The 70,959-nt window shown below is 35.0% G+C and overlaps 6 protein-coding genes, 1 long non-coding RNA gene and 2 pseudogenes across 16 annotated transcripts; 1 reads left to right on the forward strand and 8 right to left on the reverse strand.

The window, feature by feature from the left end:
- Nucleotides 1-217: 217 nt before the first annotated feature.
- Nucleotides 218-6,697, reverse strand: LOC122276639 (chromatin remodeling protein EBS). Of its 2 annotated transcripts, XM_043086512.1 has the most exons (6): nt 6,334-6,697; nt 5,902-6,244; nt 5,253-5,321; nt 4,403-4,541; nt 4,118-4,183; nt 218-579 (listed from the first exon to the last, which is right to left on the reverse strand). In XM_043086512.1, exons 1-5 carry the CDS (start codon nt 6,404-6,406, stop codon nt 4,166-4,168), a joined length of 642 nt encoding a protein of 213 aa, XP_042942446.1. In that variant the 5' UTR covers nt 6,407-6,697; the 3' UTR covers nt 218-579; nt 4,118-4,165. The 2 variants fall into 2 exon arrangements, with proteins under 2 accessions (XP_042942446.1, XP_042942445.1); XM_043086511.1 differs by lacking the exon at nt 4,118-4,183 and having other exon boundaries at nt 6,334-6,696.
- Nucleotides 6,698-7,671: 974 nt separating this feature from the next.
- Nucleotides 7,672-11,944, reverse strand: LOC122276637 (50S ribosomal protein L4-like). The gene is made up of 9 exons (XM_043086510.1): nt 11,782-11,944; nt 11,311-11,467; nt 11,119-11,180; nt 10,779-10,905; nt 10,156-10,304; nt 9,562-9,669; nt 9,340-9,459; nt 8,408-8,581; nt 7,672-8,118 (listed from the first exon to the last, which is right to left on the reverse strand). The coding sequence occupies exons 2-9, from the start codon at nt 11,420-11,422 to the stop codon at nt 8,017-8,019; spliced, it is 954 nt and encodes a 317-aa protein (XP_042942444.1). The 5' UTR covers nt 11,423-11,467; nt 11,782-11,944; the 3' UTR covers nt 7,672-8,016.
- A 1,776-nt stretch (nt 11,945-13,720) lies between these two features.
- Nucleotides 13,721-15,901, forward strand: LOC122276641. Of its 2 annotated transcripts, XR_006228924.1 has the most exons (3): nt 13,723-13,864; nt 14,144-14,354; nt 15,569-15,901. It is a non-coding gene; the product is annotated as an uncharacterized LOC122276641 (long non-coding RNA). The 2 variants fall into 2 exon arrangements; XR_006228923.1 differs by lacking the exon at nt 14,144-14,354 and having other exon boundaries at nt 13,721-13,864.
- On the reverse strand, nt 15,580-18,684 carry LOC122276640 (annotated as a pseudogene).
- A 1,611-nt stretch (nt 18,685-20,295) lies between these two features.
- Nucleotides 20,296-26,180, reverse strand: LOC122276642 (chromatin remodeling protein EBS-like). 2 transcript variants are annotated; one of them, XM_043086515.1, is made up of 6 exons: nt 25,761-26,180; nt 25,330-25,672; nt 24,675-24,743; nt 23,787-23,925; nt 23,498-23,564; nt 20,296-20,595 (listed from the first exon to the last, which is right to left on the reverse strand). In XM_043086515.1, exons 1-5 carry the CDS (start codon nt 25,831-25,833, stop codon nt 23,547-23,549), a joined length of 642 nt encoding a protein of 213 aa, XP_042942449.1. In that variant the 5' UTR covers nt 25,834-26,180; the 3' UTR covers nt 20,296-20,595; nt 23,498-23,546. The 2 variants fall into 2 exon arrangements, with proteins under 2 accessions (XP_042942449.1, XP_042942448.1); XM_043086514.1 differs by lacking the exon at nt 23,498-23,564 and having other exon boundaries at nt 25,761-26,146.
- A 448-nt stretch (nt 26,181-26,628) lies between these two features.
- LOC122276791 lies at nt 26,629-28,838 on the reverse strand (annotated as a pseudogene).
- A 2,588-nt stretch (nt 28,839-31,426) lies between these two features.
- On the reverse strand, nt 31,427-34,048 carry LOC122276643. 3 transcript variants are annotated; one of them, XM_043086516.1, is made up of 5 exons: nt 33,945-34,048; nt 33,151-33,306; nt 32,887-33,018; nt 32,672-32,798; nt 31,427-32,204 (listed from the first exon to the last, which is right to left on the reverse strand). In XM_043086516.1, the coding sequence occupies exons 1-5, from the start codon at nt 33,945-33,947 to the stop codon at nt 32,137-32,139; spliced, it is 486 nt and encodes a 161-aa protein (XP_042942450.1). In that variant the 5' UTR covers nt 33,948-34,048; the 3' UTR covers nt 31,427-32,136. The 3 variants fall into 3 exon arrangements, 2 of the variants coding, with proteins under 2 accessions (XP_042942450.1, XP_042942451.1); XM_043086517.1 differs by having other exon boundaries at nt 33,151-33,255; nt 33,945-34,041; XR_006228925.1 differs by having other exon boundaries at nt 31,428-32,204; nt 32,957-33,018; nt 33,151-33,255; nt 33,945-34,041.
- Nucleotides 34,049-44,949: 10,901 nt separating this feature from the next.
- On the reverse strand, nt 44,950-51,306 carry LOC122277596 (homeobox protein SBH1-like). 5 transcript variants are annotated; one of them, XM_043087653.1, is made up of 6 exons: nt 51,026-51,303; nt 50,880-50,936; nt 50,003-50,152; nt 49,372-49,615; nt 45,577-45,821; nt 44,950-45,420 (listed from the first exon to the last, which is right to left on the reverse strand). In XM_043087653.1, exons 3-6 carry the CDS (start codon nt 50,120-50,122, stop codon nt 45,217-45,219), a joined length of 813 nt encoding a protein of 270 aa, XP_042943587.1. In that variant the 5' UTR covers nt 50,123-50,152; nt 50,880-50,936; nt 51,026-51,303; the 3' UTR covers nt 44,950-45,216. The 5 variants fall into 5 exon arrangements, with proteins under 5 accessions (XP_042943587.1, XP_042943586.1, XP_042943589.1 ...); XM_043087652.1 differs by having other exon boundaries at nt 51,022-51,303; XM_043087655.1 differs by lacking the exon at nt 50,880-50,936 and having other exon boundaries at nt 51,026-51,304.
- Nucleotides 51,307-66,183: 14,877 nt separating this feature from the next.
- LOC122277626 (plant UBX domain-containing protein 4) lies at nt 66,184-69,984 on the reverse strand. Its single transcript, XM_043087705.1, has 4 exons — nt 69,787-69,984; nt 67,556-67,841; nt 67,094-67,189; nt 66,184-66,754 (listed from the first exon to the last, which is right to left on the reverse strand). The coding sequence occupies exons 1-4, from the start codon at nt 69,930-69,932 to the stop codon at nt 66,374-66,376; spliced, it is 909 nt and encodes a 302-aa protein (XP_042943639.1). The 5' UTR covers nt 69,933-69,984; the 3' UTR covers nt 66,184-66,373.
- Between the last annotated feature and the right edge of the window lie 975 nt (nt 69,985-70,959).

Here is a 70,959-nt window from a genome sequence, read left to right on the forward strand (position 1 = left end):
ACGTGTGATAGATCACTAGTTGGAAGACAAATTTTATTAATATTCAATATAATAAATTGTATTTATCATCATTTTCACCATCTTCTTGTCTCTTGATGTGACATCAAATGATTAGTAAACAAGTAAAAAACCGAGTGTGAGAAGTGCCTGCAACATCGACGATCACCTTCTGGCTCATAGCATGACGGCCAAAAAACATTAACGAATGAACCTCATATCGGAAAAGTTATCCAACTAAATAGACAATGAGAAAGCTGCTATGATGCAAGCCACAAACCATTACTAGAAGTTCAGAATCTGGTTTCTTTTTCACTTCAATGCCTTCAGTTCAATGCGTTCTTCTAAATCCACAGTTGAACTGAAATCTCTTTTTGGGCAGAATGAAAGAAGTCCAGTATTTTAATTAACCTAGCAGAGATACATATATCTCTGTCAAATACATTATAAGTTACTAACAGGCGCCAGTCTACGCTGTACATTCCACAAAACAACACTCAAAGAGCCGCTTCCTCACGCAAATAGTTGTCTCCTCGTGCAATCCCTCAATTTTGGTCATCTCCTGCGACGCTTGGGCTCCACCTGTGAAGGATTTAGAACATCATCAATGAATAAAACTACCAAAGGGTAAAGAAAACATTCTGATGCCTCTAGCTAAAATCAATAACAGGACTTACATATTCTATTACTGTATCTAACGTTACTTTTTTTAAATTACCGATTCCAATAGAATAAGTCAATCAATAACGGGTTATTTTCAAATTACCGACCCTAGTGCCTTCAGTTTCCAAATAAACGAAATAAACATATCAACCATGAGACAGGGTTTCCAAATAACACAATTTTTATTTTCTATTTTTCCGAATAATCCACCAACATCGAGCCTGTTCTCACCTTCATTTTTTTAATAAATACAATGAAATTTTATTGAACGAATGTAATAGACGAAACCCATGTACACATGAAGTATACAAAAGAAAACACTTAGTTACATTCTATAAAGAAGAAGAAGAAGAAAACAGAAAATCTTGAGCTCCATCAAGTCCTATAGCAGAAAACCATTGTAATAAAGTAAATACAAAGAATTTCCAGATTTCCTCCAAGGTGCGCTCCTTATCGTTAAAGCATCGCTCATTCCTTTCCTACCAAATACACCACATGAGACACAAAGGAACCATCTTCCACACTGCAACCACTCGTTTAGAACTATGAAACCCCATACAGCATGCAAAAAAATCCACTACTGTCCTCGGCATCACCCAAACCAGTACAACTCTTCTGAAAACACCATCCCATAATGCATTTGCCACCTCACAAAACAAAAGTAAATGATCCACCGATTCCCCATGCTTCTTACACATAAAACACCACTCCATAATAACAAAGCCCCTCTTCCTCAGATTATCTTTTTTTTTATATCCTTGGATGTACGGGCCAGCTTACACGCACCTCGACTAATCCTCAGATTATTAATTGTCAAAATATTTCCAAGTGATGCTGTCCAAATGAAAAATGCAACTTTGGAAGGCACATGAGATCTCCAAATGCACTTCCAAGGAACAGAATCACTCTGCTGAACAGTCAATACCTTATAGTAAGACTGTACTGAGAATTTTTTGCTGCCATAATGCTTCCATATCATTTTATCCCTCTCATCACCCCAAACCAGCAGGGAATAAAGGAAGCAGAAAAAATCAGACGCCTCATTAAGTTCCCAATCCTGAACAGCTCTAGTAAAACCAACATCCCACTGCAAAATTCCATTAGAATTTACCATCAGATCAGCAACAGATGCAAGCCGATTAGATGCTATACAAAAAATAGCAGGGAACACACTACAAAGATCCCGATCACCACACCAAGTATCAAGCCAAAATCGGACCCTTGTACCCCTCACCGACAATAAAATTTGTATGTTTTACAAAGTTCTCCCATCCCTTTCTAATAAATTTCCAAAGACTCACTCCATAGGTCCCCCTAACCTCCTTAGAACACCCACACATCCTTCTCCCCCCCCCCCCCCCCCCCCCCCAAAAACCAGTACAACTCTTCTCCACTACCCCATCCCAAATAGACTTTGCCTTGAAAGACGCCCAAGTGGAAGACCAAGATACTTCAATGGCAAAGCAGCAACTTTACATCCCAACAACTCCATCAAGCAATTAATACTCTGCACCTCCTCCACAGGAACCATCTCCGACTCATCCAAATTCACCTTCAGACCTGATAAAACAGCCCTTAAGGCTTGAATCTGTCCACGATCAGCATCACAAAAAATAATAGTGTCATCTGCAAATAAAAGGTGAGAAATAGTAATATAACCATTATGAGCATTGCCCACCTTAAAGAAATCCACCCCCCCCCCCCCCCTTCCCCCCTTTCCTCAGAGCAGCCCCCACCATTTGGTTCAAAGCTTCCATGATAATAACAAAAAGGAAGGGAGATAACGGATCCCCTTGTTTCAAACCGCGAGAACTATGAAAAAAACCACAAAGACTCCCATTAACTAACACTGAAAACCGAGTAGTAGAGACGCAATGTCTAATCCATCCACACCACCTCCCCCCAAATCCACATCTCCCAAGCATATAAAAAAGAAAATCCCAGTTCACATGATCATATGGCTTCTCCATATCCAGCTTACAAATGAAACCTGCAACCCCTTCCCTCAAACGGCTGTCTAGACATTCATTAGCAATCAGCATAGAATCAAGAATTTGCCTACCCCGAACAAAAGCATTTTGGGACTTAGAGAGAGAGAGAGAGAGAGAGAGAGAGAGAGAGAGAGAGAGAGAGAGAGAGAGAGAGAGTGGCAGGCCTGAGTCAGATTTTAGGATTTCTCTTGATAAATATGAAACAAGATATTATAATATTTTAGCATCTAGCTGCCCCAAGCAAATCCATAGTTCACTATAGTCTAACAAATAAAAACACAGAAATATCATAAGAACAAAGAAATATTTTATCACAACCGGTGTGCCTGATGCTGTAACAGGACTAAATAAACAAGGTGCTTCATACGAGATCTTCCACAAATAATGTGCTGCAGATTTTAGCATGAGTGAGGAAATTCTTAGTTTGACCTATGACACCAGAAAGGACATAAAAGTGGAATACTATGTGTGTTTACCAGAGCTAGACAAGCGTATAATTAATGCCATTGCTTTTATATTAAAATTGCATGGAAGCTAAAAATAGTGTTAAAATTGAATAGAATGACCGAGACAAAAGGAGCTCAAGACTATGAGATTAACGTGTAAACAACAGAAAAAAAATCCCCCAGAAATGTTTACTTGGAATTATATATGATATTAAGCGGCCAAACGATTTTAGTTAAGTCCGAGAGATGTTTAAGAAGCACGATGGGGGGACATTTATTTTACCCTAAACATGTTCAGAAGCAAATAGTGGCCTCTATAGAACCACTTTTGCAGTAGCATTTCAATCACCAAATCTGATCTCCTTAACTCTCCAACATAACATCTTCTTGCGTATGACCAAAATGGCATGTAGGCCAATAAAGGCAATGGGAAAAATGAGAAATCAACATTAGGGATTGCCAGAAAAAAGTTTTAAGGAGTGGAGTACATCAGGGGACTGTTGAGAGATACAAGAAAGTCAAGAATATTCATGCTGTTATATCTAATTCTTGGGACAATAGAGCTCTTATTATAAAGGATTTGTCTTAATTTTTTTTTTCCTTTATAAATTGGGATTATAAGGATGATGCCTAGGAGGGTGGTCGATCTTTTTGCTTGTTGTAGGGGCCTTCTGGGCAACCCCCAAATGGAATCCATGTGGAAAAAGACTCCTCTCTGTCACGTGGTGTATTTGGCTTGAAAGGAATGGATGGAGTTTTAATGACCAGGAACGCTCTTTAGAAGAATTTAGATGTTTTTTTTTTCTGTATCTTATTTCTTTGGGTCTCTGCTATTGTTTTTAATTGGGCTAGTTTTCATGATTTTCTTGAATCCATCTCTAGATTCTAACTTGTAATTAGGAGTTAGCTATTGTATACCTTATATGTACTTGGGCTATGCCTCATTACTTGATTCAATAAAATTTTATTTTACCTATAAAAAAAAAATATTTTTTTCCTTTATAAACATGCAGAATCTACCTCCAGACCAACTACACCGAACAAGAGACGTCCACCACGGTTTGAGTTTCAGACAATATGCACCTTCTGTTTCAAAAATAAAAACCACGTTTTACTTGAACAGAATATTTCTCAACACTACTATTTTCTTTAACCTCTAATACAAAAACCAAAAAATACATTAGCACAAAAACATGTGCATTGTGCATCATGCACAAGATGAGACGAGAAAAGAAATGACGCAAACAAAGACACAACATGCATCTACAATTATGTGGAATTAAGAAAACAAAGTATTCCTCCCACCTTGGCATCAGCAGCTGGTGATGCTGAAAATGTAATCTGGGGTTTTTTAACATCCTCATCAGATGAACATTCAGAACACACAAAGCGATCCAATTTTTTAGCTTCTTCAATGGTCATGCCCACACAAGCAGGATGATACCTATACGGCAATGGTGAGTATTGCAATTAGCTCATGAGCAAGTGATTTGAAATTCAAACACAGCATATCAGAACTCAAGGCACTCCCAAAGCAGTATAATTATGCAACATCAATAGGAATGGATTTTCCATTTTCTACAGAATGACTTATTACACATCAGTCCAACATTTGTAAACATTAACAAAAGAAAACTAATCTTTCACAACATGGAACTTACAGCAGTTAATCCAAATCAAAACAAGAGCCAAAAAACAACAGGATGATGACAAAAAGCATAAACAAGACAGCGAGATATAGACATATCTGGCAAAAAGAGTACCAGGATAGAACAACTAAACATCTAGGCTTCTGTTAGCCGTGTTTCGCTGTTTGCAAAAGGAAAGCTTGCTCTTATTTCTACTTAATTTCTTCTTTATGATAGCTGGATTGTAGATTGATTATCCCATCCATGTGCTGATCATGTCTAACATAAAGCTCTATCATCCATTCTTGTTTTGATAACTAAACATATCTAATTCTTCTAACTCACTAGGGTCACAACCCAACTGCAGAGTAAGTGTACAAAGGATAAGAAGCCTAATTAAGAGAGGATAGGGAACAAAAATTCAAAAACTCTACAAAGGAAGAAAAGTGGGCATCATTTTGGGAGATTGTCCACTCATACGAAGAAAAAAAATAATAATAATAAAATAAGAACCTACATCAACTTACCAATCCTTGCACCCCTCACATTGCACCATGAGGTCATCCGGGTTGTAAGGCATCTCACATTTGCAGTACCTTCAGGAAAAATGCCAAAAAAAATCAGAACCCATCAATGTACTTATCCAAATCAATACAAAAAATAAAAGAGAAAAAAAACAGATGTAAACCAAACCCAAAAGAGCAAAAAACTAAGCTCAAACAATCAGAATCGGGAATGACCGAATAAGCTATTCATGAAAATTTTGAATCAGTTATTTTAGTGTTAATAAAAATATAAAAAATAATATAATGCAATGCAAACATTTAAAATCATGTATAAAATAATTTAAAACATAAATTCATAGACTAGTTTCAATAAGAACATAACTTGAGTCTAAATAAATTCAATAAGCATATAATTCATGTATTCGAGCTCAAGTATCCTTTTTTTTTTTTTTGCCTTCAACATTCTCATGTAAGAAGAAAATAAATACCATTGAGTTATAAGGGCATGACAATGTTATCACAAATTTAATGCAAAAATACCATTCTTTGAATCAGCTGAGTCAATTTGAATCAATTGATTGAAGTGGTTGAGTGAAGGATTCAAAAAAATACTCTAAAACCGATTCGCTTTTCGAATGATTCAGTTTGAATTAAACCACAAAAAACTCACACGGCCACTCGGTCGGGAGTGAACCCTCCAGTAGCAGCCTTGTACTCAAATCGGCAATAGTAATCCTCAGCCCCAACATTCTCAAGCTTGGTGTAGTTCTTGAACGAGTGAACGGTGCACTTCCCTTCGATAGTGTGGGCGCTCTGCACGTCATAGTGGTCGGACAAGAAGAGTTCCTTGGCTCCGTGGAACTGTCTCCGCCCTCCGATTGACTCCTCGGGCCGATAGTACCACCTCACCCTCACCTTCACGTTGTTCCGACCATCCATCTCGATCTTCTCTATGCGCGCCACATATGGGGGCTTACCCGTGTCCGATGGTCGCATCAGCACGCAGTCCCCAGCTGCCAAAACCAACCAAAAAGTTAGAAACTTTGAAACCCAACAAACAAAAAACGAACATTTTTTGAAAGGTGGATGTTTTGGGTTTTACCTCTGACAACCTTGTTGGTGCCTCTAATGGTGTAGGAATCTATGTCCCTTTTGCCAGGTCTAGTTTTGGCCATTGAGTAGGGTTTGTGCAGGAGAGGAGGGTTAAAAACAAAAAGAGGAGTTGAAAATGTAGGGACTGTGAGTACTGAAGAGAAAACAGAATATAAAGATTAGTCTTAGAATGAAAGATTAGTTTTTAGAACCTAAATTTAGGTGGGAGAAGAGAAATGAAGAGAAACGACAGGGTCTTCTTCAATCTTCATGGAGATGGAGGAGGACAGATCAGCGTGACGCTTGACCTGGGAGTAACAGTGACCTTTCTTTATCGGTTCAAGCCTTCAAGGCAGGTGTCGTCGTTTGCCGTCCCATTTTCTATGTAAAAGCCATTCTATGATAGTTTAGCCTTTTTTCTTTCGAAATCAAGGTTGTTGAGGCGATCATTGTCGCCTTAATAAAGTCAAATTATATAACGAATTTTCTTAGTGGACATAATTGGTGGTTGTATTTACCTTCCCATTACGTACTCTTGGAGTACAAAAAGCATTACTTCCATTTAATTAACAATTAAAACGAAATATGGACTATAGTATCAATAAATAATTAATACTTGCCAAAGTTAGATGACCTGATTGGCATTATCCTAGTCTCCAAAATAGAAATCGGAGTTTGAAACCCCCTCCTCTCAAATGTTTAAAAAAAAAAAAAAAAACACCTTTCCTATCACATGACATCACATGACAAATGTGGTTCAGGTGAGATCTGAAGTTGTCAAAGCAACGATAGTCGTCACAGTAGGCATCGATCGGGATGACTATAAATAACTTTTGAAAGGCACTTACTTTACCAGTTGAGGCGATTTTTCTACGTTACAATTTATATATACATACATACGTACGCATGTGTATGTATGTATGTATAAATAAATAATGATAAGCTGCATACTTCCACAGACAATAAGATGAAAGAAATATGGGTTTAGTAGCAGAGACTGCAGTCATTCACGGGGAAAATGAACAGAACTCAGCTTGTGCTCGATTGTCTCCGTGGAATAATGCTAAAGTTTTCAACGTCCAGCACACTTTGACCGCCATGGATCACTTCCACACCGACCGGACAAGTTTGAACTTGAAATCATAACAATGTTTCTCAGGCTGACTCAGCCACACTTTGACCTTAGCCAGAAGATCCACAAAGCTATTGCCATCTGACCTAAAAGATAACATCTGGCTGCGGTGCAATATCACGAATGAGCAAGCTCTTTTTCAAAGCCTTCAGGTTTTTATCAGCCATTGTGACCTGAAGTCACTATTTCTTAACTTCCATGTCCATCACTTGTTCGTATTTCAAATGGTACAGAAAAATATGATTCATGAAGCCAAAAGTACTTCCACTGCAACATACTTTTTATAATGTTAGCCAGTGGCACATAAAAAAAAATTGCAGAAAAAAGTGAATTCCCTGCCTTTAATCGTGATTTAGGATAGCCAGCCAATTTTCAACTGCAAAATTCTCGGCTGAAGATACAAGGCCAATGCACAAGAAAAATCAACCCATCCAACAATGGATTTCCATATTTTGACAGAAGCAGCGCACAAATATGTTCTGAATCCCATTTCTTCTATGAAAGAGAAAATAATTCGTATTCTCATCTGAAACTGGAATGTAGCTTGTAAAGTGGAGTGCTTTAACGGTTAATTGGAGTGTGCATCCTCTCAACAATTTTGTTTACTGCCTCACGGGACATTACCAGTGTGTCATGAAGCAGGATGCTGTAGACATTCAAACCCTGTAAAACATGAGCAACAAGCATCAGCCAGCAGCATTACCCAATTGAATTATCTAACTTGACTCATGGGAAACAAAGCAACCATGTGTTTGGAAGTTATTTTCAAATACTCAACATAAATAGTTGAATACGTATGATAAATCTTTTTCATCTTGGTAAATTGGGTCCCACACTCGAGGCCCCCCCGATTTCACCTACCTCCCCACGATCCCTCCTTAGGACAACAAAAATTAATTAATTTTCTTACAACTGAAACACGGCAAGGAATAAGGTCAGAAGAGCAACTTACAATTGATGGCAGTACATTTGCATAATGTAGATTTTGTGTAGCCAACTTCAACTTTTCACCTATGGGGCCACCATCCACCAGCAGAAGTTTCTTGGTGTTCTCCATTTGCTTGACATAATTCACCAAATTCTTGGTCTTATGTGTTGGAACCTCCAAGTCATCAAATACTAGAAGCTGTACACTTGCCAAATTTTTGAGTTATGTCTCATTAACCAAATAGAACAAAAGATTCCAGTACTTAATACATGAAAGAACATGCCAAAAATACGATTCAGGCACTTTTGTTAAGAGAACAAAAAAAATGAAAGATCTTCATATGCTCAATAAAGAAATTATCATTGATATTCAAGAATAATCATATACGCTAAATTGGTGAAACAATATTTATCCAAATAAACCAATCAAAGTCAATAAAAGGCTTCTTGGTGGTACTTTTCACATGAGAAAAAATCAGATGAATTTCTGAAATTTGATTTTTTTTTTTTTTTTTTTGATAAGTAATTCCTGAAAATTGATCATAAAAGAACATATGTGCTACACAGCCTACACTTGTGCTTGGATAAGCAGAATTTGAGCTTCACCAGAGACATTTCCATTATTTCTGGAGGACATCTCAACCTCATCCCAACTCTGAATGTTTACTCAACTTTTCGAAAGCCACCAGGTGGTAAAGTTCTGAACTGACAAGTGACTTACATTAATCTTCCTAATATCACCCAAGTAATGGCAAATACTACAGCACACAAGCATAGAACCCATTAACTAAACCAGTTAAGGACAGAGACAGAATACAAGCTGAGGACAGCTCATACTTTCTACAAGGTCCAAAAGAAATTACCATATGTTGATGTTTTCATAATTAAATTCCAACCTACAACTCTAATCAGAGTAAGCCAGAAACAGAAAATACTGGGAAGGGACAAGAGACATGCCTTTCCTTCTGCTGCACGAGCTGTCAAAGCAATCTTCAGCCCAAGACGACGAACCTTCTTATTCAGCTTGAAAGCATGACTTCGTGGCTTAGGGCCATGCATGGTAGCACCACCCCTAAACTGTGCACACCCATTGAATTCATTACGGTCCATTGAAATACATCTAAATTTCTTGGTAACAATGCAAACCTTAAAATCCATAACTATAAGCAGAGTAACTACCTGGGGTCCACGCAATGTTCCATGCCTTGCTCGACCAGTACCCTTCTGCCGCCAAGGCTTTCTCCCAGTGCCACTAACCTCGCTAATGGTTTTTGTTGAATGTGTTCCCTGCAGGTCGCTCAATCAGCAATAAGTCTTACTGATATCCACATGCACTTCATCCCATGATTCACAAGACAGGATTGATAACCTTTTTTCCCTCTTTGAGCTAGATTCCAGACTAACCATATGCAAGATTAAAGTTGAGAAAGCTCACAAGGATCTAAACATTCAAAACCCCAAAAAAATGACAGGTGACAATCTAGAAGAACTTGATCAGTAAACTTCCAGTAATGCAAGAACCCAAAGGATTCTGAGGCAACACTATATTGCACTTGGAATAAGAATGAAAACAGGAATTCACCGATTGCAACAATTGCAGGACAGAATGCAGCCACACTATTTCTTACACTTGTTAAGGTATCACTAAAAAGTAAAAGCATTAACCATGCTTTTGGTTTTTCTATTTACTGCTACTTATACTTTTACATTAATACCATTAGTGCCATTATAACCCCATGCCACCAAAACTGGAAAATAATTATCAATAACCACCTGTTGCCGTTTTGCAAGCTGCCATCGCACCACACGATGAACAATATCCTTCCTAATAGGCACATCAAAAACATCGCCAGCCAAAACCATGAATCCCTTATCTTCATTATGAAAATTTGTTACTGGAATGACCAGGTCTTGATAAAGTCCTACAGCACGTTACATTACTTCATTAAAACGTTTTATAGAGACATCAAATTTGATATCAGTAGCAATGCTCAAATTATTTGGCAAGCTCATCCATAGCCACAAGATGAAATATAAGAAAAAAGACAAGTAATGGGAAGGAAGTCAAAATAAACATAAAGTAAACAAACATTTTGATGTATCAAACTACCACAAAAATTGAACTGCTCTCTCCGTCAAAAAATGATAATCCTAATTTTTATCTGTTACTTATAAAAAATTGCTCCTTTAAAAAAAACCAAGGTAGTTATATGAATTGTAAGTGTCAACCTTCAACAAACTCTGGCGCTTCGCAAGAAAAAAGGGCTATTATCATATCTATTAAAGGTAAACAAGCACATGCACATTGCACACACATGCTCAATAAGAAGTATGCTTCTCCTAAGCAAAGCGGTACTTGTAAATGAATGCATGACATGTTAAGGTCTTCCTCCTACCAATACTACGCTCTGCTGTTACCACAGGCTTCGTAGACAATAAATGAGAGGGAAATGCTCCTTCACCCGATTCAGGATTCAGAATGGAAGTTGAAAGCCATCTATTCGCAAGGATAGGCGATCCACCCTACAGTAATACATACAACATAGGCTTATAACTAAAACACCAAAAGTACGGGAAGCAATACAACATAGGCTTATAACTAAAACACCAAAAGTACGGGAAGCAAGCAGAGCCCAACAAATTGGCGTGTTGAATACGCGGTTACTGTGGACATTCCATCGGTAGTAGCTTTTAAAAACCAACAGTGTGAGCAAATAAACTGTAATAAACATGAACCTTTGAAAGACAGGAGGATCCTGAAGAAAACATGTTATCCCCACGAAGATGGCCGCACAAATCTGTTAAGATAGGGAAAAATGGACAAATAAAGAAAATTAAGATTTATAAAGCCACAAAAGTGACCCAAGTTTGCAATCTAACAAATAATGACCGACAAAGAAAAAAAAAATAGATGCATATCTTTCTTACAATGATAAGTACGAAATGATGGACATTTGATAGTTGAAGAATCACAGCGGCCAAGTGCATTTAGGGACCCATAAGAGGAACGTAAAAGCTTTCTGGATACTGAAACCGCCATATACTCCAACGAACTAGTAAAGACTCCCCCCGAAGTTTATTCCAGCTAAAAGGAAACAAAAAGCTACATGTTAATCTACACTCCCAAAGATTAGTTTTCCTCGAGCGCAACTATAAAATACATATTTTTAAGCCATGGAATCCAAGAATTTACTTAGTGCTAAACGTGCATTGAGGCATGGAACTAGAGACACGAAAAAACTGTTTAAAGCGGATTGATTGGACTTATTTAACGTTATAAACCACCATTTAGATTGATTTCGAGGCGTTTGAGAAATTTCCGTCGAGAAAATAGAAATATAAAGTAAAATAGAAAAATTCCTGAATACCAAAAGAAGAGGAAAATAGTAAAAGTGGTACCATTTCAAGGTCTTGGCTTTAATATTTCCGTTCAAATTCTCCTGAAGATTGATCGCTGTCGATGCTCCCGTCGAGAGTGTTATGGAGGCAAGCGAAAGAGAGCGAGGGATTTCTGCCGAAAACGAAGACCCAGTAAGCATGTCGAGTTGGTGAGGGGCCTCAATACGTGGAGCCCATCCCACTATCACTATGGGCTTTATCCAAGATCAGAAAGCCCAAGTAACCTTCTACATAAGAATCATCATTTGTTCATGACTGAAAAAACAGTTAAAGGTATTAGTTCTGCAACAGGTACCCGTCGTTGGGTGCCTTTTGTGGAATCAGCTGACGTGGGCCAGCTGATATTATTAAAAAAAATTTTTGAAAAATGCCAAATGAAATGGAAGAGGCAGTGTTTGCAGCAACCTGTGTTCTTCCGGCAACTGCAATGAAATAAAAGAGGCAGAGTGACATCTGAGGCTGAAAAATAGTGCTTTTCAAAATTTTGCTCCATCTCTAATTTCTCCAGTTTTCATTTCCATCCTTAAGAGCATAGTCAATGCAATTGTTGCCATGATTGTTAGTTGAGTAGTTTTTAATATGTATACAAACAAGCTCTGCTTCATCAGCAATCATTCCCTTGTGAAATTAGCTTTGAAGAGTTCCATGTAGGAGATCCCGTACTTCTCTCTCACCAAAGCGGCAGAATGGGCTCTGGATGTGTCATATGGAATTCTTAAATCTTTTGAGAGTTGTTGCCCAATGTAGAAAGAGTTAAAAGGCTCTTAGAAACTCAGGTACATAGATATATCGGTAAGGTTAGTCCTTTCTGAACCATTATCGTTCTTGGTCCATCTTGGAAGTTACTTCCTGCAAAAAGTCTACAACTCTTTTCCTTTCTGGATATTTGAAACCCACTATGGACAAGCTTGCTCCCGAAGTTGAATATGTTTCGTGGGTATACGAAAGGTAGTGTTGCATTTCCAACGAGAAGAAGAATAATCGAAGGAAACGAATGAAACTTTCCATTTCATTATTACACGTGGATGACGTGTACACGAGAGGTATCCAATGCTGCGGAGAAATACTTTTTGCAGTCGAGAAATACAATCAGCGTACAGTCGTAAAAAAAAAAATGAATTAATACAGGACCTATATGAAAAAAAAAATATTTTTATAACTTTTTTTTATTCATATAAATCCTTCTGAATATAAAATAATTTTTTTATAATTTTTTTTATTCATTCCATACAGCCGACTGCACGCCGACTGCATTTTCCGACTGTATCTACTAAAGCCCTATAAAAAAAATTCTACTTGCAACTGGCTGGGGAACCCTGCATACCCATCCTTCCATGTGTATAGATGAAACGATGCGTTTCATATGCACCAAACGACCGTGTATCAAATTCTTCGTCTGCACTCCCTTCGTCTTCCTTCATAGAACAGAGCAAACTTTCCAAAACGCAGGGTTCAACTAGGGTGAACGCAGCCAAAAGTCATTAGATCCTTATTGTCATCTTACACTACATTTTGCAGCCATACGCGTGTACATACTTACAGTTGAGGTTGGAAGTAAGTGGATTTTTTTTTTTTTTTCTTTTCTTACTAAATCCAGCAAAGGCTTGTCACCATCTTCAACCATTGAAATTATCTCCTTTTTTGAAATCGATCATAGTGAAGAAATAAATAATTTTAATCTGAAGAGCAGTAGTTCCTTCATAAATGGTGCTCAACTTGAGTCCAAAGGAGCAAACTGCAGTCTTCCTTCTTCTAGAACGGTATCTCTGCAACTTCCTCGTAGACGACCTGTCTTGAGATAATCCACTGCAATATTTGTGTGTACGTTCAATATTCCTATGGATGGTAAAGCAGAAGTTAAAAAATGATTCCAGGGCCGGAAAAATGGACTTATTAAGGGATTTAGAATCAATGTGACATGGGATTTGAGAGTGAGAGAGGGAGAGAGAAAACCAAACCCAGTGTGGAGCGTTGGGGTCAGAAGGATCGCGGCCAACGGTGGCAACCACCGGCGACGATGATGACAGACGATGATGATGGCGGGCGACAGATCTGGTTCTCGCGACGACACACACACTCTCTCGTACGCATATGCTAGCTTTCTTTGACTATTGATTTTCGTGTTTTCTGTTTGATTTTTTTTGTTTTCCATTTTTTTTCCGCGTCAGTCGATTCCCCAAAGTACCCAAAACACGGTTGCCTGTAGCATAATTGTTTTCTTATTTCTAATAATCATTTGTTGATGAATCGAAAAAACATAAAAGAAAAGGAAAGCAATGAAATATTTAAATTAGAAGGCTTTTGAAAACAATTTATATACCACAATACAAAGACTAATAGGCCCAAACTCATACTTTTTCAGGTCTTCTATTTTTGGGATTGAAGTTATAAAAATGTGGTTTAGAGAGAGAGGAAAATGATCTTCATTCAGTGCTTATAGCACAACAGTAGTGATTGAAGCTCTAACTATATGCTACTACTGTTGGTAAAAGATGGGCGTTATGCCATCTGGACCAAGTGCTTTAGTTGGATTCATTTAGTGCAAACCTTCCTCCACTTCAGCAGTTGTGAAAGTAAGTTCCTGATTCATCTCCCTTGTTATCCTTTCTTGAAGAGTAGACAAAAAATTCATGTTGCCTTACTGTGAGTTTGTAGTGAACAGCTCTTGGAAATATTGCAAAATTAGATGGTCTTTTGCTTCAACTTCTTGCCACACACCTACTCCATCTTTCAGCCTAATTATTTGATTCTTTTTCCTCCTCTGAGAAGCTTTACTATGAAAAAATTTGGCATTTTGATCCCTAGCCTTAAGCCATAGAGCTTTGTCTCCAAAGAATTTTAGTCCTTTTCAACCAACATTACACTTCATCTTAAACTTTCTGGTACTCCTCTTTGTTAAGATGAAGAGGATCATCAGCTTGTAAGTTCTTTAGTCGACTCTTAACTTGCAGCAGCTATCTTTGGACATTATCAAAGGACAATTTTTCTCATAAATAAATAATTTATTTTATTATGAAAAAAACATATGTTATATTGTTTTGCCGTCTTCTATATATTAGTGACCTAAGTTTTGGAATAAAAAATTAAAACATATAATAATCAGTGTCAGCATTGAAGTTCTCGTATTTTTTGGATTTTTTATTATAATTTGTACCATAATGGCATAATCATATATTTGCATTTAATTTTTCGAGAGTCAACAATTTTGGGCCCAGTCATGATTCACAACTAGGGACAAAGCAGAAGGAATCATACTTGTGGGGGCCAGGATTTGATTTGTAGGGCTATTCCAGCATCAAGACAGAAAAATCTCCATACCTTTTTCATCGTCCTGTCCATATCAGCAATGATTTTTACAGAAAACCCCAAATAAATCGACCATACCAGCATGCAATGCCATCACACATGCAAGACTCGATGTTTACATGAGCAAAGCTGGATTAGCCGAAGCCAATAAAGAGGAATGAACAGTGTAGTTATAACATTCCTCCGAAACAAGCAGTCCATTTCAGACCTGACACTGAAGATAGAAGCTTGTTTAGTACAGATCATTAGTTTAATAATGCTGTACATTCTTTCTGCTGTAGTTTCAATCACTCACAAATGGAACCAACTCCAGCTATATATAGCCCTTTCAAAAGCTGCGTTTCAAACCCATCAACAAAGAGAACCTGATTCAAATAGCCTGCATGCTTCTGGAATACACATATGATGGCATTACATGACATCAACGATATGGTTTAGAAGTGTTAATTATACAATAATATTTTTGCATCCTGTTATGCAGAATTATCATCTTCATAGCATTGTGGGCGAGATATCCATGGAAAAGGGGTTGCCCAAAACATTGTCCATGTAATACTGGCGGTGGGCAGTATCCATCACTACGAACTGAATATCTTCAGAAGGCTTCCAATGCCATTTTCTTTGATTGATGAACCAGTTGTTTATTTGCTTCTGATCCAGGGCAGTTGATTCAGCTAGAGCCAGCTTCTGTGACTCCTGTTAACAAAGATGTGGAACGCATAAAGATGATTAAGGCCAACTAAACATTACAATGCAGGCTGAAGAATGCATAAATACATACATATATATATATATATTTTAATTAAGGTGTGCATATTAACTTCGCCAATGAGCATTAAGTAGCTTGTAGCAATATAATTACCGATGGGTAAGGCCATTTGTAATGCCTGCTCCACCAATCCAGCAACCGTTGCCTAGCTTCTTTTGGTAGTTTCCCTTTCTTCGATCCTCTTTTCCGTGAACTCCTGTTTCAGACTGCCTCAATATCCACTGTACGTATTTGCGCAAAAAGCTGACCTTTTAGCTCTCGGTCCTCTGCCTGCGGATCAATCAAGTTGTTATTCAAATCAACCACTTCTTCAGATGATCCACTCCTATCCACAGCCTTTCCACCCCCTGGAAAAAAATAACGAAAAACAAAAAACCAGTGAGCAGCTCGACATGAAAATAGACTTTCACAACAATCTCCCGCTAGCTGCACAATTTCAATGAAAAGCAATGAATCCATAAATTCCATGGCAATGAGGAGAATTACCTGTTCTCCCTTCCAACTAGCATAATTTCTAGTTCTAACAAGTTCATATGAACTAACAATAAAATATCAGCCTATTACTATCGGTAGAATATACATATGTCAATACAGTGACACACAGGCGCCAACACTAAGATTGGTCATCTGAATGAAAATTCTTTAATTCCACTATAAATTAACGGATTGGATGTTCCAAAATACAGTTTCCTATGGCTCATTAAATCTTTACAGACCCTCAAATGTCTTTTTCTGCAATCCCACCTAAGTAGGGGAAACTGGGTCATACTCAATCCATGCAGACCTACTTCATGATCTATATATATAAATAATCGATCCCGTCTCATCTTCTCTCTCTCTCTCTCTCTCTCTCTCTCTCTCTCTCTCTCTCTCTCTCTCTCTCTCTCTCTAATTCAAATCTTGATTTCCCATTACTTTTCACCATGCCAGTGACATCCATGGTAGGACAACTGCAAACTCACTTCTTCTTGACGCCCGTTCACCAGTTTCTCTATACCTTTCTACATCACAAGAATTTCTTACTTGATAAAGAAATACGGCCTATTAGATTTAAAACGTCAGTAAAACAAGCCATAATTAATAGTTATAGAACAATAACGTCTTCGCGTGCATACAAGGTGAAAGACTTCAGTAAAGGAGATGGTGATATCTTGAAACAGATAACAGTACTGTACCATGTAATGTTCTCAGAGCATAGGAAATGTGTTTTTTGAGACCTCAACAGAAATGGAATCAACTTTCTGAATAAGTTAATTATATGGATTAGGAAGTAAAAGCACATCAATCGTCTAAGATAGAACTGTTGTACTAACCGAAATTGATAAAAGAAATTGAGCACTACTTTTATCAGATTGGAGTAACTACCTCCATGACATGCTTCCAAATCATAATTAAAGATAGTATCAAGCAAGTCAGAAAATGGAGAAAGGATCCTAAAAATTTCAGCTAAAATTACAGATTTGGAATGAGTGATGTCTTGAGAAAGGATTATTTGATCAATGGGCCGAGGGCATGCAGAAGTGTGATCCAGAACCGTGTATTGTACCTAGAGATCTGCATGTTCCAATAAAAAATTTAAAGGTCATTATTCCTTCCTTTGAAAAACAGCGTACCTAATAAGAAACAACCAAAATTATATATAGACACAAGTACATAACTTGTTTATAAAATTTTTTTAAGGAGCCATATAACATACTCCCACCACACGAATCAGGTAAATTATCAGTTTTCGCCAATGAAAAATGGCCTTAGAAATTGTTGTCACCCAATAGTTCAAACCTTGGGCTTGGAGCGAGCATGCCCCAAAGTACATACATATATGTACATATTATAATCACAACAGGCTGACATTTTTCTGATGTCTATCGCTTTATATGCATTTAGCTTCCCGGCCAGTCCTGATCTAACAGAATACAAGCATTAAGATCTGTACGTATCCATTCAACAAATTACACCCATATTTTTCAGTACTGCCCATGCAAACAAGATGAATATTAGAATGATAGACTCGACCTGTCAAGCTCAGAAAACAAGACAAAAACTGAAAGATAAATAAAAATGGGAAAACATTGAAGAAGAAGAAGAAGAAGGCAAGCAAATACTACCATGATTATTATTTTGCATGCTTGCTTGCATTATATTTATGCACACATGCGAAGGATTAATGCTTTGTTGCAGAAAAGTAAGTACTCATGGAATGCAAATCCAACAACCAGCACAGTGCACCAGAGGTTTTCTCCTCACATTAATTTCTTGACTAATAAAACCATGAAAGGTAGCAACTTTTAGCAAAAAAAACATATGAAGTACCTTCTTTTCTTTTTTGTCTGATCTTTATGAAGTACTGGGAATCAGTCTCGACTCTCTCTCCTTTGCTGATATCACATCCGTAAAGTTTCCACAGTGAGGCAACCAGCCTTATAAACAGCAATTCTACTTCAAAAAAGCAAAAGAAGAAAGTTAAAATATATTTATATATCCAAATAGTTATTTCGTACAATTATGGCGTGCTTATAATTTATATATTAGGTAAGGATTAACTTTGGCCGATTCAAGTACTCCTACAACATTTCAAAAAAAAAAAAAGTACTCCTACAACAGATCATAGATGACAGACCATGCACGTGGCCCCATGTCACTAGCTAGCTCGTCCTTTCGTCCATAAGAGAAGCCATTGAAGACAACGGGAACTGTATCGGGCTGAACCAAGTAGTAAGGATATTGATTATAGTACAAGTTAAGTGCATGACAAATGGTGGACTTGAAAGCATCTTCTCTACTATTCCACCATTTGTTTACGGAAAAATTATTAAGTATTTCCAGATTACGGATGACGTACGTGCATGCTGTTCAAATTGTTTATAAGCTTTTGGACAACATGCATCTGGCATCTTGGATCCATCTACTTATACTTTGCTTCACCCACCACAATAAGACTGCACCAAATTAAATGATTAAACCTTTTTAAGACACAAACACTGTATTAATAATCACAGCCGCTACTGCAAGTTCACACGCATTCACACACACACATATATCTTAAAAGTAGGGTAAGTTTTTTACCTGACATGGCCAACTGCATCAAACTAGAGTGAGAGGAAGTCAGCCGATGTATTAAAAGTTTCAACCGCTTCAGCCCCATCTGAGAAGAACCTTTCCTATCATCAAAAAACTTCTCCGTTACAAGAACTAGCTGGGAATCGAGGACCCGTTTTACAATTAGGATCATAAGCCAAGCTTGAGGGGAAGGGGTCGATGCCATTCGTTTCTTTATATGGAATATATATATATATGCTCATATGAATATAATTAGGAAAATGAATACTTTACTATTCGTCCACGCAAATTAAGAGCCACAATGGTTCAAGTCAATAATGAGCCAATCGCTTCTGCGCGCTGCCCGCTTCTTTTTGATTCGTTGTTAGGAATATTGGCAGTATTTTAATGCACTGCAGCTAATTTTGACTTTGCATGCCTTGGCAGTCCAGTTTATGATTCTCTTCTCGAAAGTTGCTGAAATTGACTTTATAGAATTAGTTTTTTTTTTCTTTTTTTATTTATACAGATTTATCTCCGGGGAACCATCTTCCACATGACTAACTGGAACTCAAAATTCACGAATATTCAATACAAAAGATAGCACTTGTCATCATTTTAATCAAGTTATCAATATCTCTTGATATAACATTAAATGATGAACAAATAAATAACATTCTTACTTTAAAAACTCTTAAGATTTAGAGTTGAGATAAAATAAATTAAGATAAAAATTAAAAATTAAATAAAATAATGTTAAAATATTATTTTTTAATATTATTATTATTTTAAAATGTAAAAAAAATTGAATTACTTATTATATTTTATATAGAAATTTAAAAAAATTATAATGATAAAATAAAAAGAGAGAAGACAAAACACTCTTTGAATCCATACCCTAAATCACCATCTTCAAAATTAAATGGTTTGAGTTTCTGCAACATGGTTTTTACCGATTCAACATTTATCACCTCAATATTTATCACATCTTATCATATATAAGTGTGAGAAGTAGTACTTGTGTGACATAACCTCAACTATTTACCAGTGAGAAATACTTTTTGCAGTCGGCAGATGCAATCGGCGTGCAGTCGGCTGTAAAAAAAGAATTAATACAGGACCTACATAAAAAAAAAATTTATTTTTATAACTTTTTATAATTCATGTAGGTCCCCTTGAATATAAAAAAAAAAAAAAAAAATTATAATTTTTTTTTATTTATTCCGTACAGCCGACTGCATGTGGCGACTGTATGTAGCAAAAGCCTTTACCAGTAGGGATGTTCAAACCTTCCAGCTCATCCCATGCTGGGTCAGAAACCATTAACGGATGAAACTCATCTCGGAAAAGTTATCCAACTAAATAGACAATGAGAAAGCTGCAACGATGCAAGCCACAAACCATTACTAGAAGTTCAGAATCTGGTTTCTTTTTCACTTAAATGCCTTCAGTTCAATGTGTTCTTCTAAATCCACAGTTGAACTGAAATCTCCTTTTGGGCAGAATGAAAGAAGTCCAGTATTTTAATTAACCTAGCAGAGATGCATATACCTCTGTCAAATACATTATAAGTTACTAACAGGCGCCAGTCTACGCTGTACATTCCACAAAACAACACTCAAAGAGCCGCTTCCTCACGCAAATAGTTGTCTCCTCGTGCAATCCCTCAATTGTGGTCATCTCCTGCGACGCTTGGGCTCCACCTGTGAAGGATTTAGAACATCATCAATGAATAAAACTACCAAAGGGAAAAGAAAACATTCTGATGCCTCTAGCTAAAATCAATAACAGGGCTTACACATTCTATCTAGCATTACGTTTTTTTAAAAATGACCGACTCCAATAGAAAAACTTAATCAATAACGGGGTATTTTCAAATTACCGATTCCAGTGCCTTCAGTTTCCAAATAAACGAAATAACCATATCAGCTATGAGACGGGGTTTCCAAATAACACAATTTTTATTTTCTATTTTTCTGGAAAATCCACCAACATCGAGCCTGTTCTCACCTTCATATCATACATATGGTGGATAAAACCACAAATGAGAGAGAGAGAGAGAGAGAGTGGCAGGACTAAGTAAGGTTTTAGGATTTCTTTTGATAAATATGAAACAGCTATTATAATATTTTAGCATCTAGCTGTCCCAAGCAAATCCATAATTGACGATGGTCTAACAAATAAAAACACAGAAAGGTCATAAGAAGAAAGAAATATTTTATCACAACAGGACTAAATAAACAAGGCGTTGCATACGAGACCTTCCACAAATAATGTGCAGCAGACTTTAGCATGAGTGAAGAAAATCTTAGCTTGATCTATGACACCAGAAAGAACATAAAAGTGGAATACTACGTGTGTTTACCAGAGCTAGCCAAGCGTATAATTAATAACATTGCTTTGATACTAAAATGTCATGGAAGCTATTAACAGTGTTATAATTGAATAGCATATACCGATCAAAAAATAATAATTGAATAGAATGACCAAGACAAAAGGAGCTCAAAACTATGAGATTAACGGGGAAACAAAGGAAAAAAATAAGAAACATTTACTTTGAATTATATATGATATTAGGGAGCCAAATGATTTTAGTTAAGTCGGAGAGATGTTTAAGTAGCAGGTCGGGAGACATTTATTTTACCCTACACATGTTCTCCAGCAAATAGTGGCCTCTATAGCACCATTTTTGCAGTAGCATTTCAATTACTACATCTGATCTCCTTGACTCTCCAACATAACATCTTCTTGCATATGTCCAAAATGGCATTTAGGACAATAAAGGCAATGGGAAAAATTAGAAACCAACGGTCCAACACTAAGGATTGCCAGATAAAAGTTCGAAGGAGTGGAGTTCATCAAGGGTAATATAATATTATTTGTTCAAGCAATTCAGATATACAGGTTGTTGAGTAGATGCTTTCCTTCTAAACATACATTTAACCACTAAAAATTTATAAAATGGCATTATTCAAAGATTTTTTCTTCAGAAAAAATGGTACATGCAGCCATGGCATTGATATTTGGGAAAATATACGAGATCTACCTCTATTCCAAAAAGAAAATTCTGTAAAATAAGGTGCCTAATTATTATACACGCTAATTTTTTTTTTCCCTAATTTTCCTTGCCATGGGACCTGCTTGGTAACCGTTATCTAAATTTGCTTTGCATGCGGTATATATCAAGGAAAAGAACCATTTTCACAAGGTTTGAATGACTATATAGATCACAAAACTCAAGGTCAAAATAAAAGGAAAGCCTCTGGCATTTTCCCAAACATCAAAGGAGCCAGGTAAACTATTAGAAAGTGATATCTCTTCAAGTCCAACATTTCATAAGTTTCCACATTCTCGATACAATCGACAGAAGCTTTCATCAACAACAACCAGATGGTGATCAAAATACTCAAGTGACCTAAATCAGTATACAAGAGCAGAATAAAATATAGCTTGGTTGACAATTTTTTAGTATCACTACCATAAATGTAATCATATAAATCTCTAATGCAACTACAGTGGTGACAATGGGATGAAAATATCTATAATGAAAAAGGACAGCTCCCAATAAAATATGATAATTTTTTTTTTAATTATTACGGGTGAACCACCCCTCGGCAGAGCCTTTAGGACTCACCCATAAAATAGGTCAATAAGACAAACAAAACATACCAACTTAGATTATCATTAACAGGAAGCCCAGTATCTTCTTAATTGGTTATCAACGCTACAGAAGCCTCAACTCCTTGCATTTTCATTTGCAGAAACCACAACTCAAGAATTTAACATCTATTTTGAATGGAATCTGTAGCCAAGTGAGCATACATATTTAAAACCTTTAAATACTTCCCAATTTACTTCCAAAACAGGTGCCAGAACTTTTTAACTTATGGTTTGTGTGTTTAGTTTGTTCATATATCATTTTTTTATCAGCAAAGAAGAATTTTATTGATGAGAGAAGTAGGCATAGCCCAAGTACACAGGACCTATACAAGAGCAACACTTATGCACGACTGTCTAGAGATACAAGACGGTCATGAATATTCATGCCATTATATCTAGTCCTTGGGACAATAGATTTGTCTTATATTTTTTTTCCTTTATAAACTGGAATTATAAGGGTGATGCCTAGGAAGGCGGTGGACCTTTCTGCTTGTTGGAAAGGCCTTCCAGGCGACCCCCAAATGGACTCCATGTGGGAAAAAGACGTCTCTCTCTCTCTCTCTCTCTCTCTCTCTCTCTCTCTCTCTCTCTCTCTCTCTCTCTCTCTCTCTCTCTCTCTCTCTCTCTCTCTCTCTTCTTTTATCATTTAAAGCTGTATTTGGCTTGAAAGGAATGGCTGGAGTTTTAATGACCAGGAATGCTCTTTAGAAGAATTTAGATGCGTCTTTTTCCATATCTTATTTCTTTGGATCTCTGCTATCGTTTTTAATTGGGCTAGTTTCATGATTATCTTGAATCCATCTCTAGATTCTAACTTGTAATTAGGTGTTAGCTACTGTATACTTTCTGTGTAATTTGGCTCTGCCTCGTTAGTTGATTCAATAAAATTTTATTTTACCTATAAAAAAAAACATTTTTTTTCCTTTATAAACAAGAAGAATCTACCTCCATACCAACCACACCAAAACAAGAGACGTCCACCACAGTTCGAGTTTCAGACAATATGCACCTTCTGTTTCAAAAATAAAAACCACATTTTACTTGAACAGAATATTCCTGAATACGCTACTATTTTCTTTAACCTCTAATAAGAAAACCAAATGAAACCATTAGCCCAAAAACATGTGCATTGTGCATCATGCACAAGCTGAGAAGAGAAATGAAATGACACAAACAAAGACACGACATGCATCTATAATTATGTGGAATTAAGAAAACAAAATATTCCTCCCACCTTGGCATCAGCAGCTGGTGATGCTGAAAATGTAATCTGGGGTTTTTTACCATCCTCATCAGATGAACATTCAGAACACACAAAGCGATCCAACTTTTTAGCTTCTTCAATGGTCGTCCCCACACAAGCAGGATGATACCTATAAGGCAAAGGTAAGTATTGCAATTAGTTTATGAGCAAGTGATTTGAAATTCAAACTCAGCATATCAGAACTCAAGGCACGCCAAATGCAGTGTAACTATGCAACATCAATAGGAATGGATTTTACATTTTCTACAGAATGAGTTATTATACATCAGTCCAACACTTGCAAACATTAACAGAAGAAAACTAATCTTTCACAACATGCAACTTAGTGCAGTTAATCCGAAAAAAAAAAAAGAGCAAAAAAATAACAGAATGATGACAAAAAGCATAAACAAGACAGAGAGATATAGACATAACTGGCAAAAAGAGTACCAGATAGAAAACTAAACATCTAGGTTTCTGTTAGTGGTGTTTCACTGTTTGCAAAAGGAAAGTTTCCTCTTACTTTTAATCATCAAAAAAGAAAAGAAAGTTTCCTCTTACTTTTACTTAATTTCTCCTTTATGATAGCTGGATTGTAGATTGAGTATCCCATCCATGTGCTGATCATGTCTAACATAAAGTTCTATCATCCATTTTTGTTTTGATAAGTAAACATATCTAATTATTCTAAGTCACTAAGGTCACAACCCAACTGCAGAGTAACTGTACAAAGGATAAGAAGCCTAATTAAGAGAGGATAGGTAACAAAAATTCAAAAACTCTACAAAGGAAGAAAAGTGGGCATCATTTTGGGAGATTGTCCACTTATACGAAGAAAACAAAAGAAACGTAATAAAATAAGAACCTACATCAACTTACCAATCCTTGCACCCCTCACATTGCACCATTAGGTCATCTGGGTTGTAAGGCATCTCACATTTGCAGTACCTTCAGGAAAAATGCCAATAAAAATCGTAACCCATCAATGTACTTATCCAAATAAATACAAAAAGTGAAAAAAAATACAAAATCAGATTTCAACCAAACCCAAAAGTACAAAAAACCAAGCTCAGAAAATCAGAATCGGGAATGAACACATAAGGCGATTCATGAAAATTTGAATCAGTTATTTTAGTCTTAATAAAAAATATATATAATGCAATACAATGCAAGCATTTAAAATCATGTACAAAAGAATTTAAAACATGAATTCATAAACTAGTTTCTATAAGAACAAATTTGAATATAAATAATTTCAATAAGCATAGAATTCATGTATTTGAGCTCTATTATCCTATTTTTTTGCCTTCAATATTCTCATGTAAGAAGAAAATAAATACCATTGATAAGGACAAGACAATGGTATTGTTTTGTTCAGTCACAAATTTAGTGCACAAATACCATTCTTTGAATCAGCTAGAATCAATTTGAATCAATTGAATGAAGTGGTTGAGTGAACGACTTAAAAAAAAAAACACCATAACCGATTCGCTTTTGGACCAATTCAGTTTGAATTAAACCACAAAAAACTCACACGGCCACTCGGTCGGGAGTGAACCCTCCAGTAGCAGCCTTGTACTCAAATCGGCAATAGTAATCCTCAGCCCCAACATTCTCAAGCTTGGTGTAGTTCTTGAACGAGTGAACGGTGCACTTCCCTTCGATAGTGTGGGCGCTCTGCACGTCATAGTGGTCGGACAAGAAGAGTTCCTTGGCTCCGTGGAACTGTCTCCGCCCTCCGATTGACTCCTCGGGCCGATAGTACCACCTCACCCTCACCTTCACGTTGTTCCGACCATCCATCTCGATCTTCTCTATGCGCGCCACATATGGGGGCTTACCCGTGTCCGATGGTCGCATCAGCACGCAGTCTCCAGCTGCCAAAACCAACCAAAAAGTCAGAAACTTTAAAACCCAACAAACAAAAAAGAATATTTTTTGAAAGGTGGATGTTTTGGGTTTTACCTCTGACAACCTTGTTGGTGCCTCTAATGGTGTAGGAATCTATGTCCCTCTTGCCAGGTCTTGTTTTGGCCATTGAGTAGGGTTTGTGCAGGAGAGAAGGGTAAAAAACGAAAGAGGAGTTCAAAATGTAGGGACGTGAGTCCGCGAAGAGAAAGCAAAATATAGAGATTCAAACCTCGAATGAAAGATTAGTTTTTAGAACATAAATTTAAGGGGGAGAAGAGAAATTAAGACAAACGACAGGGGCCCCTTCAATCTTCATGGAGATGGAGGAGGACAGAGTGAGCGTGACGCTTGACCTGGGAGTAACAGTGACCTTTCTTTATTGTTTCAAGCCTTAACAGCAGATGTCGTCGTTTGCCGTCCCATTTATTTTATCAAAAAGCCATTTTAAGATAGTTTAGCCTTTTTTCTTTTGAAATCAAGGTTGTTGAGGCGATCATTCTCGCCTTGGTAAAGATAATTAATTATATAACGAATTTTCTACCCAATTGGTAGTTGTATTTACTCTCATATGTGAATAATTAATTAATTACTTTTGGAGTACGAACAAGTAGTACTTCTATCTAATTATCAATTAAAACTAATATTTGAATAATTAATTTAAATTACATAAAATATCGTGATAAGATAAAATATCACATCATCGGTAACACAGGATTAATTAATAATTTTCCTATTCCAGGACAATAGATGTCACAAAAGATGTTGTGAAACTTGAAGTGAGATCTGAACTTGAAAGCAACATAGTCATCACAGTATGCCTCGATTGGGATGAGGTGATTTTTCTACTTAACAATTTATATATGCATATATGTATCTATACATGTATGTATGTATAAAAAATGATGAGCTGCATACTTCCACAGACAATAAGATGAAAGGATATGGATTTAGTAGCAAAGACTGCGGTCATTCCCGTATAATATGAACAGAACTCAGCTTGTACTCGATTGACTCATGGACTAATGCTAAAGTTTTCAACGTCCAAGACACCCACTCACTCAGATCAAACATACAATACGTCTCTGACCGCCATGGATCACTTTCACACCAACCAGACAACTTTGAACTTGAAACCATAACAAATATTTCTTAGACTGACCTTAGCCAGAAGATCCACAAAGCAATTGCCATCTGGCCTAAAAGATAACATCAGGCTGAGGTGCAATATCACGTATGAGCAAGCTCTTTTTCCAAGCCGTCAGGTTTTTATCAGTCATTGTGACCTCAAGTCACTTCCATGTCCACAACTTGTTCGTGCTTCAAATTGTACAGAAAAATTTGATTCATGAAGCCGAAACTACTTACACTGCAATAAGTTTTTTATAATGTGAGCCAATGACACATCTAAAAACTTGAAGAAGAAAGTGAATTCCCTGCTTTCATCGTGATTTAGGATAGCAGGCAATATTCAACTGCAATGCACAAGAAAAATCAACCTATCCAACAATGGATTTCCACATTTTGACAGAAGCAACGCACAAATATGCTCTGAATAACATTTTTGCTATGAAAGAGAAAATAATTCCTATTCTCATCTGAAACTGAAATGTAACTTGTAAAATGGAGTGATTTAACGGTTAATTGGAGTGTGCATCCTCTCAACAATTTTGTTTACTGCCTCGTGGGACACTAGCAGTGTGTCATAAAGCAGGATGCTGTAGACATTCAAACCCTGTAAAACATGGGCAACAAGCATCAGCCAGCGGCATTACCCAACTGAATTATCTAACTTGACTCATGGGAAACAAAGCAACCATGTGTTTGGAAGTATTTTTCAAATACTCAATATCAATAGTTGAATACGTATGATAAATCTTTTTCATCTTGGTAAATTGAGTTGCACACTTGAGGCCCCCCGATTTCACCTACCTCCCCATGATTTTTTCCCTCCTTGGGACAACAAAATTAATTAATTTTCTTACAACCGATACATGGCAAGGAATAAGGGTCAGAAGAGCAACTTACAATTGATGGCAGTACATTTGCATAATGTAGATTTTGTGTAGCCAACTTCAACTTTTCACCTAGGGGCCACCATCCACCATCCGAAGTTTCTTGGTGTTCTCCATTTGCTTGACATAATTCACCAAATTCTTGGTCTTATGTGTTGGAACCTCCAAGTCATCAAATACTAGAAGCTGTACATTTGCCAAATTTTTGAGTTATGTCTCATTATGCAAATAGAACAAAAGATTCCAGTACTTAACACATGAAAGAACATGCTGAAAATACGATTCAGGCACTTTAGTTAAGAGAACTAAAAAAATGAAAGATCTTCATATGCTCAATAAAAAAATTACCATTGATATTCAAGAATAATCATATACGCCAAATTGGTGAAAAAAGATTTATCCAACTAAACCAATCAAAGTCAATAAAAGGCTTCTTCGTGGTACTTTTCACATGAGAAAAAATCAGAAGAAAATTCCTGAAAATTGACCATAAAAGAACATATGTGCTACACTTGTGCTTGGATAAGCAGAATTTGAGCTTCACCAGAGACATTTCCATTATTTCTGAAGGACATCTCAACCTCATCCCAACTCTGAATGTTTACTCAACTTTTCGAAAGCCACCAGGTGATCAAGTTCTAAACTGACAAGTGACTAACAATAATCTTCCTAATATCACCCAAGTAATCGCAAATACTACAGCACACAAGCATAGAACCTAATAACTAAACAAGTTAAGAACAGAGACAAAATACAAGCTGAGGACAGCTCATACTTTCTGCAAGGTCCAAAAGAAATTACCATATGTTGATGTTTTCATAATTAAATTACAAACCACTCTAATCAGTGTAAGCCAGAAAAAGAAAATATTGGGAAGGGGCAAGAGACATGCCTTTCCTTCTGCTGCATGAGCTGTCAAAGAAATCTTCAGCCCAAGACGACGAACCTTCCTATTCGGCTTAAAAGCATGACTTCGTGGCTTAGGGCCATGCATAGTACCACCACCCCTAAATTGTACACGCCCATTGAATTCATTACATATCTCCCCTAATTTGAGGAAAAGGAGGGTTATCGGGGCAGATTGGTGCTGTATGTGTAAGGGAGGGGGCGAGTCGATAGATCATCTTTTACTGCATTGCAAGATTGCATGGGCTTTGTGGGATGGGGTGCTAAGTAGAGTAGAGTTGGGCTGGGCTATGCCGCGGACAGTGGTGGCAGTCTTGGCTTGCTGGCCCAACATAGGAGGTCAGGCCCAGATATCAGTGGTTTGGAGGATGATACCACTATGCATCATGTGGTGTTTATGGTAGGAGAGGAACGCAAGGACTTTTGAAGACATGGAGTGAACACTAGAGGAGTTGTTGGCTTTATTTTTTAGTATGCTTTGTAATTGGGCCATTGCTGTTGATTTCAATGGAATGGTCCTCCATGATTTTCTTGTCTCTCTTACACCTGCTTGAAGGGGCCTTTTCTTGTATATAATGGGCAAGGCCTATTCTTTGATTAATATAGTTTTGATTACCTATTAAAAAATAAAAATAAAAACACAATTGCAGCATAGAATGCAGCCACATTATTTCTTACACTTATTAAGGTATCACTAATAAGTAAAAGTATTAACCATGGTTTTATTTTTTCTATTTACTGCTACTTATACTTTTACAATAAGTAGAAGTTCTTCCATCGCATGGCTAATTCACATGGAAGGCACAATGTCATTGAGTCCTTATTGGTAGATGGGAGGATTACAACGAATCCATCTGAGACCACAAATCACATTACCAATTACGATGCACAACTACTTTCGGAGCAATTTTCTTGGAGACCATGTCTAGATGGCCTTGTTTTTTAGTCGATTGACCAGCAAGAAGCAAGTTAGCTAGAGAGGCCATTTGAGGAGGTGGAGATTCGCAAGGTGGTGAGAAGCATGGCCGGTTACAAAGATCCAGACGGGTTCGCTATGGCCTTCTTTAAGGCATGTTGGGAGGTAGTTAAAGATGACATCATGAGCTTCTTCCATGAGTTTCATGAACAGGTAAGTTTGATAAAAGCCCAAATGCCACTTTCATTGCACTTATTCCAAAGAAGCCGGGGGTGGTGGAGATTAAGGACTTTCATCCTATTAGCTTGATAAGCTGTATGTACAAAATATTTTCGAAGGTATTGGCTAATAGATTGAGTACGGTATTGGAGAAGATCATATCCAAGCCTCAAAATGCATTCATACAAGGTCAGTAAATTCTTGACTTGATGCTCATTGCCAATGAATGCTTGGAGACCCACACCAAGTCGGGTGAACTAGGGTTATTATGCAAACTTGATATGGAGAAGGCCTATGAGCGTGTAAACTACACTTTTTTGTTACACATGCTTAAGAGATGTGGACTTGGAGCGAGATGGTGTTCTTGGATCAAATTTTGCATCACCACCATACGTTTCGTATGTCAATGCTTCAGCAGTTTGAGGGGTCTAAGACAAGGTGATCCCTCATCTCCATTACCATTTGTCTTCTTAATGGAAGCTTTTAGTAAAATAATAGCAAGTCTCATGGAAGGGAGATTGCTATCTAGCTTTATTGTTGAGGATGCACAAATTGGCACACTTGAGATGACCCATCTCTTATTTGCAAAAGACACTCTTGTATTCTATAGGGCTAGCCTTAATCACATTCAAGCTTTGCAGGCTTGAAAGTGAATCTTACTAAGTTAGAATTAGTTCCGGTTGGAAATGTTCCAAGTGTTTTGATCTTGGCCAATATCTTGGGGTGCAAAGTCTCCACTCTGCCAATGAAGTATCTCGGTCTTCTATTGGGTGCCTCCTTTAAGTCATAGTCTATTTCGGATGGGGTGTTGGAAAAAATGGAGGGCAAACTAGCGAGTTGGAAGAGGCTTTACTTGTCCAAAGGTGGTAGAGTTATGTGGCTCAAAAGTACTCTCTCCAACCTCCCTACTTACTTCTTATCTTTATTTCCAATACCATGCAAGGTGGCTCACCAGTTAGAGAAATTGCATAAAGATTTCTATTTTTTTTTTTTTGGGGGGGGGGGGGGGGGGGGGGGGGGGGGGCTTCATTTATTTGGTGAATTGGGCTACGGTTTCTCCCCCTATAAGCGAAGGTGGGTTGGAAATTCAGAATTTGTTGGTTTTCAACAAGGCTTTATTGGGTAAATGGTTATGGAGTTATCATGAAGAAATCGTGAATTGTGGGGAGGATGGTGCTCGAATGAGGTATGTGGACCGCATGGGATGGGGCTTTGGAAACACATAAGAACAGTCTAGACCAACCTCCATTGATCAACACAATTTGTAGTTGGGGATGACTCTAGAATTAAATTTTGGAATAACTTATGGTGTGGAGATCAAATCCTCAAAGAAGCCAACCCAATAACATACAGCATTGCACAAATAAAGGCAGCTACAGTAGCAGAGCTTATGGATCTCTCTAGTTGCTCTCCTCAACGGAATATTATTTTCCTTAGAGCTGCCCAAAATTGAGAAATTCACACATTTACAGATTTCTTCAATCTTGTGTACAGTTGTAGAGCAACTGGAGGAGCGGATAAGATGATGTGGTCACCATCCAAGAAGGGGAACTTTACTGTACAAGTGATACTGTAAGTCTCTTATGACACATGACACACTCTACAAGAACATTCCCATGGTAGAACATATGGAAGACTAAGCCCCCCCCCCCCCCCCCCATCCCTCTCTCAAAAAAAAAACCAAAAAGCTTTTTTTTTTTTTATGGACAACTTTGTTAGGGAAGATTCTCACCTTAGATAATCTAAGGAAACACCGACCCATTATATGGATTGGTGTTACATGTGTAAGAAAATTAGTGAGTCTGTGGATCAACTATTATTCCATTGTGATGTATGCAGGAGCTTATGGAATAATATCTTTGCAAGAGTAGGACTCTTTTGGGTAATGCCAAGAAGGTTTGTTGACTTTCTAGCTAGCTGGAAAGGCATCTAGGGTAACTCTTAAATTGCAACTATGTGAAATATGATACCGACTTGCCTATTATGGTGGCGCAAATGGATGAAGAGGAACGGTCGGAGTTTTAAAGATCATTCAAGGACAACTAATGAGCTTAGAATTTGTTTTCTTCACACTTTATTTCATTGGTCGATTGTAATAGACTTTAATGGCATGAACGTACATGATTTTCTAGTATCTTTTGACAATCATGTCAATGTGTGGCTCTTGTATATGTCCCGTGTATTTGGCTTCAATTATTTTCAATAAAATTCTTATTTAGTGATAAAAAACAATAATACCATTAGTGCCATTATAACTCCATGACACCAAAACTAAAAAATGATGATCAATAACCATATGTTGCTGTTTTGCAAGCTGCCATCGCACCACACGATGAACAATATCCTTCCTAATAGGCACATTGAAAACATCGCCAGCCTAAACCATGAAGCCCTTATCTTCATTAAGAAAATTTGTTACTGGAATGACCAGGTCCTGATAAAGTCCTACAGCACGTTACATTACTTCATTAAAACATTTTATAGAGGCATCAAATTTGATATCAGTAGCAACGCTCAAATTGTTTGGCAAGTTCATCCATAGCCAAAAGATAAAATATAAGAAAAAGGACAAGTAATGGGAAGAACGTCAAAATAAACATAAAGTAAACCAACATGTGAATTTATCAAACTACCACAAAAATTGAACTACTCTTTCCTCCATAAAATGGTAACATCAATTTTTATCTGTTACTTATAAAAAATTGCACCTTTAAAAAAACCAAGGTAATTATACGAATTGTAAGTGTCAACCTTCAACAAACTCTGGTGCTTCACAAGAGAAAAGGTCTATTATCATATCTATTAAAGGTAAACAAGCACATCCACACACACATGCTCAACAAGAAGTATGCTTCTACTCGCAACACAGTACTTGTAAATGCATGCATAAAATGTTAAGGCCTTCCTCCTACCTATAGTACGCTCTGCCATTGCCACAGGCTTCTTAGACAATAAATTAGAGGGAAATGCTCCTTCACCCAATTCAGAAGTCAGAATGGAAGTTGAAAGCCATCTATTCGCAAGGATAGGTGATCCACCCTACAGTAATACATAGAGGCTACTAAAATGCCAAAAGTACAGTAAGGAAGTGGAGCCCAACAAATTGGCGTGTTGAATATACAGTTACCGTGTACATTCTATCAGTAGCAGCTTTTAAAAACAACAGGGTGAGCAAATAAAATGTAATAAGCATGAACCTCTGAAAGACAGGAGGATCCTGAATAAAATATGTTCTGCCCATGAGGATAGCCTCACGAATCTGTTAAGATAGGGAAAAATGGACAAATAAAAGAAAAATTAAGACTTATAAAACCACAAAAGTGACCAAAGTTTGCAATCTAACAAATAATGACCTACAAAGAAAAAACAAATAGGTATATATCTCCCTTACCATGATAAGTACAAAATGATCGACATGTGATAGTTGAAGAATCACAGCGGCCAAGTGCATATAGGGACCCATAAAAGGAACGTAAAAGCTTTCTAGATACTGAAACTGCCATATACTCCAACAAATTAGTAAAGACTGCCCCAACGTTAATTCCAGCTAAAAGGAAACAAAAAGCTACTTGTTAGGCCCCATTTGGAACTTAGATTGAACTGAAATCAGTCTAATTTAAGCTGAGTTTAACACCCAAACACACAACTCTCAAATCACTAAACGCATCTCAACTCAAAATCTTTTTACACGTGATACTCACAACTTTTTTCAACTCAATACATCTTTACACATAAGACCCACAACATTTTTCAACTTCCCATAAATATATATAAACCCATCTTAACATTTGAACACATCTAAACTCATATTAGGTGGATCCCACAAAACTTATTCCACAATTTCAACTCATTACTATTCATAAAGAACTCAACTCATCTCAACTCAGGTCAGCATTCAAGCACGGCTTAACCTACACTACCAAAGATTGGTTTTCCTCGAGTACAGCTATAAAATACACTTTTTTAAAACTTGAAATCTAAGAATTTACATGCTAAACGTGCATTGAGGCGTGGCAAGAGAGACACGAAAAAACTGTTTAAAGTGGGTAGATTGGACTTATTTAAACCACCAATTAGATTGACTTCAAGGCGTTTGAGAAAATGCCGTCCAGAAAATAAAACTATAAAGTAAAATAGCAAAATTCCTGGCTACCAAAAGAAGAGGAAAATGAGTAAAAGTGGTACCATTCCAAGGTCGTGGCTTGAATATTTCGTTCAAGTTCTCTCGGAGATATATGGTCGTCGATGCTCCCGCCGAGAGTGTTCAGGACTACGGAGGCAACTGAAAGAGAGGGAGGACTCGTGCGGAAAACAAGGACACTTAAGCACGTCGAGTGGGTGAGGGGCCTCAATGCGTGAAGCCCATTCCACTTTCAGTATGGGCTTTGTTAAGATCAGAAAGCCCAAGTAGCCTTTTTATATAATAATATGTTATAAGGAAGCCTCGTCAACTTGCACACCTCCCGCACAAGTAACGTAATGTACTAGTCCTCATTTAGATTTAGAAATAAGATAAGATAATTTTAGATAAAAATTAAAAATTAAATAAAATATTATTTTAATATTATTATTATTTTTAGATTTAAAAAAAAATTAAATTATTTATTATATTTTATATAAAAATTTTAAAAAATTATAATAATAATATGAGATGAAATACTCTATAAATCCAAACAAGCCATTATTATAAGAACAAAAAGAAAACAAGGAAACAGAAATGGTCCAAAGCATACAAGTCTTTCCTCTATGCATTATTTCTTCCTCTGATTTTAATATCAGTCGGTATACCATTTTGGAATAGTATATGGATAAATTATATATATATTAAAAATTTATATTCTAAAATAATATCAATAAAAAACATAAATACTTAAAAAACTCAATAATATTTTTCAATAGAAGGTTCCATCTTTTAGGAAAAATAAAAGAATTCAAAATTCAAAAATAACATATATTTTTTATTTTGCTCTAGATATATGGCTATCAATTTTAGAGCTTTTAGGCCTAGTTTGTTTTTGTAGATAAGATGTGATGAATTTAAATAAAATTTGAAATTTAAATAAAATATTATTAAAATATATTTTTTAATATTACTTTTATTTTGAGATTTAAAAAAATTAAATTGTTTATTTTATTTTGTATGAAAATTTTAAAAAATTGTAATAATTAAATAAAATGATTGTGAAAATAAAAGCGGAACTGGTATGATGAAACAGCATTTAGGATTGAAAACTTCTTGGTATTAAAATTTAAAACAATGGAAAGATCTCTAGTTTTTGGCATTGGGAATGTTTCTCCTATTCCGAGAAGAGAAACTTCTAATTATTCGAAAAGGAAGTGCGAGTAACTAGCCATGAAACTGAACAAAAAAATTACAAAAAATAAAAATTAAATAAGGACCGAAATCCTAATTGCCTAAAATTCAAAGCCATTCAATGGTTTCTCTTCATAATAGCTCAAGAGTTCGTAACTTCATATGACTTTTTTCTTAGGGCCAGTCACATAATGGACGGGCATTTTACAGATGGATAGGGTCCGATAATTGATTCCAAACTTCCAAAGTCCAAAACCTCAAAGTTCAAACAACGAAATAAACTAATGAATCATGATTTAATGAGCCCCATCACACACACACACACACACACAGAGTCATCGAGGTGCCACAACGGAGCGAACTTGAAACCATGAATTGGAAGTCTATGAATGAAGAAAGGTTGAGATGCTAGAAGGTAGAGAAATTAGGGTAGGGAAAGTAAAAACTGAAGATAAATATTGAAGGGTAGAAGAAAGGGTTTCCAATTTTACAAGTTTGCACCCTTCCTTTTTTAGGTATTTCCCAAGTTCATGTTATGTCTGAAATCCCAAATCTCACCGAAATGGATCGGAACATAACTGAATAGTTGGAACTTGAGCTGAAAGGTAATAACTCATTACACTATGTCGGAAACTGAAAATTCCAACCGAAACAGAACCAAATTACAAACTTTGTTTCTTTTTTTGTTAAGAAAAATGTTATCATTCATTCTTTCATTAAGAGAGACTTACATTCATGACCAAATATATGCAGAGATATTCTCATATCAACCATTTGGAGGTTCACCAATATATTACTGGACTGGTCTAGATTTCACTGATGTTAATACTCTCTACAAACAAACCCTCCAAGAAACGAACTCATTTTTTATTTTTACTATACAATAAGGAAAACAAGAACGAAAAATAATGGATTATAGATCTGACTAACTCTAGCAGACTTTGACGGCCTATGAAGGCAACAAGCTTGCCTCTTTTCAGCTACAAAACTGAAATCTAAAAAGATGTAGTGCTTGCGATTTCAGTGATCTGGCTCGTGTGGTGAGAAGAGCTACCGAAAGGGGTGGGGCGTGAGGACCATGGGCAGTTGTGAGCGGCACGTGAGGGCCACACGTGATGATTTCCGCAAAACCGCTAATATTCTCTTAACGATTTGTGACCTATGAGCCTTTTTGTACTATACATATCTCTCGAGAGTTGCCGAAAAATTGTAGATCTGAATTTTTCGATCTTAAAGGAAGAAAAATAAACTAAGAAATGAGAGCATGAGATGGAGAAGAAGAATGAGAAAGAATAAAAGAGGGAAGGGGAAAGGCGAAACTTAGATTGGGAAGCTTTTATTTTTTTAGTGAGAGAGGGTTCCAAAAGGGAAAGATAAACTTTAAAAACTTTGTTCACTTTAAAAACTTTGTTTCTAGCACCACCTCCTAGCCGCACTGCATTTCGGTTGTTATTCTAGCACCACTTCTTCAGCCACACTGCATTTCTGGGCACAGAATTCCGACGACCGATACAAGAAGATAATCACAACTCCATCCCTCTCTGTGTGTAATGCCATATTTGAATCAGAATGGGGTTTTTTTTTTTTCGACAAATAAACATATTAAGATAGTGTCCTTAATGGTTGTTTTACACTGTATTGAATTTTGAACATAAATTACTAATAGGTACAACGAAGATAAAATTCGAGAATTTGTAATCTTTGTGTGCGTGTGATTCATGATGAAGTACGGGTCAATCGTATAAAAATTAGAGATCCCTGTGTTTAGAATCCTGAAAAGTCTAATATGATATATAATCCACAATTCATCCATACAAACTTTATCACTTTAGCCTAGGGGTGGGCAGCGAGGGCCCACACCCCGCTACCCTGGCCTCGTCCACCCCCCTCACATGGGTGGGATGACCCCATATATAAAAAAAATATTTTTCATATGTAGAGGTGTAAAAAAAACAACCGATGAACCACTAAGCCGGACCGAACCAGTGAGTTTGGACTGTTTGGTTTGGTCCAATATCAATTTTATTTTTCTTAAAACAGGTCAAAATCGGCCCCGTTCCAATTTTTCTTTTTCTAAAACTAAATTAGACCAGTCTATGTATATATATTTTAATTCTTTATATTGTATATAATTTTTATATATAATATATAATTATATATAAAATAGTTTTACATTATGTGATAAATTGCTAATTAATATAATATTAAATTTTAAAATCTTATATCACTATAAGTTTATTGTATTAATAGTTATACTAATACTATATCACTATATATTATAATATACTATAATATATCACTATATTATATCTTATAATTTATCACTTTAGTCTATAATACAATTACAATATATATTATAATATATTATCAATATAGTATTATATACTATAATATATTATATTATATATATATATTATAATATAGTATATTAAAATCGAAAAACTGGAATCGAAACCGATAAAACTGAAAGAATCGATTTAGGGGATAATTGGTGCGGAATCGGTTCTTGAAAATGCAAAATAGGATCATACCAGTTCGATTCCAAAATTTATAAAAAATCAAGCCAAACTGAACTGTTTACATCTTTATTTATATGTTTATATCAATAAATATATTATATATAAATATATAAAATATATTGAAGACTTGAAGTTATATTCAAGTTATTGGAAGCCAACCTTTATATACGAAACCAATGCAATACAATAGTCATACTCACGTTATGTGGAACTTAACAGTAGCTCTTACACTGCTTAAATATGACTATTGTATTACATTGTTCTCCTATTTAAACTTAGCCTAGGAGACCAAAGTAATCCAAAATTAAATTATTTTTGTATTTATAAATTTTAATTTATAATTTAAATTATATTAAAATTTGGTAGACTTATATATAAATGGGTTGGCCTAGGTGGGAGGTGGAGCGAATGAGGATTTTGACCCTGCCCCGAAAGCCCTTCCCCACATGGTGCGGGGCATTTCTGATCATTGTTTATGCCCAAACAGTCCATTGAAGCTTTCTAGCTTCATCCATACGAACGAGAAAGGAAGTACTGCTTGTGGTAGAGACCGTTGAAGCTTTCTGGGTACTAGGTGGCTTGTTGGAATGTGCCTTCCGTAGAGACAATGGCGCGCAATTGTGATTGCCTAAGAAAACTTTCCGTCGAACGGCTAAAGGAGGAGTGAAAGGAGTGAGCTTTGCAGAGAGAAAGTCTTTCCTCCAGCGGATTAGCTTCTAGAGATATAGAGGCCAAAGGGCTTTGTTTGAAATAAGGGTAAAAGTAGGGCTGTTCATCCGGGCCGGATAACCCGGAATCCGGATATACCAGATTCCAGTTCCGGTTTTCAGCCCGGGTCAAATCCGGGCCGACATACGGATTTGAAAAACCGGATTTTAAATCCGGATCCGGGTTTAAAACCCGGTACCCGGGTTTTATAAACCAAAAAAAAAAAAAAACCCTAGTTCTAGCGCCGCCCCCCTTCTGATTTCCCCCCTCTCTCTCTCTCTCGGTCTCTGTTCTACGAATACGATGAACTCCTTCGCCTCCCTACTTCTAGTTTTTTCTGCAGCTTCTTCTTCACCATGTTCGTCGCCCTAGCTGTTTCTTTACTTCCCTTGGCTCTCTCCCGTGGCTTAACGAAGGAGGCTACACACGCATTCCTCGTTTTTTCTCGACTCGAGCGCGACTCGGCCCGAGTCAGATCGCTCACCACCCAGCTCCAAGCATCCCTCGACGGCGTGAGTGAGTCGGATCTTGAACCCATGAAGACGGAGCTTCGCCCTGAGGACCTGTCCACTCCGATCGTGTCCGGGACGAGCCAGGGTAGCGGCGAGTACTTCTCACGCTTGGGTGTGGGAATCCCGCCCAAGCCCTTCTACATGGTCCTCGACACCGGTAGTGACATCAACTGGCTCCAATGCCAGCCCTGTTCGGACTGCTACCAGCAATCCAATCCGATATTTAACAAAATGCTCATCTTCCTCCTACAAGACCCTCCCCTGTATCTCCCAGCAAGTATTGCTTGTTTATGCCAAGAAAGAAGTATTGCGGCAGATTTGATCCGATAAAAATCAGGTTTTGATCCGGAACCCGAATTTTCGGGTTGTAAAAACCCGGATATGACTGGGCCGGAACCCGGTCCGGATTTTAAATCCGGATTCCGGCCAGAGTATACTCGGATACCCGATCCGAAATCCGGTTGAACACCCCTGGGTAAAAGTGACAATTAAAGAATTTCATTTTCTTATTTATAAGAATCATCTGTTGATGACCCCCAAAAAAAATACAAAAAATAAAAAGAAAGCAATCAAATATTTAAATTAGATCAATTTTCTCATAAATAAATTGTTAAAGACCTACCATGTAAAAGCTTTAAATTTGGTTAAGCTTTTAACCTTCAAGATCATAACATATCACCATACTTTTGAGTTTGATATCCACGGCAATCCTGTTTATCGACGTTGACCTGGTGGTAGATCTTTCATTTTGGTTGTTTCACTTATCTATCAGTATTTAATAACTTAACATCATGCTCATTTATAATATCCAAACATTTTAATCCAACCTATATGTCATCTGAATAATGTTACATGAATTCATTTTTACATACTGTCTATGTACTCTACTGATGTGATTAGTTTTATCATTTTTTTAACAGAACTACTAGATACAGTCAGCACATGTAAGCAGGATGTAAACGGTTGTACAGAATGAATAAAAAAAAATTATAAAAATAACTTTTTTTTATGTGGGTCTCATATTAATTCACTTTTTTCAAAACAACTGCACGCCGCTTGCATAACCACGACTGCAAATATCATTTCTCTCTTTTTAATATACAACTAATTACATCAGTAGAGTACATAATAAAATAGATAAAAATTACTGCAAATAAAATTTTTATCTGGTTAAGGTTCTCATATCATAACATAAATAAATAAATAATTTTGTTATGAAAAAAATAAAATGTTTTGTTTTGTTTTTCCCGTCTTTTAGATCTATTTGTGACCTAAGTTTTGGATTAAAAAAAAAATTAAAATCTTTAATAATCAGTGTCAACATTGAAGTTATCGAATTTCGTGGACTTTTATTACAATCTGTACCGCTATCTTAAATTTGGATTTATTATTTCAAAACTTTAAAATTTTGGGCCCAGTCGTGACAAGGAACAGAGCTGAAAGAACCAAATTTGGCGATAGATTTCCATTTGTACGGCTATTCCAGATTCGAGACAGAAGAATCTCCTTACCTTTTTTGTTTTTATTGTTTTTGTTAAGCATCTCCGTACCTTTTTCATCGCCCTGTCCATATTATTAAGTTTAATGATACATTTACTATCCTTTTATCACTATTTTATTATTTATAATGTATTTATTTTTTTATCATTTTTTTTAAGTATTTTTTTAACATCTTTAACCATTAAGAAAAAATTTTAAAAATATATCATTTTAGAGATAGTCACTTGCTTAATCATTAAGTAAAAGAAAAATTTTAAAAAAAATTAAAAAATTAAAAAGAGTGGTAAAAGAGTGGTAAGGCTATCATTATTCTATTATCAATGATTTTACAGAAAATTCCTAGTAAATCAATTAGAACACCGGCCATTGCCAAGTCTATAATTTAATTAGAGGGTTAACTTTTAATTTTAATGTAGACTTTTAAATAGATTAATTTATATTAGACTAGCTATCTTAAAGTCTAACTAATAATAAAATATTATATATTTTAATAATATATTTTTTTTTAATATCTTACAATACACTTCACATATTAGTTAATAACTTTATTAAATTAATTATTATTTGATTATTTAACTATAAATTATTATTTTTTAACTATTTTTTCCCTCAACCTAATTATTCAATAAATATATTTTACCAATCATTCACCCAACAATCATATATACAAACATACCAACATTTCTTCTACCCAACTTTTATATTTAGAATTGTGGTTGAAGCCAACAAACATGCCAACAACTTTTTATAACAACCAATCACCATTTACAATTCTTGAATGAACTAATTTTTGTCAACTTTTATTCTTTTATCAATTTTTTTAATTGTAACTGATAGTTGATAATCAAACCTTATAAATAGACACATCCTCTGCTCATCAAAAGCCAAACTTTTTTCTTCCAATTCTTCTATTTTTCTTCTCTCAATTTGCTATGGATCTCTATTCAAATTTTGATGGTGATTATTCTGATCATGAGTTGGATATGATGCCAGCAAAATTGAAATGATATCCAATGGAACATTTTCTACACCTCGTCGTACTCCTCAACGTCGTAGGTTCATTAGACGTGATTCATTCGAAGGTCATCAACGCTTTTGGAATGATTATTTTGCCGAAACACCAATATATCCGCCCCATCCTTTTAGGAGAAAGTTTCGAATGAGTCGTGATCTTTTTCTACGCTTACATGTTGCAGTAGTCATGATCTTCTTACCAATGGTGGAGATGTGTTACTGCTATTTTGGTTGGTGTCTCAAAAGAAATATTGCTCCATTGTGAAATTACACCATAGCATCTTCTTGTACAACACATTTGCCTTCTCAATCTACAATATTGAAGAAATATTTGCTAATTCATAAGTAAGTCCATCAAAAATTGCAAAAAAAAATATTTTAGGGTACATACATTGTCTTGCTTTGTTGCACCACTCGGGTGCAATGACTCTACTTGTGCTACATATGTACAAATTTTATTTATCCATTTTTGAACCATGGACCACTGATTCATCAAAGAGCCCTCCGAACGGTTGGCAACATTCAATTTTTTACACTCATGATAAAATGTGGTAATTTGTTCTCACATTTGAGTTGACTTTTTATCAATATCCCTTATCGCATTGATGCTAATGTTGAGCCAAGTTGAGACGATGAGGTTATCATCTTTAACAGTGAACGATGCACCTCTCTTTTGAAGAATGCCTCTTTTCACCGTCATTAGGAGTTGTTTAGACAACAACATTAGAATGTTGCATTAGGGTGCTATTACAACCTCTTCCTCCACTTTGTAATAGAGTGGTGAAGAATTGATCATCATCAAAATGTGTGTCTATTTTTGAAAAATATTAAATTTTCAAGAAGTCAGATAAGTTGCACAATATTGAAGTTTAATATTAAATTCTCAACATCATATTTTTGAGAATTATAAAGTATCTGAACGGTCCATATTTTTGAATCTCAATTCCTATTGCATTATCTCAACATCATATTGCAGTATTTCAATCCATATTACATTATCTCAACATCATATTGTAAAAATAAAGGAAAATTCAATAATGAAAACCAAAGGAACAATGAAAACAGCAAACATCCATTCAGGCAAAGTGTGGCATGGCATAATTGAAATATGCAAATAAATTACCAAGGTTTGCACCATTATTTCATCAAGGAAAAATATAGTTGCAAGCATAATTGTGTACTAATCTGTGCATCAATATGATGTGATTGGTCAAAAAGTAGATTTTATTGAAAACAGTATTAATTTAAATTTTAAGTATAAATGAATCAGTATTGGTACACAGATTAGTACGCGACTGTGCTTGTATATAGCAAAACTCTTTCATCAATGTTCAGCTATTCAACAGGTATAGAGTCTATGTCACAATTACATTTGCTTTTAAGTTTTAAATCTGATGCAAGTAGAAAATTTTCTTTTATCATTTACCAAATACCATTTTTTTTAGAGTCTTTTGTTAAGGCAAGAGTGTTGTTCCTTCAATACTGGTGAATATGTGAAAGCTGGGCTGACTAAATTGGAACATTGGTGTGATATATCAAATGCTCTGATATTGTGATATATCTCTAATAATTAACCAAAAAAATAAAAATCAGTATGCAAGTTCTTCTTGGGATGAGGTCAAGCATATTAAACAGGCTATTGGATTTCTGGTATCCTTCTTCTATTATTGGTTATTTTCCATTTCTACCAGATTTAATATGCTAATGGTGGAGCAACTAGTAGTCTTCTGAAATATCCAATTTTCTTATTTATGTCATACATCAAAAACCAAAGAAAACACTAGATGAAATCTACCATGATCTTTGCCAAGTGCGTAATGCATTAGAAGCAACTTCCAATACTTCATTATACTTTGCCGTTACTAGCCAAAAATTAGTAATTCAACTTCACCTCTTCCCATGATCTCAGTGAACCTAATTTTGCAATTTTCAAGTCCTCACAACAGCTAATCATATTAGTATAATATACTAAGATGACAAGTATGACACGCATACCCTTTTTTAAGTTTTTGGGTACTTTGCATTATCTCAATCAGAAAAAGAATTTTAAATAGACACACAAAAACTAAAACTAAAACTAAAACTAAGGGGGAGGAGGAGGGGGGTGACAAGAGAATTAAAATAAATTTGAAACCAACCCATTATCACTAACACAAGAAAGAAAAATAGAAAAGTGGGTCATGAGAAAAAAGTAAAGAAAGGGAGTGGCAAATAAAGAGAATAAAACATTAGAAAAGCAACAGAAGGAAGGGAGTGACATTAAGCCTTACATAATATGATTTGGTTAAGAATGATGAAACTTCTTGGAGTTCTATAGTTAGTTGTTATCAACACAATGGGTATGATTTAGAGGCTCTGCAACTTTGCAAACAGATGTTATAGATGTGGGCAAATAGTCTCATGCTTTCATTATTAAATGTGGTTTTCATAGAGATGTCCATGTTGGGAGCTCAATCATAGACATATATGCTAAATGTGGAGACCACGAGGAATCTAGAAAAGTTTTTAATGAAGAGCAAAGGTCAAATGAAGTAACATACAATGCCATGGAAAAGCAAATTGAAAAGAGAAAAGGAAATAGAGGCAGTGATTGCTGCAGACAACAATCGTATTCATCATGCAGCATTCATGCTTAAAAAGAGCCACATCATGATGTAAACATCAAGCTACTATATGTCTATGTCTATTGTTTTGAACTATCAAGCTGGCAGTAAATAAGAGGTCATCACAGAAAAAAATATGCAAAAATCAACAATCCACAATAGACAAACAATATGTCAAAACAAAAATGGTAGAGAATTAATACCCAATATCAAATGTAATACACCATACCATTTCAAAGAAAAAAAAAAAATACAATACACCATACACCATACCCAATAACAATAACCCAAAACAAGATTCATCTTTAATATCAATAGTTTCCCAAAAAAATACACCAAATAAATTTAAGGCAAGTTTAATAATGATATCAACATACCATTTCATTCTCAAAAAAAAAAAGACAACATTTATGCAAATAGATGCTAACGGTAGTGGCAGATTCATAAAGGAATAAGATCATTTTGGATGATTCGTGGAGCAAACCAATGCTGAGCAATTAATTTGACCTTACAGCGCAAAAGATGATGTAATTTAATCAGGCTGTTGAAAATATAGTTAGAATCAAAGAAGAGGAAGAAAAGAATAATCTATAACGACAGCATAGTAGCTTTAACAGAGAAGCGAGAAAGAAAAGTGAAGAAGAGAAACTTGCTTTGGAGAGCACGAAAACCACAACAACCACTGGAAAAGGTGACCACTAAAGAGAATGGGACACTTGCAGGCTGATCATCTTATGACGGGTTGAAGAAGAAAAGAGCTTGCGGCTTCCAATATCAAATGCGAGGAAGAGAACGGGATGAAGACAAATAAAGGAGTCTCGAGAGATAGAAACAAAAGAAAGAGAAATAGGAAGTTTTGAAGATGAAAACAATAAAAAATCAAGGAAAAGAGAGAGCGGCAGGTTGTGGAAAAATAATAAAATATTATTTGCTCCTTGTCCAAGCATATATGCACTTGTAGCTAATAGCATTCCTCCGAAACAAACAGTCCATCTCAGACCTGAATGTGAAGATTGAAGCTTACTACAACATGCATTTAGATTAGCTTAATAATGCTGTATATTCTTTCTGTTTTAGTTTCAATCACTCCCAAATGAAACGAACTCCAGCTATAGCCCTTTCAAAAGCTGCGTTCCAAACCCAACAAAGAGAACCTGATTTAAATAGCCTACATGCTTCTGAAATACACATATGAAGGCATTAAATGACATCAACGATATGGTTTAGAAGTGCAACCGCATTTAATTATACAATATTTTCGCATCCTGTTATGCAGAATTATCATCTTCATAGCATTGTGGGCGAGATATCCATGGAAAAGGGGTTGCCCAAGACATTGTCCATGTAATACTGGGGGTGGGCAGCATCCATCACTACGAACTGCATATCTTCAGAAGGCTTCCAATGCCGTTTTCTTTGATTGATGAACCAGTTGTTTATTTGCTTCTGATCCAGGCCAGTTGATTCAGCTAGAGCCAGCTTCTGTGACTCCTGTTAACAAAGAATGTGGAACGCATAAAGATGATTAACGCCAACTAAACATTACAATACAGGCTGAAGAATATATTGTACATATACATTTTTTAATTACGGTGTGCATATTAACTACGCCAATGAGCTTTAACTAACTAGTAGCAATATAATTACCGATGGGTAAGGCCATTTGTAATGCCTGCTCCACCAATCCAGCAACTGTTGCCTGGCTTCTTTTGGTAGTTTCCCTTTCTTCCTCTTTTTCATGAACTCCTGTTTCAGACTGCCTAAATATCCACTGTATTTGCGCAAAAGCTGACCTTTTAGCTCTCGGTCCTCCGCCTGCGGATCAATCAAGTTGTTATTCAAATCAACCTCTTCTTCAGATGATCCACTCCTATCCACAGCCTCTCCACCTCCTGGAAAAATATTAACGAAAAACAAAAAACCAGTGAGCAGCTTGACATGAAATAGATTTTCACAACAATCTGCCGCTAGCTGTACAGTCTCAAGCTTCAGAAGCAGCTCTGTAATGTTTAAATAATATTTGCTTTGTAAATCAATAAAAAGCAATGAATCCTCAAATTCCATGGCAATGAGGAGAATTACTCGTTCTCCCTTCCAACTCGCATAATTTCCAATTCTAACAAGTTCATATGAACTAACAATAAAATATATCAGCCTATACATGACTATCAGTAGAATATACATGTCTCAATGTGTGTCAATACACACACAGGCGCCAACGCTAGGTTTGGTCATCTGAATGAAAACTCTTTAGTTCCACTATAAATTAACAGATTGAATGTTCCAAAATACAGTTTCCTATGACTCAGGAAATCTTTCCAGACCCCCCAATGTCTTTTTTCTACAATCCCACCTAAGTAGGGAAAACTGGGTCATACTCGATCCATGTAGACCTACTTCCATCTATATATTATAAATAATCCAATCGCATCTTTCTTTTTTTTTTTTTTTTAAAGTTCAAATCTTGCTTTCCCATAACTTTTCACCATGACATCCATGAGGGGACAACTGCAAACTCATTTCTTCTTGATGATCCCCATTCGCCAGTTTCTCTATACCTTTCTACATCACAAGAATTTCTTGCTTGGTAAAGAAATATGGCCTATTAGGATTTAAAACTTCAGTTAAACAAGCCATAATCAATAGTTATAGAACAATAACTTTGTGTGCATAAAAGGTGAAGGACTTCAGGAATGGAGATGATATTTTGAAACAGAATAGTGTACCATGTTATGTTATCATAGCAACAGGAAATGTGCTTTTTGAGACCTCTACAGAAATGGAATCAATTTTCTGAATAAGTTAAATGGATTACGAAGTAAAGAGAGTAAAGCACATCAATCGTCTAATAAAGAATTGTTGTACTAACTGAAATTGAGCACTACTTGTATCAGATTGGAGTAACTACCTCCATAACATGCTTCCAAATCATAATTAAAGATAGTATCAAGTAAATCAGAAAATGGAGAAAGGATCCTAATTTCAGCTAAAATTTCACTTTTAGAAACGAAGGATGTTTTGAGAAAGGATTATTTTGTCAACAGGCTGAGGGCATGCAGAAGTGTTGACCAGAGCCGTGGATTATACCTGGAGATATGCATGTTCCAATAAAAAATCTGAAGACTTGCGTACCTAATAAGAAACGCCTAAAGTTATATATTGATACAAGTACAAATATTTTTTTAGAAGTATTTTTAAGGACCCGTTTGGTGTACACCCCCACCACACAAATCAGGTAAATGATCAGTTTTCTCCAATGGAAAATGGCCCTAGAAATTGTTGTCACCCAATGTTTCAAACCTTAGGCTTGGTGCGAGCATGGCCCCAAGACCAGGGTCCTTACCACTTGAGTCACAAGTACATACATATATGTACATATAATCAGCACAGGCAGGCATTTTTCTGAAGTATATGGCTTTACTTGACTCCATCCCTGCCCCTATCCATTTAGCTTCCCCGTAACCTTTAACAGAAGAGACATGCTACACAGCAGCCTCACACTCAACACACCAATATTTTTGAAGTGTAAAATGAAAGAGGGTAAAAGAGTAAAATCACATTTTTTTAGTGGTGTGAAAAAGTGTGGGCTGCTGTGTAGAATTTTTCTTAACAGAATACATGCATTGATCTGTAAGTATTCATTAAACGATTTACACACATACTTTCACTGCCAAGTGCTTGCAAGCACCATGAATATTAGAATTATAGACTCAACCTGGCAAGCTCAGAAAGCAAGATAAAAACTGAAAGAAATGTGATAAATATAACGTCAGTAAATGGTTTAGTGGTTTAGTAAGCAACATAATGTAAAGCATTAGGGGCATCATATTAAGGGCAGGCTGACAAGGATGTGCCTATTTAAAGATACATGAACAGAAGTATCAGTTAAACAAATAGCATTAACATTGCAAGTATGCATCGCTAGCACAGAGTCGCACGGTCAGCAGTCCAGAAAACGGGCACCAATCATTCTATTTTAATATCATATAAATAGGCACTTCATTCAGCAACTCAGCTTATGTGTGAATCTAAAAAACATTGTGTGATAATTACAATAACTACTTTGATTTAATTATTGCTGTAAAAAAAAAAAAAAAATCTGTTGGAATACCATGGAAGTATTCAACAGTTACTTGTGCACATATCTTCTTCATCTCATTTTCTATTATATTTTATTTTCTATCATAGCTGCATCTTTATTATTCTCAATTATGTTAAAATACAAAACACTTATTCACAATTATAGGAAAATTAAATTGAGACCAAATAATTAAAGTAAATGTTATAAAAATCAAATAAAGATAATATCAAATCTCTTGGAGATTTGATAATTATGAGAATCAAATCAAATTCCTGATCATTGTATATTTTCTTTTAACAGTCTGTACTCTCCATTGGAAACCCCATCCACTCAAATACTAGAAACGGCTTCCAATCTTTCAATAGATCTGTCTGCATTTTGCATACTCCATGATTCAAGGTTTCAGACCCAAAAGATCTGTCTCAATAGATAAGAAGAAACCCTATTTCTACCAATCTTAAAAAAATGACTAGACGTACGTATCAAAACATATCACTCAAATGGGAACATTAAACGTAATTAATTATCAGAATTGAGCAATTAAAGAATTTGGCCCACGTTGATAACTAAGTATGCAAAATGCAGAAACCAGTTTTTTTAACTATAATGCAGACACTAGTTCAACAAAATTAATGTCGTAAAAAAATATGTTCGACGAATTTAACCGTTATCATTGCAGGTATATATCCCTCTAAACTTCCTACTCTCACTTCGAGACCTCATCCACGGTATCAAACCAGACGTCCAGGATGTAGTTTTCAAAAGGCTTTTCAGCCAAACAAGCGCATGGACGCTGCACGTATATTACTTCTTCCGATGACGTCTCACGCCAGAACGTTCCTGAGAGAAAACCCTGGACAAGCTATTGTCGCATATTATGTCTCTTAACATCAGCTGAAAATATGTCAAAATCAACCAATAGAAGCTGAAAAGTTAGAAGAAACAAACCAAGCGCATTTACTTCACAAAAACCTAGAAGAAAATGAAACAAGGAGTGTTTACCACTCTATGCATCTGCAGCAAGAATAACATGGTTTTAAAATGGAAAACCTAGCCATCGTCTCAAAAAACAAGTTGTCCAAGCATGCAAAAGATTATCGAAAATTTCAAAAATAAAATATACAAGACCTAAAACGATGAATTAAAAAGAGGAAAATAAAAGCAGCCACTTTAAGAAACAAGATCTTTCTCGTATAGTTAACCAATAATATTAACTAAAACTGCAAGTTGGCATACACAATTAATACATGCATGGCTGGTTACTAACACAAGGCAAATCCAAGAAATAAATAATAAAGGTAAGAAGAAATGATCTAGGAAGGTTGTGATATATATAAAGAGTAATCAAGAGATCAAAGCACCAGAATCTGAAGAAGAAACTGTGAGGGCTTTGAACTGGCACTCGATCCTTTGGAGGAAAAGCATGGCTTCCTTGAAGGGTTTTGAAAGCTCTTGCTCGTACTTCGTCAGCATCTCACAGTAGGCCTCCATGAACTGATCCAGCGCCGGATCTTCACCGATGCAGCCCGTACCTGTCTGGCCCATTGTGGCCGCTGAAGCACACGTTTCTTCTAGTCGTGCCACCACCTCAGGAGGCGCTCCCACCTGTTTTGTGCAAAACCTCATAAGAAAACTTGTTGGGAGTCAGAAAAATGGGAAGAAATTAACAGATGTCAGGGCCCATTTAAAGGGTCTTGACTTCACTTTCTCTTTTTTACCGGGGAGTCTAAACATGATAATAAAAGATTATGAAAGGACTTCGATGTACTATGCTTATGCATATTATAATTTTCAGATCCAAGCTTGGAGAAAAAGTGCCCAAAGACAAACGAATGACGATCATTTATAGGCAATGGATTATAGGGATTTGTATGTTTAATTTCAACAAAGAAGAGAGCAACAAGGAGCTTGCGCCAAAGGGAGGGAGAGGATTGTCTCCTTGAGTTGATGGGTGTTGGAAGTTCGAATTAAAATTTTTGAGCTCTTTTTTACCTTCTGGCAATTGACATAGGCAGTCAAGAGCCGTTGGTAGTGAGGATGAGCCATGATCTTAACCTTCTCGGCGGAACTGCTGCTCTGGACGTTGCTGCTGCTGTTGTTGTTGTTCTCCATGAAATAACAGCCAGTGTTGCTATTATTGTTCTGGTCATGAAAAACGAAAGAGGAGATGTTACTGCGGTTTTGATTTTGATCGTGATTGTTGGTGGGAGGTAAAGGGAGGAGTAGACTATTAGTGTCTGCATTAGGATGATGATGACTATGAGAAGTCATTAGAGGCATCATCATCACTGGACATAAGCCATAGTTGTTTTCTCCAAAAGCCATCATACAAGAAGTGCCATTAGAACCACTCTCCATTATCTCTTTCTCCTCACACTTTCTTATTCTAACCTAGTTCACTTGGATTTTCTATACGTCACAAACCCCCTGTCTCTCTCTCTCTACGCAATCTTTTTGCCTTTAAAGAAAGCTGTCTCTCCAGGTTCTCCCGGGTTTTTTGCTACAGCTTTCAGGCTTTTTACTGGAAATCCTAAGTAGTGATAGTGGAAGTGGTCAATTATTGAAGTAGTAGCGGTTTTCTCTCTTAGGGTGGACTGGTCTGGCAAAGGCTGCTCAGATTTCCTTTGGAATTTGGGTGTTCATCTTTCTGCTCGTTAATAGCATTAACTCTGTCTCTCTCCCTCTCTCTCTCAGGCACATAAACACAGACGCTCTCTCTATGTAAAGCTTCTATGGATGGAGTGGAAGAGAGAGATTCATCTAGCACAGAGCGCACACGGACTGGGATGCAGTTAGACAGACAGAGAGCTTAAACAAGAAGGGGCGGTGGTTCATGTAAATGTCTCGAGGTACAGGTGCAAAGCTTTACCTTCCCAATGAAAACTCTTCCCTCTTTTCTTGCACTGTCACTGACGCACTGCCATTACTGGCAAAACTAGAATAAGAGAGAGGAAAAAAAAATTCATAGAGAGAGAAAGAGCGATCAAATCGAGGAAGAGCCAAGATATCACCTACTGGGAGTGACGGATGGAGGAAGGCAAAGGATTTTGGGGCACGGAATCACTCTCTATATCTCTCAACACTGTACCCTATCTTTCTTGCAACTATACTTGTGCTTGATAGCAATCTGTCCACTCATTTAATATTCGCTTGCTTATTGTCCTCTTCTTCCTCCCAAACTCAAAACCCTCTCTCTCTCCATATTTAGGACAGGAAGCGACGCTGCGAGGCCGGATGTAATCAGTAACACGACGTCGCAGTACTCTTCTTTGAAAGTCAAGAAAACCGTAAAAAATAAAATAAAAAGAATTACCCCTATCCTAGCTAAAGTTGAATTTGGTCAGATAAAATCTTTTCCAAGTTTATATGCTCTCTCCCATCTCTCGTCTCTACCCTAATTAGTATTATTTGTCTGAGCTGTGATGCCATCTAATCCATAGTTATTTGCATTGAAAAAAGTGAGACTACAGCTAAAGAAAAAGCTGGTAAAGTTTATAAGTGGGACAGTCCGAATGTCTCTTCCTCCCCCCCCCCTCTCTCTCTCTCACTAGCTACGCTCTACTTCTTATAGGTTACTCGATCTCGTAGCGCTGTACGCGTAGTTGCTCCCCCCACCTCCTGCGAAAACTCGTACGAAACAGCTCCAATCAATGGTGATTGGTGAACCTTTTGCTCCATTACAGTACCCGCACGCTCTCCTAACCTAAAACATTTGCATTAAGCAATTTTAGCATCTCAAGTGTAGGTACTGCAAAAGATAACTCCACTCACAGTTTCTTCAACAAAGAAAATGAGAGAGAGAGAAGGGTGGGAGGGGAGAGATCCAGATTCGCCAGTCTGCTACCGGTAGTTGCACATCTAATATGATGTCGGCCGAGGAATCGCCCAATTACGCGGCACATATATATGTCACATGAGCAAACAATGGCTGAAACTATAATATTCTTATGGCTTGTATATCTTCACTCGATCGGGGAAACCACGCATTGGATATGATCCGATATAAGGCACGTACATGCTGGAATTCTTATCCGGGGACATCATATTCTGTGTCTTCCTTTCCGCTGGGGAATCAAATACTCGGTTTAACTAAAGAGAAGTCCTACCTACTAAGGAAGTATATAAAAGTAAATTTTACAAGATTTTATATAATTTATTAATTTTATTTTATAATAAAAAACTTTTTACAATTTAATATATTGAATTATATTAATTTATAAATTTATTTTTATATAATCTCCTTATAACTAAGTATTACTCTAATTAAAATTGTAAATACCATGCATATCACCTCAATTTCGTGGAATTTGTTGGCATGGACTTTGTTGCCCTTGCATGTGGGGATTTTTATATTTTTATAAAGAAAAACACAGGTATGATTTTGTGATTAAGTTGTTTGGAGCATCTTGCTTGGAATGCATTTTGTGGAAGAGCTAGCATGTTGATCTAGGGGGAATCAATAATCAGTGTTCAAAGATTTTTGTCAGTCTCTTTTTGTATCGATGTTTAATTAATATTTTTATAAAATATTGTATATTTCCACCAACATGCTAGCCTTTTTTTTCCGGGATTTAAGAGCTGCTGTGAATAAGACTTTATATCCCAAATACATCGAGAGTGGATGAACAGGGGTTTTTCAAATTTATTTTAATGTTTAAATTAATAATCAATCATTTAACAATCACGTCACAAAAAATAATTAACACAATAACAATACTAACATGACTCTCAAAATCATTAAATCTAACTTGAAACGCTACGAGTATCTTGCTTGATCTCTGTACCTTGACAATTAAACTATCGATCTTTTTATAATTTCACTGCAAGCACCAAGTAAATCTATGCACCCATGCAGCTCCAAAAATCATCCTGACTAATGAACATGACCACACCAATAGAGTCAACAACACTCGAATATGAGTATAACATGATCGAGATCTATTTACCAAGAGAGAAACATTTATCAATATCCAATAAATCTCTTTAGGATTTTCTCTCGATTGATATCACCCCAACCCAATATGGGAATAAAAAGTTATGATTAATTTATTCCGACTAGATTGATCTCATCGTATTGTGAATTTGCAATATTTGTACTTTTTGTTTGGATTGGAACCTAAATTCTATTCAATATATCTACGACTCAATTAGACTAAAAACATGAGAACATATTACTTTTACACTAACGGTGCATTTGATATACACTAATATCCCGCCGTCGGCGACAAGTTTATCCCTTAATCGGGGCTGCAATCCTTTACTTGTAGCGATTATGTATATTTTGCCTTGGATTGAGCTAATCATGTGTTAACAGATAAGGTAAAATTAGGCGAGCATATCCGTAGGTAGAAATCCCTATAGAAAAGAATAACGTGACAAAATATACTATATCACTCGAAGCGAATCCTCTCAACACGTTGGGAATATTTAACGGAATAAAAACCTTTTCAGATGCGCGTGATTCATGAATACACACGCATACTAATTTGATACATGTACTGATTTGGCCGTTACGAGCGAAAATTAGGTTACACTATTTTATAAGGAAAACTGTCGTAGTCACATAGAATTTTCATAAAAGTAAATCTATAAACTGGCTGGTTTGGCTTGATATAGTATGTTGGATTGTAAAATTATTTTTATTGTAAAGTATTTCTAATATATTATATGAAATCATATTAATATGTGAGTTTATTTATATATGTTAGATGGAGGGGTGCCCATGTAAGCTGACCCCCTCCTTTCTTGCATTGTAACGCATGGCTTTTCACGTGTTACTATACCTTGTTACTGCCATTTAAATGGTAGAGTGAAGGCTTGCCTTTAAAGGCCAACCATGTGGGTGGGATATATATAGGCCTCCTCATTTAGTTTTTGGTAATTATCTAAAACACAAAACTCTCTCTTAAAATATATATAGTATTTAGATTGTAGATTTGTTAAGTATTATTTTAGTTTACATTAATACACTTCACTACTAAGAAGAGACGCTTGAGATTTATTAGATTGGATAAATTTATAGAACAACTTAATAAGCTGTGCTTTCTTATAGTATGAAATCTCTTCGTCAATATAACACATCAATTTAGTTGAATATACCATCTCAGCCACCAATATCCCAACCCATCATTTTTTTTTTATTTTTTTATTTACACAATACTTACTTATTCTCCCTATAAATAATATCTGAAAATAGTGATAATCAATTTGTTGATCCCGACACGGTAGCCAATTATCAGCTTCGTCATAATCTGTATTTAACAGTGCTTATGACGTTTGTGGTGCGCATACAGGGGCATGATAAAATAAATAGATCGAATTGATCATATGATAAATGAAGCACTGAATTTACGTAATTCTATATTAATTGAAGCCTGTTGTATTATTCATGGGGCTTGAGAAGAAATTTCACTACGAAAAATTAGAAGTTCATCTAAAGTAGAAGAAAAGGAAGAATCTATATATCGAGGCTCCCTTTTTAAAACTTCATATATAGCTGTTCTTCTTCTTACCGTTGGATCCTTATTAATTTATTAGATTTTGCCCTAGACACACTTCTACAATGCACGGTGGAAAATTTTGTGAAAACTCTTCAGATTTAGAGCCCTCGATTCTGGGATAACATGTCATGGTGCCTTTGTAAGGTTCCAATAGCTGGTCCAAATAACTTAGTCTATATTCTAAAAGAATTAGTCAATAATACAAGAGAAATGATATTTTCAGTTCTGGAATGCATAAACATTACCTAATTTCTTTGAAAAAAATAATAAATACTGGACCTACAAAAAAATAATAATAATAAATTAAATTTTTAATAGTGGTTCTCATTTTTTTTCAAAACGATTGTGTGGTGTTTGCGCAATTTATAATTATATGTAGCATTACTCATAATACATTATGATATAATTGGAATCCAATTAAAACTTTATAAAAAAAAAAAAAAATCTCATTTTCAAATAATGTGGGATATGACCATACACCACCCACGTACCATTATCCTTATTATATGAGATATCACATTATACGATAGAGCTCTTCGTTGGAAAGGGTGTTAAAATTGTTGTGAGTCGCCCAATGGATGTGCTGACTAAGAGTGATGCACGTGAGAGACTAAATTTGGGCTCGACTTTAGTGCGTCTTCTAGCTTGAAAACTGAAGCTATGAACTGCAAAGATGATAGGGCTTATGCTTGAAACAATGGTTGGCATGTGGAGAACCAATCTCCAAGTGAGAGATTATTGAATTGATGTGGAGCCTGAATTGTGAGTAGAAAAGATGCAGATAGAGAGTTCGCTTGACTATCGCTCGAGTGAAACTCAAACCATAATTTCACTGAGTTCGCTCGAGGTACACTCTACAGTAGACTCGAGAGAAGCACTAACACTAATGTTCACTCGAGCAAGTGTTCACTTAAGCAGCGTTTGACAAATCAAGCGAGTTAATGTTCAATTAGTTGTTCACTCAAGACATGCTCGACACACCGCTCGAGTGTTTTTGTCAATTAGGGTTTCTAATGTCGTTCTCTATAAATGTTTAATGTTTTTATTTCTTATGTACGAATTTCAGTAGCTTTTAGATAAAACAAAGGGAGGCAAAATGTGAAAGCATATTGTGAGAGAGAAAAGGCACTAGAGAGTGAGTTAAGATCATGTGAATAGTGTACTCTTGTAACTTAGTGTGTGGTTGTAGTATCTTTTGGAATAAGATCTCGGGCAACTTTGTGCACGTAGGTACGTTGCCGAACGACGTAAGTTTTGTGTAGCGCGATTATTGTTTTTATTTGTTTGTCATGTTGGTTTCTTAACAGATAGATGGTGTATGAGATCTTAAATTATTTTGAAATGAGAAGTTGTTATTTATAATGTTTTAATAAGGTTTCAGTTATATCATTGACTACTCTTTTTAGAATATACATTATGTCTTTGGATATTTTATTGGGACATTACAAATAGTGTCAAAATTTATCCCAATCAGAAATGTTGGATTTGAACCGTACCACCTAAGATGGTCAGGTCTAATGAGGATATTGGGAATTTAAGGGGATGAGACTATGATCCCCATTTGATATGTAAGGAAAGGCGATGTATATGGTCCTATATTATTTAGAAATGAGAAGTTATCATTTTTTATAATATTTCAATTAGGCTCAAATTGTATTATTGATTAATTCTTTTAAAATATAAATAATGTAGTTTTGATCTTCTATTTGAACGTTATAATAAATGATTCAAATTTTCGAACAAAATATCCTTTTTATTTTATAAATTATTAAACTAATAATGTTCATAATTGAGTCCTGTTAGCTTTGCTTGATTGACGAACTCCAGATAAACATAAACTTTTTGCTCGAAATTATTTTTGTTACCTCGTTTGGACAATATGGAGAAAGAGAGGGTAAACCGAGACCAAAGTTTAAGCTTGGCACATTTTTTTTTATTTTTCGCCTAATAAATGGAATTAAGTAGCATGGATTAATTTATTTTCCTAACTAAGTCTACAGTAGTTTATTTTGGACGGGTCATTCCTTCCTGTCGGTGGGTCCTAAATCTAAAATCTCTTTTATAGATTTTTCCTTATAGAATTAGACTGCCTTTAGATATTAAAATAATTTTAATTGATTTGTATTTATATGTAAATATTAATATTAAATAGTAAATTTTATTAATAATTAATTCGAAATAAATTAAAATGATCTTAACGTCTAAACGTAACCTTAAAAAAACTAATTTAAAAAAACTAATTTAAAAAATATATATAAAGATAGATTTATGACATTCCCAACTCGTGATTATTGGGAAGCTAAATACAAATTAATAAACCTCTTCTTTGGATAATATTTTCTTTTAACAAGTCATTTGTTGGAATCGATTAAATAAGAAAAAATATAGTTGTAAGTATAATTATGTACTAATTTGTATACTAATATGATGTGATTAGTCAAAAAGTAAATTTTATTAAAAATAGTGTTACTTTAACTTTTAAGTATGAATAAATCAGTATTAATACACAGATTATTACACGACTGTATTTATATATAGTAAAACTTATTAAATAATGAATCATTCTTTTCTCTTTGTACATCTCTAATTTCTCTCATTATTGTGAAATTTGAATCGTTGTTTTGAAAGATTTGGTTCCTTTTTTTTAATCCCCTATTTTTGGCAGAAAATTGGAAATTAGCATTTAAGCGGGAATATTGCAGAACTTGTTACTCAATAGTAAATACTGGCCCAAGTTCTGCAATATAGTACGCGAATCCAGGCAAAACTCGAGACAGTTTGATCAGAGACATGAACAAGGTACGTAGGTGGACCACTGGAGCTAGAGAGGGTATATAGAAGCGACAGAAACCCTAAAAGCTGGTTGCAAGCAAAAGCTATCCCTTTTTTTTTTTTTCTTGGTTTCTGATTTCACTTTACGTCGTGTCCATAAACAGTGCATGATGGAATACAATGGATCATTAAAGAGAGAATAAACAGATCAGATGGTACATCGATAATTTAACACATGATAAAGTTCGATAGTCTACAATCTTGCATTGCTTAACGATCTCAGCCTTTCACGATTAACTGAACACTTTTCAAAGTTTAAACTTATTTATCTTTTACCTTATAATCATGTCATTAGTGTAAAGTAAATGCCCTTTTGAAGTAAATCATTTTGTTTGCTACGTCCTAAAGACGGGCCCCCACCTACTTTGGTTTAATCATTTTTCAGTAGACGGTTCTACCATTTTAGTTTGCATTAATCAGGTATACATTGCGTACGATCATGTTTTCCATAAACTAATATGGTATGGCATGTGAAACCAATTCATAATTCAATGATTACATCTATCTTTTTAATTAACGCTTATTTATTTATATTAGTTGATAATCTAACAATGTTTTATTGAAGTTTTTAACAATATTCAAGATGAAATTTGGAAAGAAAAAAAAAATGAATATGCGTGTGGCTACCCATTGTCAAAGTCTTGAGAATAAATTATAACATTTTCTCTTTAAAATGTTAATTTTTATATGAGTTTTGTTATGTATAAGTAAATTTGTATACTGATCTGCATAGTAATATTGTTGCATTTATATTCTAAATTCAAATTGATACTATTTTTATTAAAATCTGACTTTATGATGAATCACATTATATAAATAAATATATTGTTGCACAGAATCACTTACAATTTCATTTTTCCTTCTTTATTTTATGAGTTTTTCGGCAACTAATTGAGAAGTGATAGATAAGGAATCCTCATTGAAAATTGTTGCACCTCATCACGGGATAGCAAAAACAAAGCTCCTGCTGCACCTGTGTATCTATTTTCCTCATGTGAAGGGAGACCAATTTCTGACGATGGAATGCAGAAGAGCTCCAAACCAGACCGGTGCACCCCCTAATACAATTTCTGTTCTTGATTTCCAATAGAAGTAAAGATTAAAAAAGAAAAAAAAAAAACTGAGAGTTCTTTAATCAATCGTTACTTTGAGAAAAATTTACACTCAGTTGGAAACTTGGAAGCATTCCCACTTGCTAATTTACACTCAGTTGAAAGCTTTGAGGAAAAAAAAAAAAAATCTCGTGGCTGAATAATCACTTTCTGTTCTTGAAAAATCTACATTTGATTCAGCACATACTACAACCATGAAAAATTTACATTTGAAAGCACATATCCACATATTCAATTACAGCCATATTCACATATTCAATAGGTTTCATAGATAAATTCAAAACCCATATATAAATTCACATACAGCCATGAACAATTTAAACTTGAAAGCATAACCAAAGTGCAGCACTGAGGATAAATTCATTTAAAGGACCAAGCAATTTCACATAGATAATTTGCATTACAGTTCAATAGGCATGAGATAATCCCAACTCAATCAATTTAATTAAACAGGCAATATCTTTTAACTTTAATATACAAATTTAACGTAGGGTTGTAGAAGTCTATTGCTGATGTGACAAAACGTCAATTATAACTCAGTTTTTAGTCTTATCACTAGCTTGATTATAACTTGGTTTTGAGTATTAGATTTATCAACCTACAGCCTACACATCTATTAACCTTGGTTTACAACTTTATTTTACACGATTTGAAGACAGATTATCGTTTCTTAATTGAGAATCTTCTCGAGGCCGAATTAAGTCTAGAAGTGTGCATCATTTAGTTTATAGAGACTTGGCCAACATTAATGTTTTTGGTATGATTGAATGCAATTTCCCTTTAGTCTCACGGATATGCATGCGCCCCTAAGGTTGTCGATCAAGACTTGAGACCTAATGGTCTTGGTCAAGTATATAATTACGAAATTCCCATTGTGCTTTTGTACAAAGCTTTCCTCCAATTTTATAAAGTTGCACATTAATCCATGAAATGATGTTCACTTCCCATAGGGCCATATATATATATATAATAGCGTCTTGGCAAAGACAACTTCTAATATTATTCAATATATGCCACGTGATCATTGGTCCACAGATCATAAAAAATATTCACGTTCAGTTACTTGGGAGAGATCAACATTGACGACCTATGATTCAAAAGTGGAGATGATGATTAGTGACAAATAATTATAAAAATAATAATATAAATGAAATGCATGGAGGATGAGGATATTCATGACAATATCGGACAGAGAAAGAAGCAAACCTGATAGATGATGATGATCTTTTTTCATATAATATATATATATACACTATACATATAGTATTAATTTCAGGTAGTTTAATACTATCGTCATAAATAGTTGCATGAAACATGTATGCATGCATGTAAGCCCTTATATATATGTTGTCGTATTGAGTCCAATCATCGAAGCCTTATAATCAGAAACATTTTATTTTATGTTTACATTTAGAAGCTTATCGTAATGAAGTTTTCCCATACGACAATCTTTATGTTGCCCAAAATATATTGGTTTGACTTTGAACGATTCTCTCAATTCTGAAGACTTCTACTCGATCTATTTCTGATCTATAAAATTTGCTTTATGACAACATGATGGATGGTCAATTAATTTTGTCGATAGCTGTCAATAAAAATAAATAAACATACAAGAAAACGAAGCATCAAATTAATAACTGATCATTAGGGTTTTGAAAATAGTTTTTTAGTCTAATATTCATCTTAATTCTCAATCATCATATATAGATGAATTGTATATCCAAGAGAAATAATTATATATATATATATAGGTTAATTGTATTAATGTATATTAAGATCATTTTAATCTCCATTTATAATAGTGTTAAAATAACATTCATCTTCCATTTATCAAGAGATATATTATTTTGAGAATTTAAATAAAGGGTGGCACTATAACCGCTCCGGAGCTGGGAGCTACCGTTAATATAAAAGTGCGTATTTTATTAATTTTTGTTTACGTGTTTTTTTTTTTAATATTTGTATATATATAAATAAATAAATTCACAACATCGTTAAAAAACACTTTTCTTAATTAAAAAATAAAAAAAATTAAAACATAATAAAAATTAATGGCAGTAGCTCCCAATTGAAGCTGGGAGTGGTTTACTTAGAATTTTCTTTAAATAAACATTATCTAACACGTTTAATTCAGCCAGAAATAACTAACAAAACAAAAAGTATCAAGAAATTAACTTTATAAATCGGCCCTTACATCGAGGGAAACTCATATAGTCCTGCCTATATATTCATAACATGACATACATATTGTCTCTTGATCCATGAACGAGCAACGATCACAAATGTTTCCATTGCCACAAATACTGTATTCGCATTTGCTCAAAATTCACATTCACTGCATTGCAAATTACACCAGAAATCAATGTGTAGTATACTGTAATTTTATTTTTTATTTGTTTTGAAAAATAAAATTACTCATATCTCAACGTGTAACGGCAAACATGATCTTACTTTGAGAAAAGAAAACGTGTAATTGTAAACCCCGCAACCATTATGGTAGATGGAAGGCAATAAATTATAAAAAAATTTAGTTGTAAGTATAATTACATATTAATATATGTATTAATTTAATGTGATTGATAAAAAATAAATTTTATTAAAAAATTATTAATTTAAATTTTAAATATAAAAAATTAATATTAATATATAAATTAATAGATGACTTTTATTTATAAGTAATAAAACTCATAAACTATGTGCCAATCTTTTAATTTATAATATTTGACAGAAGATGCATTAATGGTTTCGAAAGGGGAAGGCCCAAATATTAAGTACTGTTCACGTATGAATAGTTGTCCATCTTTATTTATCTTTTAGGTTCTTAACAATAGAAAAATTCTACTTATTATATTATATTATATATAATTTTTTTATTCTCTTGACAAATATGTGATGTAAGGATAGTGAATAGAAAAATTAAATTAATTTAGAAAAAATAAAAAAATAAAATAAAATAAAAACAAGTATAATACGTAAGATGATGAGTAGTAAAACTCTTTATAATATCATATAATATATTATGTATAATATTGTATTTAAGTTTTAACTTTAATTTAAATTTATCTCATTTTAACTCATTATCCAAACTTTTAATAAACCATGCATACATGGAACTTGGAGCTGTTGTGTTTACGAGAATGGTTCCAAAAATGGAGATTTTACCGAATTTGTTGAGTACTAATTATCATATTCTCCCAAAGTATGACCATTTTGCTTCTTGTTTTTTATTTTCCAATGTTGCGATTTCAATTAATCTACGTGTCATAGTTTATATATATAAATAAATAATTTAGTCGATGTTATAAAAAAAAAATTTAAAAACTAATATGATTTGAAGTTATATGTTAAATTATATAAAAAAAATTTATTATAAAATAAATACATCGTATCATAAAAGATGTATGCGGGTTTATTTTTAAAATATAACTGTCTTATAATGCAAGGCGTGCTTCTTTTCAAAGATATTTTGATATATGTAACTTTCATGTAGCCGGCTAGCTGTAATGGAGTTTAGGTTTGAAGATAACTCTGGTAGAAAAACAAAACAATTGGCTACGACTACAAGACAGAACTCAAAGATATGGATAAAATTTCAGGCCTCCTTTGATATTTTGCTTAGGCCAATAAATTAATGATCATTACATACATGCTTTTGCCAATTGGACAGCTCAAAGTCGACAATTTGGCACTGTTTAAGTGTTAACTCACCTATTTTCTTTACGGCTTTAGGGAAGCAAGCACTGCTACTAGTGGTATAAAACATGGAGATCTATAATCATTCACCCGACTTCTTGATTTTGACAGCAAAATCTGTGACATTTCCTCAAAGCTAATTAGTTTTACAGATACTACATATCAATATATTATAGAATAGCGCTAGCTTATCTATTTAAGTCTACCATTCAAGTATACTGTTTAGTAATTTTTTTTTAAAATTTTTTATTTAATAATTAAGTAAGTGATTTTAAATATATTAATATATTTTTTTAATTTTTTTAAAAATATTTAAATATATTAAAAAAAAGATTCACATTTTACTAACGATAAAGTTGAACAGTACTACTCACCACTCTATATTATATTATGAGGTTGATCTGTTTGCGGCTGTTGACAGAATATAATATAATATATATATAATTGTTTAACATTGTGGAAGCTCCCACTACAAGTAGATGATTATGAAAAGTAATTATTAGTAGATGTTAAGACTTAGAAAATTATAAAGTTAATCTCTTTAAAAAATTGATTAAAAATGCTTACTTATGACGAAGAAAGTACTTAAACTAAATCAATCCTTCTCGAGACACCCAAAATACAAAGTGTAAAACAGTCAAAACCCTAATATTAATCAAGGATTGGAGAATAGAGCATGCTTCATTATTTGACTCAAACTTTGGATGGGATGACACTACTTGAAAGTGGGTGCCAATCCCATTGATATATGTGTGCCAATGGTCTTATTCACAGCTTTGCCTAAAAAGAAGAGGTTGTTTCTTTTCAGCCATCACATTGAGGATTATTAATGTTTATTCACTTCTAATATTGGCATCTGGATCGTGCTGCATGATATGACCAATGCCTCCCTCCCTTAAGTCCCTTGTACTACTCATATTAGTTAAGAATATTGCATTCTTTTCGATTGGCCATTTCTTTCAAATCTTTGCAAGATTTTCTATTCGTTTTAGGAAAAAGTTAACCACCAATCTTACCTACTGTTTAGAAAAAAGTCATTTTGTTATTGTTATATATATATATATATATATATAAAGATTATATAAAAGTAAATTTTATAAAATTCGTTATATTTAATTTATAATAAAAATAATTTTTTAATATGTCATATCACATCAAATTATGTTAATTTATTGATTTATTTTTATGTAATATTTTTGTTGTAACTATTTTTCTTAAAATAAACTTTAAAATATTTATTATTTATTTAATATTATCTAAAATATTTGGAGAACAATTTGAAGGGACGTTGGATTTGAGTAGTTGCAAGTGGCCAGCTGGTTGTCATGTATGTGTGTCTGATGATTTGGTGCTTGGCGAGCACATAATTTAGAAGCAAACTGGGGGTACTGGTGGGGTACCCAGAAGACCAAACCCTCGCTAGTAGAAGCAATCTAGCTTGAATTTGGTGGTGGCATGGGAGTTTCTTTTTGGCCGACAATATATCGTCTTTTCTTGTCCAATCGATTCCGCTATGAATATTATTTGAATGGAGTTTAAAGTTTTCGGCCGGAGTGTGCATGAGAGATGCCTCATCACTAGCTACTTCCCTTTTCCGGCCCTACCTTTTTCCAACCAACTAGAGCATGGAGCCATGCGAGGATGAGCAGGAGCATGACCCATCACCATTTTTGCCCACCATTTCACTGTTTCAGCATCACTTTCCACGCTTAACCCAACTTACTAACTTTCTATCTTTCTGTAATTTTTATAGTTTCCCATGACTTTAAGATGGATGGAGAGAGAGAGAGAGAGAGAGAGAGAGAGAGAGAGAGAAGTTTCGCGTTTTTTATAGGGTCAGTGAAACCACATTGAACTGTTGAACTGGGACGAAAATCGTCAGAAGGAGCAAGTTATAAAAACTACAACTTTCTAATAAAATAAATAATAATGATACACTTCGATTCTTTTTTATAATTTTTAGAATCATGCGTTAAATTAAGGATACTTATGTAAAGTGATATTAATTTTATAAATTATCTTATAAAAATATCTTTTATTTAATACATAGTTGTATAAAAGAAAGTTGTAATTGTATTATTTTCCTAATAAAATATCGTAACATGATTTTATCTAACAACATTCACATGAGTATCCTCTAAACAACATAAACTCTCCAACCAATCACTGTTCTGTAAAAAAGAGTGGCATTAGACAACAACCACAATGAACCAACAATTGGGCTCGAACCGTTCTGGGGTCTACATGAGGAGTTGGCAACTGATGTAAAAACTAAAAAGCCCAACTCAAACTCCTGAAGAACCAAGGTTGCGTTATGCGTAAACGTATCTACAGGTGTCAAACCCCAAATCTGATTTCGTGCTGCTTTCACTTAGAGGTGTCAAATCGTGTTAACGGGTCGTGTCAAAATATATATATTATACTATATAACTCAACTCTAATCCGATCCGTTAAGTTTGTCGTGTCAAAATCTCAAACCTTAACACGACCCGTTAACATAACGAGTCGTGTTGTGTCAACCCGTTTTGACTCATTAGTGAATATTATAAAATAGATTAACACGATAAAATATGACTTACTTTAAACTATTTATGTAAATGGGTTGAATAAGTCCAAAATTAACCAATTTGACCTGATTAAATTTAATATAATTTTATATAAATTTGAAAATTACAATATTTATAAAAACTACAAAGCTAACTACAAGTTCAAAATTACAATTCAAACAATAAAAATATCGAAATTAAAATTCTAACAATTTTACTTTTAGCTATAAGGGTATAATTGTAATTTTAACATTCTTAACGTGTTTTAAGCAATCGTGTTTTAACGGGTTAACCCGTTTTGACCCGAACACATTAAAATTAAATCCTAACCCGCTATTATCGTATCATGTTCGTATTAGGTTAACGGATCTTGTAACATATTGCCACCCCTACAGTTTCACCCACAAATTTAAAATTTAAAGGGGGAGTATTATCCCTGAATCCAAAGGGTACTTTCAAATTTATATGGAAATGGTTCACTCCCTACATATTCGTATTGTTTCCACTTTCGATCATTTCTTCCGGTGACTAAACCATGGTAAGATTTTCCTAGCTTTCACTGTTTAATCTCTTCGGAAAACCAAACTTAATGCACGTAAGATTGAAAAACAATAGTCTATGTTGACATAAGATAAGAAATTTGTGAATAATAATAAAATGATTTATGAATATTAATAAAATTATTTAAGTTAGGATATTTTATGAAATTTTAGAAAATGATAGAAAAAAGTTTGAATAAAAATATTATAAAATTAAAATTTTGTTAGAATATAATATTATTTTTATTTTAAAATTTGAAAAAATTAAATTATTTTTATATTATTTTTATAAGTTTAGAAAAGTCGTAATAATTAAATAATAATTAGATTAAAAATTTCAAGATTTGAAATGGAAAAATATTTATATTTATGATATTTAGATGTTGCGATGAGATAGAATCATCTTACAATATAAACGGGGCCTAAATGTTACCACGAAGAAAGACTATTGTGATAAGTAAATGACCGGATTTCTCCCTTCAAAGATTTCGTTAATCACCATAGCAAGAGCACATGCACTCATTGATTAGAATGTAGGATCTAAAGCGATAGAGAAGTTTTGTTATTTAATTAAAAACTGCTACATTCATAAAGAGATTATACAAAATAAATCTACAAATTAATATGGTTTCATGGAATCCGTTAGATTTATTTTATAATAAAGATAATTTTACAATTTGACATATCATATCGAGTCATATTAGTTTATGAGTTTACTTGTATATAATCTTTTTGTGGCTAAAGTATCCTATTTAATTTATTTATCAAGATAAAAGATTTTCTGCTCCTGGACATTCTTGTTACCTCTATTTTTGATAAGTTATTCATGTTACCTTGATGGGAAAGAAGTACAATCCCATTATCACACTAGGTCATACGACGCATCGAGGCCATAAACTATATCACAAATAAGACCAGGCAGAAAAGGAGAGAGAAGAAGGCTTGATGAAATTCACGCGATAACAACAAGAATATGATTTATAATTCTCAACAAAAACAGTGTCTTTTAAGAAGTATTTCAGATCATTTATCGAATTCTCAGAACACACACTCTCGGCCCTAAGTAGATGGAACGGGTTCACTTCTTCACCAAGGCACCTATTATGTAATGACCAAAGTGCAAAGATCTTGGCGCAGCCAACTAGAATTTCTGGATAACCACTGAATTGGCAAGACCGGCTTGCTCAATTGTCTGAGCTGGATCACTTAGAAGCTTGGGAGGGAATCCCATCATCTGAAGATGATAATTCCTAGCACCTCCAGGCCTTGATGCATCAATGAAGGATCGAATGTCATTGATCGTATGATGGTGATTAAAATGTGCTATCATGCGGGTACCATCAGCCAATCTAAGTTGAATGGCAGTTGACGGCAATGTTTCATCCACAACCAGGCCCGTGGAAGGTGTTGGAGCAGAGTTGAAAGGGGCGGAAGCAACAGTTGGCTCGGGTGCCGCTGGAGCAGAGCTGCTACCTAGAGTTCTTCCCACACCCTGAAATGGAACATGGCGCCTCTCTGGTTCCTGCACAAAAAGAAAGGGGGAGATGGTAAATTTCATGTCCGCTACTGGACCTTATAGATAGAACCAACGAGATTCCACTGCATCGGAGAGCACGTAGATACATTAAAAGATACACTACAATTTCACAACTGTAATACCATGACCAGGGGCAATAGCCTTTGAGTGATGGTTCTGTAAAATTCTTTTTTTGATCGGAAAGCTGTACATCAGCAGAGATTACATGCAACTGACATTGGTTCACTAAATTTTTTACCAGTTGAGACCAAATAATTTGACTCTGGTGGCATATAATGACAGAGAAAGGGATGGACAAATTAAATATTTTAAAACAGTACTCACAGGGCAGTTTTCATTTCTTCTTATTAGATTGACATGAACAGAGGACCTCCTATCTGCAGGTTCAAGCTCTTTAGGGCACTCAGACTTTCTGATACTCTGCATTGAGATGTCACCAAACATGTAGAAGAGTGAGAGAAATCCACTGCTGATGCCAGGGTTAATGGTTACCCGATGAACAGAAAAAGAAGCTACAATGTAAAGTCGAGTATCAACAGTCAATCTGCATGATTACCACTCAAATTCATTCACATTAACTCAGTAAGAACAAGGGAAAGATAAAGACGGCATGCAACATATAAACCTGCAATAGATTATTATTTTTTTGGTTCATTACAATAAACAGATGCTGAAAAAACAAACAGAAGCCATCCACCTGTAGCAGAAATTATGATGGCCGCTTCTGTTTCTGTTTCTTGTTTTTTTTTTTTTCTTCAAAGAATTCAAAACCACGATGGCTATTACCTCTAAGAAAGCTGCATTTTCAGGATCGTCCAAACTCCTCAAAGGGCCGTCATTTACCGTGAAACCATTACTCCAGAAAACAATGTTGTGAACAACGTTCTCAGGCTGCTGAGGAGCAGTTTGTACAGTTTCCCCTGAAAGTAGTCTACCAGTTCCTGTAAAATTGCTTGAGCTTGAAGAGGGACGGAGTTGTTCAACAGGCCCTTCAACTGCTCCCAGTTGCCTAGCTTGATTAAAGATTGCATCCACATCATTGGCCTTTGAAGGATCTTGGACGAGCATCCCACTGCAATTAATAATATTCCAGATGTTAGCATACAATAACCATTTCTACACCTGCAATACAACTCTATCATGTTATCTTCTACTATATCAGCAGAAAAAACTTAGAAAATCCAATACTATGAAAATCATGCCAGCTTGCATCTGTAAATTGAGCAAATCATGTCAATGGAGCCAGTATTGGTGTCAAATCCTGTGCAACCATAACACTTCACAACTTCAGCATTCGTTTTGCAGCAAATGCCCATACACTACCCAGCAGTGATTCTATGGAAACATACTCTTTAATCCTGGATTTTCATAAATTCTCTGATGCAGTAAAAATAAGAATATACCGTTGAGCAACTGTCTGGAACTAAATTTTCCACTTGCCGCTTGGTATCTCCCTCCCTCCCCAATATTCTCTCTCCCTTCCCCTTCCATTCTTTCCCTAATTTCTTGATTTCTTTCAATCATTCCTCACTTAAAACCTTGTATTGGATGCATCTACTCTCATCTCTTCTCTCCTTTTATTTTCCGAATTTAAAATTTCCTCGAATATTAACGCTTCGGTTTTTTCCCTTTTCGTCTCGATAGCTTTAATTTTAGCAGCTAAACAAAGGAAAACATGCTCTGATTATAACTTCTTTGGATGTGTGTGCGTGATAGATTTGGTTTCATCAAGTTTTATAAAGAGCCTGAACCGAAAGTATCGAGTGTGAGCAGCGATCTCAACGTCCTCGACTTAATGATCCTTGATACCATGTCTTTCGAGGAGCTTTTGGGCCATTGCAACAAGAATTACAAGAAGAATCAGAGTGATCTTTCTAAGCTCCAAGACCGCCTCAAGAGGTTAGGATACTATGTTCCTGGTACCTTTTACACTTTACTCCTATTAAAAAAATTCTTTACCTATCAAAAAACAGTTCAGGCTCTGCTCCTGTTTGATGTTGTTTGGTCACTAAGAAAGAATTAGTACAAAGATATTGTTATTTTGTGCTTTATTTAACCTTTTGGGTCTCACGCGTTGAAATTGGTGATGAAGAAGAGGCTCTCGATTTACCTACACCGCTTTGCTTGGAATCCAAGAAAGGATTGGCTCCACCATCTTCTTATTTCGGACAAGGCTGTACGAAAGATTCTATTATCAAGAGTTTGGAAGAAGATGTGTTGTATCCTTGAACCATTTATTTGTTTGTTATGCTTCAGTTGTCTACTACAAAGTCAGATATCTTAAAAGGTTGAATGGGGATTTTTCTTGAGTTTCATGATACTCTGAATTTATCATAAAAGGCCAATGCTTTGATGCAAGTGATGATCGTGATAGTGAATTCGTAGATCGACCGGGCTCCTTTGTGGGTTGGCTTGCTCAGCCTATAATCTGGGCAGCAGTAGAAGAACTCCTCTGCCAATTCCTATTCATCTGTTCTTTCTATTCTTTTTTCTTTTTTTTAATAAAAAAGATATAAAAAAACCACGTCAGCAATGGTCACAATCGGTACACGAGTTGCTTGTACCTAGAGGAACTGCAATCGAATATGTCACGGTGATGGGTCTCTTTACATAAGAAACATTAATCATAACCCCGAGAACTATAACTAAACATTAAGCTTCCAAGCACAGCCCCAATTCAAACACTCAATCACTTCCTTATCGTTTCATTGGAAAATTGAATAATTCTTATCTTCATTGTCTCAATATATTCTTCAACATAAAAATATTCTCAACAGCCAAACAGAGCATTAGAACAATTAAATAAGAATACACATTAAACTCATAAAAGACCTAATTAGAATTTTTTTTTTTACGAATGATAAAAAGACCGAATTATTCGAAAACAGAGGCTGCTAATCAAAGTTCTAATGCAATCAAATGAAGTGGAAGTATAACTTCCAATAAGCGGGACTGCAAGTTTGATTTAATGGGGGATTTAGAAGGTAGAACTGAAAGCTAGGGTTTAAAGGAAGGACCTCTTCTCGCCACCAGTGTAGTACTCTTGGGGGCCATCCGAGTCACTGTCCGAGTCGGCGGACGGGCGGTTCAGATCGGAGAGCGTGCGTATACCGCCTGTACGGCTGCTCGAGGGCTTCGAAGGTTTCTTGTCCCGTGATGCCATTGACTTCTGCGATCCAGAGAGACAGACAGAAAGGAGTTCGACTTGGAGCTAGCTTTGGCGTTACACCCTATATAAACACGCGCTCTTCCGAGGTGCGTCGACCAATGAAAAAACCTTTTTTTTTTTTTAATTATATTTTTTTATAATTTTTTTATTTTTAATATAAACAACAATAATTAAATATGTTTATATATATAAAATAATTATCTAACGAAATTTTGTTGATTTATTAATTTTTTTTGTTTTATCGTTAAAAGTAATGTTGTTAGTTACGTGAATAAATTAAAACGGCTCTCTCCCTCTCTCTTCTTAAAAGTTTTTATTTTTTTAATCTCTCTTCCAAATCATTTATAAATAAATTTATAGGGATCTAAATTTATGCAGCATGCATCAATCCTAGAACTCATACATTTATGATCATTTATTTATGAGGTATATTATTTATATATATTATATTATATATATATATATAAATTATATAGATATATTATATATATGATCTTTTATATAAATTATAATTTATATATAAATTTATATATGTGATTTAAAATTTTTATTCATTCTTATATAAACAAAGAGAAATGTAAAATAATTAAGTTTAAATCTATTTACCAACTACATTTACGAATACAATTATTTCAATAAAATATTATTTATTTATCAATTTAAATTCATTATGAAAAATTAAAATAAAATAATAATATGTTATAAAAACTTTAGTATTTTATTTCTTTATAAAAATTATATCACTTTTTTAAAATAATCACTTTATTAAACTAAGCACGTTGCTTTACTGTTAATGGCTTTGGTTCAAGGTTCATTTTTTTCTCACGTATTTGTTGTTTCTAGCCGTACCCAGGAACATATATAATAGTAAATAATAAGATTTTAATTTTAAATACTTTAAAACCGATTTAAGTCTTATTATTTGATGTTAGAAATTATATATATTTTTAAAAGTATTATATTATTAATCAAAATTTTTTCCTTAATAAAAATAATATTAATTCTTGAAAATAATATTTCT

The sequence above is a fragment of the Carya illinoinensis genome, chromosome 9 (assembly GCF_018687715.1).
Source record: "Carya illinoinensis cultivar Pawnee chromosome 9, C.illinoinensisPawnee_v1, whole genome shotgun sequence".
Classification (NCBI taxonomy): domain Eukaryota; kingdom Viridiplantae; phylum Streptophyta; class Magnoliopsida; order Fagales; family Juglandaceae; genus Carya; species Carya illinoinensis.

Excerpts from the sequence above, each read along its gene's own strand:
- LOC122277626 (XM_043087705.1), bottom strand. The coding sequence starts at position 69,932 with ATGGCATCACGGGACAAGAAACCTTCGAAGCCCTCGAGCAGCCGTACA. Across the intron at positions 67,190-67,555 it reads AAAATGCAGCTTTCTTAGAG|AGTATCAGAAAGTCTGAGTG; the intron begins GTAATAGCCATC and ends ATCTCAATGCAG. Across the intron at positions 66,755-67,093 it reads GAAGAAATGAAAACTGCCCT|GAACCAGAGAGGCGCCATGT; the intron begins GTGAGTACTGTT and ends CTTTTTGTGCAG.
- LOC122277596 (XM_043087650.1), bottom strand. The coding sequence starts at position 50,368 with ATGGAGAGTGGTTCTAATGGCACTTCTTGTATGATGGCTTTTGGAGAA. Across the intron at positions 45,822-49,371 it reads AGTTTCTTCTTCAGATTCTG|GAGGTGGAGAGGCTGTGGAT; the intron begins GTGCTTTGATCT and ends ATATTTTTCCAG. Across the intron at positions 45,421-45,576 it reads ACAAATGGCCTTACCCATCG|GAGTCACAGAAGCTGGCTCT; the intron begins GTAATTATATTG and ends CTTTGTTAACAG.
- LOC122276643 (XM_043086516.1), bottom strand. Across the intron at positions 33,019-33,150 it reads ATCATTTTGTACTTATCATG|ATTCGTGAGGCTATCCTCAT; the intron begins GTAAGGGAGATA and ends CTATCTTAACAG. Across the intron at positions 32,799-32,886 it reads CTACTGATAGAATGTACACG|GGTGGATCACCTATCCTTGC; the intron begins GTAACTGTATAT and ends GTATTACTGTAG.
- LOC122276639 (XM_043086511.1), bottom strand. The coding sequence starts at position 6,406 with ATGGCCAAAACTAGACCTGGCAAAAGGGACATAGATTCCTACACCATT. Across the intron at positions 6,245-6,333 it reads CACCAACAAGGTTGTCAGAG|CTGGGGACTGCGTGCTGATG; the intron begins GTAAAACCCAAA and ends TGGTTTTGGCAG. Across the intron at positions 580-4,402 it reads CACCAGCTGCTGATGCCAAG|GTGGAGCCCAAGCGTCGCAG; the intron begins GTGGGAGGAATA and ends AATCCTTCACAG.
- LOC122276642 (XM_043086514.1), bottom strand. The coding sequence starts at position 25,833 with ATGGCCAAAACAAGACCTGGCAAGAGGGACATAGATTCCTACACCATT. Across the intron at positions 25,673-25,760 it reads CACCAACAAGGTTGTCAGAG|CTGGAGACTGCGTGCTGATG; the intron begins GTAAAACCCAAA and ends TGGTTTTGGCAG. Across the intron at positions 24,744-25,329 it reads ACTCCCGACCGAGTGGCCGT|GTACTGCAAATGTGAGATGC; the intron begins GTGAGTTTTTTG and ends TTTTTCCTGAAG.
- LOC122276637 (XM_043086510.1), bottom strand. The coding sequence starts at position 11,422 with ATGGCGGTTTCAGTATCCAGAAAGCTTTTACGTTCCTCTTATGGGTCC. Across the intron at positions 11,181-11,310 it reads ATCATTTCGTACTTATCATT|ATTTGTGCGGCCATCTTCGT; the intron begins GTAAGAAAGATA and ends CTATCTTAACAG. Across the intron at positions 10,305-10,778 it reads AACAGCAGAGCGTAGTATTG|GACTTTATCAAGACCTGGTC; the intron begins GTAGGAGGAAGA and ends AACGTGCTGTAG.